The sequence below is a fragment of the Glycine soja genome, chromosome 2, assembly GCF_004193775.1.
Source record: "Glycine soja cultivar W05 chromosome 2, ASM419377v2, whole genome shotgun sequence".
NCBI classification, from domain to species: domain Eukaryota; kingdom Viridiplantae; phylum Streptophyta; class Magnoliopsida; order Fabales; family Fabaceae; genus Glycine; species Glycine soja.
This window is the reverse complement of record NC_041003.1, coordinates 19454068-19526156: the sequence shown is the minus strand read 5'-3', so window position 1 is coordinate 19526156 and position 72089 is coordinate 19454068. Positions and strand designations below refer to the sequence as shown.

General features: G+C 39.3%; 1 non-coding gene across 1 annotated transcript; it reads right to left on the bottom strand.

The window, feature by feature from the left end:
• Window positions 1-51263: 51263 nt before the first annotated feature.
• On the bottom strand, window positions 51264-51370 carry LOC114404668. Its single transcript, XR_003665102.1, has one exon. It is a non-coding gene; the product is annotated as a small nucleolar RNA R71 (small nucleolar RNA).
• Between the last annotated feature and the right edge of the window lie 20719 nt (window positions 51371-72089).

The following is a 72089-nucleotide window of genomic DNA, read 5'->3' as shown; positions in this document are numbered from 1 at the left end:
GATAAAGGGCGCATAATCTGTCTCTGCGTGTTTACCACCCAACTTGTTGTTCCTGAATGATAAAGGGCGCAAAATTCGTCTATGCGCGTTTATCCACTCAGCTTGCTGCTCTTGAATGATAAAGGGCGCAGAATCTGTCTCTGCGCGTTTATCACCCAACTTGTTGTTCCTGAATGATAAAGGGCGCAAAGTACGTCTATGCGCGTTTATCACCCAATTTGCGAAATCTGAATGGCAAAGGGCGCAGAATTCATCTATGCGCGTTTACCACCCAACTTGTTGTTCCTGAATGATAAAGGGTGCAAAATTCGTCTATGCGCGTTTATGCACTCAGCTTGCTGCTCTTGAATGATAAAGGGCGCAAAATCTGTCTCTACGCGTTTACCACCCAACTTGCGAAATCTGAATGGCAAAGGGCGCAAAATTCGTCTATGCGTGTTCACCACTCGACTCGCTGCTCCTGAATGATAAAGGGCGCAAAATTTGTCTCTGCACGTTTATCACTCATCAAGCATGCGGATAACCGCATGTCATCGGGCCCGTCACCTCTGGATGACCAAAGGCACAGAAGATGACGTTAGTCTCTGCGTGCTATCATGCTTTGAGTCTTATAGATAGCAAAAGTATTTTAAAAGTGCGAGACCAAATGGTTCCCACATGTCATCGGGCCCGCTGCCTCTGGATGACAAAAGGTCCAGAAGACGACGTTAGTCTCTGCGTGCTATCATGCTTTGAGTCTTACAGATAGCAAAAGTATTTTTAAAAGTGCGGGACCAAATGGTTCCCGCATGTCATCGGGCTCGCCACCTCTGGATGACAAAAGGCGCAGAAGACGACGTTAATCTCTGCGTGCTATCATGCTTTGAGTCTTATAGATAGCAAAAGGTTTATACGGATAACCGCTTGGGTATTTCTGGCTGTCACATGACTCCAAGGTCAGTATGATAGAGATTGTCTGCGTGGAAGATGACATAAATCTCCGCGTGTCAACGGTCTTGTTGGCCGCGATTGACAAAGGGTGCAGAAGACGACGTTAGTCTCTGTGTGCTATCATACTTTGAGTCTTAGAGATAGCAAAAGAAAGTTTAAACGGATAACCACTCGGGTATTTCCGCATGTCACGTGACTCTAAGGTCAGTATGATAGAAATTGTCTGCGCGGAAGATGACGTAAATCTCCGCGTGTCAACGGGCTTGTTGGTCGCGATTGACAAAGGGTGCAGAAGACAACATTAATCTCTGCGTGCTATCATGCTTTGAGTCTTAGAGATAGCAAAAGAAAGTTTAAACGGATAACCACTCGGGTATCTCTGCATGTCACGTGACTCCAAGGTCAGTATGACAAAAATTGTCTGCGCGGAAGATGACTTAAATCTCCGCGTGTCAATGGGCTTGTTGGCCTCGATTGACAAAGGGTGCAGAAGACGACGTTAGTCTCTGCGTGCTATCATGCTTTGAGGCTTAGAGATAGCAAAAGAAAGTTTAAATGGATAACCACTCGGGTATCTCCGCTTGTCACGTGACTCCAAGGTTAGTATGACAGAAATTGTGGGGCGGCCGACAAATGCGAGGCTCTTGCTCCTACGTATCCTCAATGAGGAACTCATACCTACGTAGTTCTGGATAACTTGTGAGACTAAAAATAGTCTCGATGTTTTCTTCACTAAAATGCGAACATGCTTTAGTAAAGAGAGAAAACTTCCAACTAATCAGAGAAACATATGCTTTTCGGATGAAAAACAATGTGTCTACCGGGGAAGGGGAGTATGCTGATGAAATCTTCTCATAACCACAAATGAGATTTTGGATGTTAGCATTTCGTTTCTAAATGACCATTTAGAGGAAAAACACTGGGTCCAAACAAAATAGAAGAAAATCACTCAAAGTGTATCAATCTCATACGGGTAAGTGTTTCATCCTAATTCCGAACCATAGATATGTCATGACTTGATTTTGCAAATCATTTCCTATCAAATCAAAGATTACATGCGTGATCATGGATCAATAGGACTTTTCTTGGGAATGGGTTCTTTTGGTGGGAAATTTGGCTTTGAGTGTTTGGGCCTTTTCTCCCCTCTTTTTTTTTTTGTTTTTGTTTAGTGTGAGGCGAACAAGTCACCGACGCACAGGATTTTGGTTGGCAATAAAAGGGAGAGGACCACTTTAGGTCGTGGTTTCCTTTCTTTTTTTTGTTTATTTGGTGACAATTTTGTATTGTTTAGACATTGTCTGGTCCAAAGACCTTTCTGCATATTTCTTTTGTTTTTCTTCCGATCTTTGATCGAGAATTCTCTTTCTTTTTTGCTTTCCCCCATTTTCCTTGATTGAGAATTTTCCCTTTTTGCTTTCTTCTGATTCTTTTGATCGGGAATTTTCTCCTTTTCTCTTCTTTTCTTTTTCTTTTTTTGTTATCTTTTAAGGGCAAGGTTTATGGTGAGTTGGGACTTTGGCTCAAGGCTTGTAGAACGAATGGACATGATATATGTCAGGGTGTTGGTCTGGTTCAGGGATAAAAGGGAATGTCCCACATTATTTCCATGACACAAATGCAACAATGATGATTTGGAAATTTTATGCAAAACTAGTCATGCATGCACCTATGTGGACACTCAAGTGTCGAAAATTTTTTGGTCATGTGATGCTAGGGCTTATAATTCATTTTCTCTATTTTAGTCAACCCAGTGTTTCCGAAATATGTTCTTTTATCAATTTGTGCATTCATCTGAGTCCATTTTTGGGTGTTCAGGAAAATTTTCACAGCATTCACCCTTCAGGTGTATACACATTTTTTTTTCAAAAGTTGATTATGATCAGTGAATTTTTTTCTTCAAATAAAAGTTGGAAGTCATTTCTTTTCAAAAGCATGCTGTTTTTTAGCTAGACAACTTTTTATTCTTATTATTTTCTTTTTTCTTTTTTATCATATGTTTATTTCTTTTTCTCGTTTGTTTTTATTTTTTTCTTCTTTTCATGAGGTATTTTGCTACCTAAACATGTGTATATTTTTGTGAGGTATTTTGTGCTATATACATGCATATCCAATGTATCTTGCTACCTAAACATACATATATATGTTTTGTGAGATATTTTTGCTATATACGTGCACATCCAAGGTATCTTTCTACCTAAACATACATATATTTTGTGAAGTATTTTTTTGTTACATACAAGTATATCCAAGGTATCTTTCTACCTAAGCATACATATATATATATTGTGAAGTATTTTTTGTTACATACATGCATATCCAAGGTATCTTTCTACCTAAGCATACATATATATATTTTGTGAGGTATGACTACCTTCCGAGCTTGTGCTTGTTTTATTTAAATTCCCAGGACCCTGAGCAACTAGGTGTGTCCTACTATGACTTGAGAAACAAAGGTGATCAAATAACAAGCAGAGATTTAAAAGGTACTAGGTTGCCTCCTAGTAGCGCTTCTTTAACGTCTTGAGCTGGACGCATGATGACTTGTCAGTCACGGACCTAGTACTCTGCTTACCTTTGGCCTTGGACTTGGTCGCCTATTTGTCGTCCATGTGTCGTAGGCAATACTCTAACCTTTTTGTGGATGAGCTGAGGGGCTCTGGAGGTGGCGGTGGTGCATTTGTTGCCTGTTGCTGGCCATCCCCAGGCTGTTGTGGTGTCTCGCCCTCTGCCTGCTTGGGGGCGCAATTCTTCTTGATGAAAGCTAGGTTAGTAGGAGGCATGATGACCTTGCTGGGGGTGACGGGCACTCCGTAGAACTGACAGAGGCCCATAATCAGAGCTGGAAGCCCCAGGACCCTGTTGGACTTCTTTGGGTCCACAAGGTGTCCTGCGGGCGCGATCCCTGCAAACAATAGATGACATCAGAAATCAGTTTGAACCATATGCATAATTACCTATGTCGCGATGGCATGACCTTGTCGGGGAGTACGGACACCCTGTAGAAATGATAGAGGCCCGTAACCAGAGATGGAAACCCCAAGGCCCTGTTGGACTTCTCCGGGTCCACTGGGTGTCTTGTGGGCGCGATCCCTGCAAAGGGTAGATGGCATTAGAAATCAGTTGGAAATAGTGCATACCTACCTATGTCTGGACGGCACAGACCAACTGATACTTCTGCAGGGGTAGATCGGCATTATGGTCGATGGACGAAATGTTGCTAAGTAGCAACATCATCCATATTTGTGTAAGAGTGATCATGTTGGTGTGCATGATCCGCACTCATCTCTTTGCAGTGGCACGAGTGAAATCTTGCCCTGGTATGCATAGTAGCTATGTGATAGCCTCCCTCTCTAGTTGTATTCGCACAGTTGGCCCCCTCCAATATCAGGGGGTGGCCCAGGAATTGATAAAAGGAAACTACTGGCCCCTTAACGGGGAAAGCAAGTCTTGGTTAAGCATTTAAGGGTAGAGGACCTTAAATTCTCTTAAGGTGCAGATGTGGAGCCCTCTGAAAGCGAGGACGTGTAGCCCTCTAAAGGTGAGGACATGTAGTCCTCTGAAGATGAAGACACGTAGTCCTCTAAAGGTGAGGACATGTAGTCCTCTGAAGGCGAGGACGTGTAGTCCTCTAAAGGTGAGGGCATCTAGCTCTATGAAGGCGAAGGCGAGGACGTGTTGTCCTCTGAAGGCGAGGACGTGTAGTCCTCTGAAGGTGAGGACATGTAGTCCTCTGAAGGCGAGGACATGTAGTCCTCTAAAGGTGAGGGCGTGTAGTCTATCAAGATGAGGACGTGTAGTCCTCTAAAAGTGAGGGCGTGTAGCCCTATGTAGGTGAGGACGTGTAGTCCTCTGAAGGTGAGGACGTGTAGTCCTCTGAAGGTGAGGACGTGTAGTCCTCTAAAGGTGAGGGCGTGCAGCCCTCTGATGGCGAGGACGTGTAGTTCTCTAAAGGCGAGGACGTCTAGTCCTCTGATGGCGAGGACGTGTAATCCTCTGATGGCGAGGACATGTAGTCCTCTGAAGGCGAGGGAGTGTAGCCCTCTGAAGGTGAGGACGTGTAGTCCTCTAAAGGTGAGGACGTGTAGTCCTCTGAAGATGGGGACGTGCAGTCCTCTGAAGGCGAGGGAGTGCATCCCTCTGAAGATGAGGACGTGTAGTCCTCTAAAGGAGTGAAAGTGTAGTCCTCTGAAGGTGAGGACGTGTAGTCCTCTGGAGGTGAGGACATATAGTCCTCTGACGGCGAGGGTGTGTAGCCCTCTGAAGGTGAAGACGTGTAGTCCTCTTAAGGTGAGGATGTGTAGTCCTCTGACGGCGAGGGCGTGTAGCCCTCTGAAGGTGAGGATGTGTAGTCCTCTAAAGGTGAGGACATGTAGTCCTCTGAAGACGAGGACGTGCAGTCCTTTGAAGGTGAGGGAGTGCAGCCCTCTGAAGGTGAGGACGTATAGTCCTCTGAAGGCGAGGACGTGTAGTACTCTGACGGCGAGGGCGTGTAGCCCTCTGAAGTTGAGGATGTGTAGTCCTCTAATGGTGAGGACATGTAGTCCTCTGAAGATGAGGACATGCAGTCCTCTGAAGGTGAGGGAGTGTAGCCCTCCGAAGAAGATAGGTACTAGTACCCAAGGGTCCACCCTTATGAGAAATCAAGAGATCGACTCATCGAGAGGGACGGTCATCCCAAATTCACAAGATTGGACATTTAGATGTAGGAAATATATGTAGTTAACATGATTTTTAGGGATGCAGATGCATGCAACCTTTGTTGTGAAATTTGGTAAATGCGGACTTCATATGAAATAATGCAATGTAATGGAAAGTTGTACAATGTTCATGTCATTCTTTCCTTGTTTTGTGATTTTGATTTTGATTTAATTTTTTTTTTGGAAAACACAGATTGACTGTCCTTTTGAAAGAGGTGATAATTCATGCAACCTTATCCTATCTTTTGCAAATCTCTCCGGGAACTCCCTCCGAGTGTATGTTCTGTTTGATTTAGTCACTTGACCATTTTGGAGTGACGGCCATGGAGCCGTTTGACCTTTAATCAATCCATATAAATTCCAGGGTTTGTCCCTTTTTTTTTGTTTAAAAACATCGACGAGTGAGAACTTTTGATCTGCCCCTATGTTCACTTGAGTCTCATGCACGGTGCCCCTCATTGCCCCAGTGTAAGGCTTTGAGGTACCAATCGTTGTCTTTCATCATGACCTTGTAACAGGGAACCTATTGAGTGAGAACTTCTAATCTGCCCCTAGGTTTACTTGAGGTTCAGGCATGATGCCCCTCATTGCCCCAGTGTAGGGCTCTGAAGTATCCATTTTTGTTTTGTTTTCACAACCTTGTAGCAAGGAAGAATGAAAAAAGCGGTTGATTCTTTCAAAAGAATTTTCCAAGGACAAGAAATACTTGAAGGATTTTTTATTTTTTTATTTTTTTTATTTTTTTTATTTTATTTTTTTTAATGATAAAATGAGGTCACATGAATGTCTATATTTTTACTTGAAAACACAGTCAATCAAATGCTTTTTTTTTCTTTTATTTGTTTTGAACTTTACTCGTTGTTTTACGACACCCCCACCAACGTGCAAGACGAGTAGTCTCTGATTGAGCGGTCTTGGAAGTCAACACTCAGGAGCGCAGGTCGCTTGAGCAAATAGACCAATGGCTTACACTCACATTCCGGTGGAAGTTGAATAAGCAAAGATGTGTTTGTGAGAGGATGAGAGAGACAAGGCTGTCCAATTCATCCATTTTAGCAGTGCAACTGTGGTTTACAATAATGGCATAAACTTGGAAATCCTGATGAGTCATTAGAGACACCTAACAACAACTTTCAAAATTTCCCCATGTGTGGTTTCGCTTGTCAATGTTAGGATTCACAAGCGATTCTCCTCAAATTTCAGTCAACCCACATCAATTAGACTTTGCACCTTGTGCTTCAGGGTCGTACAATGCTCAATGGAATGCCCCGAGGCTCCTCCATGACAAGCACACATTGCGTTCGAGTCGTATCCATTGCATTATCAAGTAGATATGGGAGCAAGTTAGCATATGACACCGGATTTTGGGGTGAATCCTACTGGCTTTTTGCTGCAAAATTCCTTTCTTGGTTGGTGTTTTGGTTTGTGCTAAAGGTGGTGTTTAGCATTGGTTGTGTGGTAGGTGGGTTTTGTTGTTGATTTAGGGATGGCCTTTGTGGATAAATGGGTGGTAGGTAAGGAGAAGGGTTGTTATTGGCTGAGTAATGATGGTATTGGATTTGGTGGGAAACTTGGCCATATAGGAATGGCAGTCACAACATGGGTTTCTCCCTCATCCTCACCCTCTTCATTTGCCCCAGTTTCCTCATTCATCAAAGCAGGATGATTAAATTTGCCTCTTTTCAGACCCACTTCGATCCTTTCGCTGGCGAAGACCAAATCTGTAAAACTTGAAGGTGTGTAACCCACCATTTTTCATAGTAGAACACCGGTAACGTGCCTACTATTATTGTGATAATCTCTTTCTCTATTATTGGGGGCGCTACTTGAGTTGCCAGATCCCTCCACCTTTGGGCATATTCCTTGAAGGATTCATGCTCTTTTATTTTTTTATATTTTTTTTGCACAGATTCCATAGTTGCATCCTATCCGAAGCCATATCAAAATTGTACTGATACTGCTTAATGAAGGCAACCATTAGGTCCCTCCAAGAATGGACTTGGGAAGGTTCCAAGTTAGCGTACCTGGTAACAGCTACCCCAGTAAGACTTTCTTGGAAGAAATGTATTAGTAGTTCCTCATCTTTTGCGTATGCCCTCATCTTCCGACAATACATCTTTAGATGGTTCTTGGGGCAAGTAGTCCCCTTGTACTCGTCAAAGTCAGGCACCTTGAACTTGGGAATGACCATGTTTGGGTATTAGGAACAACTCTTCTAGGTTAGCAAAGGCATAATCTTCACCTCCTTCAATGGCCCTGAGCCTTTCCTTGAGATGATCCACCTTTCCCATTTCCGCCATAGCATGAGGGTTTTTAATCGCTGTGGAATGCAAGGGGTGTGGTTGTGGGTGATACTAAGGGCCCTCCAAAGTGTTTTGCAAGGGTATATCACCAACTGCTTGCCCTTCAATGGCATATCCGAGGCAAGGCTTGGAGTTGGCTGGATTGTGGTGGGGCATTTCATGTGTCTCCTCCACGGTTTGAGAGACATGTGCATGATTAGTTTGGGTTTGTCGGCTCTCAACGAGTATGGGAGTGGAGTTATTGACATTCTCATTGGGAGTGTACGCCACATTGGGTGGTGTATAGTTGGGAGGCAAGCCATATGGCGGGAAGGCGTGCTCATTTTGAATTTGCACATCATGGGGTCGTCCGTACTTCCCAAATCTTTGTCCACCATATCTGAGGTAGGATGATTCATGAGATCAGATGGGGGCATCGGGTTCACCTTAGCAACAGCCCTAGTAGCGGCAACTGGAACCGCATTGGCTTCCATTATTTTCTTCATGCTCATCATGGACCGGACAATATCTGAACAATACAGAATTGTCACCAAATGAACAAAAAAGAAGGAAAGGAAACCACGACCTAAAATGGTCTTCTCCCTTTGATTACCAACCAAAATCCCGTGCGCTAGCGACTTTTTTTTCGCCCCGCACTAAACAAAAAAAAACAGAAAAAGAAAAAAGCCAGAAAAATCAAAAGCCAAAAACACACAAAAGCCGAAAAAAAAAAAACCCATCAAGAGAACCCATTCCCAAGGGAAGTCCTATTTGATCCATGATCACGCATGTAATTTTTGATTTGATAGGAAATAATTTGCAAAGTCAAGTCATGACATACCTATGGTTCGGAATTAGGATGAAACACTTACCTGTGCGAGATTGATACACTTTGAGTGGATTTCTTCTATTTTTGTCAAACCCAGTGTTTCCTCTAAATGGTCATTTAGAAACGAAATGCTAACATCCAAAATCTCATTTATGGTTATGGGAGATTTCATCGGCAGACTCTCCTTCCCCGGTAGACGCATTGTTTGTCACTCAAAAAAGCATATGCTGCTCTAAACAGTTGGAATATTTGTCTCTTTGCTAAAGCATGTTTGCATTTTAGTGGAGAAAACACCGAGGCTTTTTCAAGTCTCACAAGTTATCCAGAACTACGTAGGTCTGAGTTCCTCATTGGAGGATACGTAGGAGCAAGAGCCTCGCTTTTGTCGACCATACCGCCTTTTGTTGCCATGACTCAAGAGCTGGTAGCCCACGGAGACACCTTACGGTTATCCGCACCTCGTCATTCAGTGACCCCAAGTGTGATTGATGAGCAGAGACCAATATGGTCATCTGTGCCCTTTCCGGAGATGTCAGCATTTTCCGATGGAGACTTTTCAAGTCTCACAAGTTATCAAGAACTACGTAGGTCTGAATTCCTCATTGGAGGATACGTAGGAGCAAGAGCCTTGCTTTTGTCGGCCGCCCCATAATCTTTGTCATACTGACCCTGAGGTCATGTGACATGCACCCTTGTATCATCCAGAGGCGGCGGGCCCGATGATACGCGGAGATACCTTACGGTTATCCGCACCCTTTTGTCATCCAGAGGCGGCGGGCCCGATGACAAGCAGAGACCAAGTTTGGTCATTCTGCACCCTTGTATCATCCAGAGGCGGCGGGCCCGATGATACGCGGAGATACCTTACGGTTATCCACACCCTTTTGTCATCCAGAGGCGGCGGGCCCGATGACAAGCAAAGACCAAGTTTGGTCATTCTGCACCCTTGTATCATCCAGAGGCGGCGGGCCCGATGATACGCGGAGATACCTTACGGTTATCCGCACCCTTTTATCATCCAGAGGCGGCGGGCCTGATGACAAGCAGAGACCAAGTTTGGTCATTCTGCACCCTTGTATCATCCAGAGGCGGCGGGCCCGATGATACGCGGAGATACCTTACGGTTATCCGCACCCTTTTATCATCCAGAGGCGGCGGGCCCGATGACAAGAAGAGACCAAGTTTGGTCATTCTGCACCCTTGTGTCATCCAGAGGCGGCGGGCCCGATGATACGCGGAGATACCTTACGGTTATCCGCACCCTTTTGTCATCCAGAGGCGGCAGGCCCGATGACAAGCAGAGACCAAGTTTGGTCATTCTGCACCCTTGTATCATCCAGAGGCGGCGGGCCCGATGATACGCGGAGATACCTTACGGTTATCCGCACCCTTTTGTCATCCAGAGGCGGCGGGCCCGATGACAAGCAGAGACCAAGTTTGGTCATTCTGCACCCTTGTATCATCCAGAGGCGGCGGGCCCGATGATACGCGGAGATACCTTACGGTTATCCGCACCCTTTTGTCATCTAGAGGCGGCGGGCCCGATGACAAGCAGAGACCAAGTTTGGTCATTCTGCACCCTTGTATCATCCAGAGGCGGCGGGCCCGATGATACGCGGAAATACCCGAGTGGTTATCCGTATAAACATTCTTTTGCTATCTGTAAGACAGAACGCTTGATAGCATGCAGAGGCTGACACAGTCTTGTGCACCTTTTGTTCCTCCGGGAACAACAAGTCATTTACATGCGGAAATTTCATGGTCACCCGCGACTCTCGTCAACCGAGAGGAGCGAAATTAGTGTCATACACTGATTTTCGTCCGGGGACCTTTGCTTGATGACATGCGACCATTCTTTGGTCCTTGTGAGGTGCTCTGCATCCATCATTAGGCAATTTGTGAAATTCTGGGAACAACAAGTCATTTGCATGTGGGGATTTTATGGTCCTTGTGAGGTGGTTGGCATCCATCATTAGGCAATTTGTGCATTTCCAGGACATGCCGAAAAACCAAAAAAATATTGATGCACAATCCGTAAGTTTCCGTGACACACCGGAAATCAAATGGAAGCATCGTTGCATAATTAAGTGAGGTTCCGTAACATTCCGTAAGTCAAAAGGGGGATGATTATGTAATCCGCAAGGTTCCGTAACATTACGGAAAGAAAACAAGTATCGTTACGAAATTCGTAAGTTTCCGTAACTTTACGAAAAAAGAATCACCAAAAAACAGCAGAGGGGGGTGTATTTAGTAAAAATGGGGGTGCAAATAGCACCCAGGCCCACTTGGGCCCTCCAGAATATTCCTCCAGAAGGCTGTTGCTTCTGGAGGAAGCAACCTGGCTCGCCTGGGCGAGCTGGGCAGCAACCACCTCCCCTATTTTGCTATAAATAGGGGAGGAAGTGAAGAAGAAAAGGGTTCAGCCCCTTTGGCACTTCTCTCTCTTTCGAATTTGCTTGGAAAAATCGTTTCCGTGAAGAAAATCTAAGCCGAGGCGCTTCCGAAACGTTTCCGTAACGTTTTCCGTGAAGAAATTCGCAAAGGTTTCAACCGTTCTTCGACGTTCTTCATTCGTTCTTCATCGTTCTTCGATCTTCAACGGGTAAGTACCTCAAACCAAGCTTTTCGATTCATTCTATGTACCCGTAGTGGTCCACATTGTGTTTCGTGCATTTTTATTCTCGTTTTGTTTACTTTTTATACCCCCTGTTGACGTGCTTAAGCCATTTTACTTAAGTCATTTCTCGCTTAACTTAAAAATAAAATAAATTTCCACCGAACGTTTGAATTGTATTATCCATTAACTTCGGTTAAAATAAATTCTGACCGTTCGGTCGTGCCGTAACCACGTTGGAAATCAAAAAGAGGTAAAAAAATAATATAATAATCAAAAAGACATCTTTTAGTAAAATAAAGCGGAAAATCAATCGGACGTTTTCTCTTTGGGATTTCTCATTCTTAATCGAATTGATTAATAACTAAAGTGAAACTAAAGGCTAAAATCAATTCGCCTAGTCAAGTTCGTCCATAAAAATAGGCTTTTGAAGTTTGTCATTTCATTTTCTCACTAAGTAAAATGGATCATTTTTAAGGTCCAACGCCTTAAAATGATCACCTCTTAAAGTAAAAAAGAATCACTTGATAAAAAAGAACTACGTAGGTCTGATTTCCTCATCGCAATTGAGGAATACGTAGGAGCAAAGGGAAACACCCTTGTCGACCACAAAAAAGAAAAAAATATAAAAAGGGTATAAAGGATATAAGAACATAAAAGGGAACATAAAAATCAAAGTCATGTTTGCACATTCGATTAAAGGCTGCCGTCCCTTGGGACGGGCGTGTGGGGTGCTAATACCTTCCCCGTGCGTAAATACAACTCCCGAACCTTTCACTAAAAAGTTCATAGATCGCGTCTTTTCCGGTTTTTCCGACGTTTTCCTCAAATAAACGTTGGTGGCGACTCCGCGCGTATTCCTTTCGTGGAACACGCATCCCGCGAGTCACGCGTCGCCCTCCCGTCGAAGGGTAGGTTGCGACAGAACCTCAAAGAGAACTGTGCTTGATCCTCAAGAGAAAACAACGTTGCGGACTTAGCCTTCCATTAATCAAATAGAGAATGAAATTTTATTGATAAAACTAAAAGTCTAAACTGGAATTGTAAAAAACAAAAATAAAAGAGAAAGAGAAGAGAGACTAAAACTAAAAATGAAAAATAGAAGAGAGAGAGCAGAGAGAGAGCTAAAATAGAACCTTGGTGTTGTTATATAGTTTTTCAGCCCCAAAGCTTACAAATCTGTTTTAAATCCAAGTCCATAAGTAAAATGAAATCAAATCTAGATAAGATAAGATAAGATAAGATCTAGATGAAATAATATCTAGATGAGATCAAATCTAAATAATATCTAGATAAGATAAGATAAGATCTAATTTTGTAGAATAAATTAGTCTGCCCTCTTCAAGTCCAAGCCCAATTCTAGATTCAAGCCCAATGCTTCATTAATTCCTGAAATTAGATTAAAAACATCAAATTAGCTAAATGGGCCCAAATAATAAAACTGCCTCATAAATTTGACAAATAAGACTAATTAGTATTTAAAATGGTGCAAAAAGGGTTAAGAAATAGGAGAAAACAATGGCACATCAAAGAGTGTAAAAACAAGAGAAAAGAGTAAAGAAACAACTTCAGATGAGGGAAAGGAAGTGTCATACCCTTTTATCTTCCTAGGAGACTTCATTGTAATGGATATCTGTGAAGATAATGACATTCCCTTAATCTTGGGAAGGCCATTTATGTTAACTGCAAGCTGCGTAGTTGACATGGGAAGAAAGAAACTGGAAATGGGCTTTGAAGATCAGAGGATCGATTTTGATTTATTTGTAGAAGACAAGCCTGTGCCAGATCAAAATGTTTGCTAGCAGGTAAGGGAGGTTGAGCAGGAGGTCCTAAAGGTGAGGGCCAAATTTGATATCACCCATTGAGGTATATGTGTCAAGCTAATGACGTTAAAAGAGCACTTCCTGGGAGGCAACCTAGTTCTGATTTCTTTCATTTTGTTTTTCATGCATTGCATAAGTTGGAATTTGCTTTATGATCATTGAAAAAGGGGTATATTAGTTTATACTAAGTTATTGATATTGGGGTTTGATCTAAATGTTTTGAGAAAGTGGACTAAAAATAACTTACAAACATTTTCTTGAAAATAGTCTACTCGCTAAGTGCATATCACGCACTGAGCGCATGTCCTCCATGCGCTAAGCGCTCAAACCCCTGCATCTTCAGCTGATTGGGCTCGCTAAGCTGGCCATGGGTGAGCTTAGCCCAATTCAATTTGATCGCTTATCGCATGGGTGGGCTAAGCGAGAGTACACTTGCGGTCAAATTACTGGTTTAATTGAGCTAAGCACGACCCATTCGTGCTAAGCCCAATTCCATGCGGCCTGAATAGCGCTAAGCTAGCAACCACTCACTAAGTGCATGCCCCCTCTGTATGCAGGATGCAGTATATTTGCTAAGCCGACCTTGAGCCCGGCTTAGCTAGAGTTGCAGGATTCCTTATCTACACAACTCGCTTAGCGCGTTTCTTTGCCCTAAGCACAGTTAAAAAAAACTGTTTGAATTTGACATTGGGCCCAGCATGTCTGATGCAATCCTACCCCGCAAGGGCATTGGATAGAAGACTCCAAGTAGATTGGCCCAGAGATCCAAGGGAAGGCCCTAGGGTTCTCATGAGCCTTTAGGTAGATTTCGAGCCCATGGGCTAAGTATGAGCCCACTTGTATTTTGGCCTTGTAAATATTAGAATAGGTTTTTCCTTCGATTGGGCCTTGTATTTTGGCCATTCTAGTAGTAAAGGGTTTTAGCCTTGTATTTCGAGGCATTTTGAGTAGTCTTTGTGGTAAGGACTTTTTTTATTTTCATGTGTTTTTGGAATGGGGGTGAGCTTAGCTATAATAGGAGGTGTGTAGCTAAGCTCTAGCTTCTCATCTCAAGGAAGTGAGCTTAGCTATTAGAGAGGTGTGTGTAGCTAAGCTCTAGCATCTTTAGGAATCTTCTCAAGGAAGCTTCTCAAGGAGGTGAGCCTAGTTATTAGAGGGGTGTGTGTAGCTAAGCTCTAGCTTCTCAAGGAAGTTTCCTCAAAGAAGCTTCTCAAGGAAGTTTTCTCAAGAAAGCTTCTCAAGGAAGCTACCCAGTCTATAAATTGAAGCATATGTACACTTGTTGTAACCTTGATGAATGAGAGTCTCGTGAGACACAACTCAAAGTTCAACTTCTCTTCCTCTTTTACTCTTTCAATTTCGTGCTCCCCGCTCTCTCTCTTTCTTTTCCTCCATTAAAGCATCTTCTTCAAGCTTCTTATCCAAGGCACATTCTTGGTGGTGAAGCTCCTTTTTCCAAGGCTTATTCCCTAGTGGCTGGCGCCTAGTCTCACCTCTTCTCCTTTATCTTCTACTGTGTCTCCATGGTGGAAAATCACCATCGAAGGACCTCATTGAAGCTCAAAGATCCAGCCTCCATAGAAGCTCCACAAGCAAGCTTCCATCAGGTTGGGTCCACTCTTTTTTGTAAATATTAGAATAGGTTTTTCCTTCTTTTGGGCCTTGTATTTTGGCCATTCTTGTAGTATAGGGTTTTAGCCTTGTATTTTTCAAGGCATTTTGAGTAGTCTTTGTAGTAGGGACTTTTTTTGTTTTTACATGTATTTTTGGAATGGGGGTGAGCTTAGCTATTATAGGGGGTGTGTAGCTAAGCTCTAGCTTCTTATCTTAAGGAGGTGAGCTTAGCTATTAGAGAAGTGTGTGTAGCTAAGCTCTAGCTTCTTTAGGAATCTTCTCAAGGAAGCTTCTCAAGGAGGTGAGCTTAGTTATTAGAGGGGTGTGTGTAGCTAAGCTCTATCTTCTCAAGGAAGTTTTCTCAAAGAAGCTTCTCAAGGAAGTTTTCTCAAGAAAGCTTCTCAAGGAAGCTACCTAGTCTATAAATAGAAGCATGTGTAACACTTGTTGTAACTTTGATGAATGAGAGTCTTGTGAGATAAACTTCGAAGTTCAACTTCTTTTCCTCTTTTCTTCCTTTAATTTTGTGCTCCCCCCTCCCTCTCCTTCTCTCTCTCTTTCTTTTCCTCCATTGAAGCACCCTCTCCAAGCTTCTTATCCAAGGCACTCTCTTGGTGGCGAAGCTCCTTCTTCCATGACTTATTCCCTAGTGCATGGTGCCTCCTCTCACCTCTTCTCCTTTGTCTTCCACTGCATCTCCATGCTGGAAAATCACCATTGAAGGACCTCATTGATGCTCAAAGATCCAACCTCCATAGAAGCTCCACAAGAAAGCTTCCTAGGAGTCAAACTTGCCAAAATAAACACTTAAAGAGGTGTGAAAGATAAGGTAAAAACTAATTGGTAAAAGGTAAACTATCTAGGCGGTTTGACAATGGAAGGTAAAGGAAATAAGCTATGAAACTAAGCAAGAAATTTAAACTAGGTGAATCCTAAGAGTGTTCCGATGACCACATTTAAGGTTTCCTACAAAACACTCACTATCCTAAGGAAAAATTTTCTAAAATTATTACACACAAATGGAAGTAGGGTGACCTATTGAAGGCTCCCAACTTACTTCCCACGAAAGGCCTTCTTGTTACAAAATTTGAAAGCAATGAAGGTAAGTAAATTGTCAATTACAAAATTACAAAAAGGTCCTCAATTTTGGTGGTTGTTCTCTCTTTGGTGATTCACTCAGTTTGGAGTGCTTCTTAGTCCAATAGCTCTTAAGGTGGTTGGCCCCTTGCTTCTTGACTCAAATTCTTCAAACGATGGCACCAATCCTCCTTTCCAATTCCCTATATGGAAACTCACAAACAAGGAAATAAAGAGACAAGCAATAACCAAAGACAAAAAAGAAATTAAATGAAAGCTAAACCAATGGAGTTTTAACAAGACAATTTTTCAAGGATTATTCAACAATTAAAGTAATGAAAAGGACATAGAAGCAAGCTAGGACTCAAAGTGAAACTTAGAATAGCTCTAGAGTAGAGTAAAAAAACTAAAAAAAAAGACTCAACAAACCTCTAGCTTTGGCACTTGTTTTCACACTAATTTTCAATTGAAATTTCAGAACTAAGATTGGTATAAAATAGGCACCAATTATAGAATAAATTTTGAGCCAAAACAACAAGCACACTTCCCTTTCACTTTTTTTCCTGGATACTAACTTTTTTGCCAAATTGTGTGATTTTTCGTATTTTTTCATTTTATCCAAATCACTTGGTTATTTTTTTATAACTTTTTTTCCAGATTTTTAGAAAATTCAGTAAAAATTTCAGCTCAAAATTCGCAATGAACGATTCTCAGTAATTTTTACAAGTTCTTATGTCCAAGCTGCCAACACCAGCGATTTCAGACTTCAAATTTGTTATGCATGGTATATTGATTGGTTTGGGCTTACTTTCAACCTTCCTATGTATGTTGAACTCACTAGGCTTGTATACCACAGTTTTAGGAGTTCAATATTCACTGAGGATCAAAATTTCAGCCAGCAATTCATTCACCAAAACTCAAATTCACAATAGACACAATCATAAGGAAACCTAAAGTTCAAGAAAAGGTTCACAATCAAAGACTCTCTAAGAATTTTGCATGAACATGTTAAGGACTAATTAAAATGAAAGATTTGAATCAAATCAAATAATAGGCTAAAAGAATTTCATACAGTCATGAACAAATGAGTTACACAAACAAACAAGAAAAATAAAATTCAACACAACATAAGAAATCTTATGTGACAAGTTTCATGACTAGACATGACTTCTATGACAAAACTACAATAGGTGAACAAGTCACTCTAGATATTTTTGAGCTTTTCTTCTACATTAACATTTTGGTAAGAATTTTATAGTTTAGGTTTCAGCCACAAAAGTAGCAAGACAAAACTCAAAGGAACCTAAACTCAACACAATTCATGGTTCAAGAACAAGAACAAGAAATTTGAACTATAGAAAATGAAATCTAGCTTCTATAGCAAGTTTAATAGGTGGAAACTCTAAACAATCATGTTAAAAACATTTAGCACAAGACATGTGAGGAGATACATGGAGAAAAATGAAGAAGCAACAATGGAATAGAAGGTAAAGCAAAAACATTTATGGAGGTTTAAGGAGCACCTACTTGAAGCTCTTGTGCTTTGATTACCACTTGATGGAAGCTTGCTTGTGGAGCTTCTATGGAGGCTGGATCTTTGAACTTCAAAGGAGAAGAGGAGAGGGGAGGCACCATTCACAAGGGAATCAGCCATGGAAGATGGAGCTTCACCACCAAGAATGTGCCTTGGATAAGAAGCTTGAAGACGATGCTTTAATGGAGGAAAAGAAAGAGAGAGGGGGGAGCATGAAATTGAAGGAGTAAAAGAGGAAGAGAAGTTGAACTTTGAGTTGTGTCTCACAAGACTCTCATTCATCAAAGTTAACAAAAGTGTTACACATGCTTCTATTTATAGACTAGGTAGCTTCCTTTAGAAGCTTTCTTGAGAAAACTTCCTTGAGAAGCTTCTTTGAGGAAACTTCCTTGAGAAGCTAGAGCTTAGCTACACACACCCCTCTAATAACTAAGCTCTCCTCTTTTAGAATCTTTCTAGTGAAGATTCCAAAAGAAGCTAGAGCGTAGCTACACACACCTCTCTAATAGTTAAGCTCACATCCTTGAGATGAGAAGCTAGAGCTTAGCTACGCACCCCCTATAATAGCTAAGCCAACCCCCATTCCATAAATACATGAAAAACAAAAAAAAGTCCCTACTACAAAGACCATTCAAAATGCCCTGAAATACAAGGTTAAAACCCTATACTACTAGAATGGCCAAAATACAAGGCCCAAAAGAAGGAAAAACATATTCTAATATTTACAAAAAAGAGTGGACCCAACCTGATTGAACCTTGCTTGTGGAGCTTCTATGGAGGCTGGATCTTTGAGCTTCAATGAGGTCCTTCAATGGTGATTTGCCACCATGGTGATGCAGCGGAAGATAAAGGAGAAGATGTGAGACTAGGTGCCAACCAGTAGGGAATAAGCCTTGGAAGAAGGAGCTTTACCACCAAGAATGTGCCTTGGATAAGAAGCTTGAAGAGAATGCTTTAATTGAGGAAAAGAAAGAGAGAGGGGGGAGCATGAAATTGAAGGAGTAAAAGAGGAAGAGAAGTTGAACTTTGAGTTGTGTCTCACAAGACTCTCATTCATCAAAGTTAACAAAAGTGTTACACATGCTTCTATTTATAGACTAGGTAGCTTCCTTTAGAAGCTTTCTTGATAAAACTTCCTTGAGAAGCTTCTTTGAGGAAACTTCCTTGAGAAGCTAGAGCTTAGCTACACACACCCCTCTAATAACTAAGCTCACCTCCTTGAGAAGCTTCCTTGAGAAGATTCCTAAAGAAGCTAGAGCTTAGCTACACACACCTCTTTAATCGCTAAGCTCACCTCCCTGAGATGAGAAGCTAGAGCTAAGCTACACAGCCCCTATAATAGCTAAGCTCACCCCCATTCCAAAAATACATGAAAATAGAAAAAAATTCCCTACTACAAAGACTACTCAAAATGCCTTGAAATACAAGGCTAAAACCCTATACTACTAGAATGGCCAAAATACAAGGCCCAAAAGAAGCAAAAACATATTCTAGTATTTATAAAATAGAGTGGACCCAACCTGATGGAAGCTTGCTTGTGGGGCTTCTATGGAGGCTGGATCTTTGAGCTTCAATGAGGTCCTTCAATGGTGATTTTTCACCATGGAGATGCAGCGGAAGATAAAGGAGAAGAGGTGAGACTAGGCGCCAACCACTAAGGAATAAGCCTTGGAAGAAGGAGCTTCACCACCAAGAATGTGCCTTGGATAAGAAGCTTGAAGAAGATGCTTTAATCGAGGAAAATAAAGAGAGAGAGGGGGGAGCATGAAATTGAAGGAGTAAAAGAGGAAGAGAAGTTGAACTTTGAGTTGTGTCTCACAAGACTCTCATTTATCAAAGTTACAATAAGTGTTACACATGCTTCTATTTATAGACCAGGTAGCTTCCTTGAGAAGCTTTCTTGAGAAAACTTCCTTGAGAAGCTTCTTTGAGGAAATTTCCTTGAGAAGCTAGAGCTTAGCTACACACACCCCTCTCATAACTAAGCTCACCTCCTTGAGAAGCTTCCTTGAGAATATTCCTAAAGAAGCTAGAGCTTAGCTACACACACCTCTCTAATAGCTAAGCTCACTTCCTTGAGATGAGAAGCTAGAGCTTAGCTACACACCCCCAATAATAGCTAAGCTCACCCCCATTCCAAAAATACATGAAAATAAAACAAAGTCCCTACTACAAAGACTACTCAAAATGCCTCGAAATACAAGGCTAAAACCCTATACTACTAGAATGGCCAAAACATATGGCCCAAACGAAGGAAAAACCTATTCTAATATTTACAATGATAAGCGCGCTCATACTTCGCCCATGGGCTCGAAATCTACCCTAAGGTTCATGAGAACCCTTGGTCCTTCCCTTGGATCTCTGGCCCAATCTACTTGGAGTCTTCTATCCAAAACCTTGCGGGGTTGGATGGCATCACAACCTTGGCCCATGGGCTCAAAAAAATCTACCTGTAGATTCATGAGAACCTTAGGGCCTTCTTTTGTAGCTCCATCCCAATCCTCTTGGAGTCTTCTATCCAATACCCTTGGGGGTAGGATTGCATCATCCCCTCCTCTTTGGAAAGGTTCTTTATACTCTAGGCTCTTTACCTCGACACCTGTAAAAAAAGTAAAAACATATGTATTAGTGGTGTTCGATATGTTAGAGTAGGGTAAGGTCTAAAAGCCCTTTTCATGGACATCTTCCCATGAGGGAACATGGTTCCTTACCAACTCAATGAGTGGTGCTACAAGTATAGAAAAATATGGGACAAACCTTTTGTAAAAGTTTGTTAAGTCATGGCAAGCCCCAGATTTCCCTTTTACTTGGTGGAGTGGGCCAATCAGGAATGACCTTTATTCTCTTAGGGTCCATGGAAACCCCTTGATCACTATTTAAAAAATTAAGGTAATTAATGCAATAAAATGTACCTTTTTCTGTATTTTCATGTTGATTATTCCTACAAAAAAAATGACAAACCTAAGGTGTCCCATATGAGCACCTAGGTTTGTATCAAAACCAAAAATAAGAACAAAACTACCTAATGAGGGATGTACATGAATCATGAAGTTGTTGGATGCATGAGTGATTTTACAAAAGAGGGTTGCTACACTCAACACATTCATCATAACACTTATTTTAGGGATTTGGTGCCTATTAATACCTATTTTGGGCACCAACAAAGCACAAGGATTTAATCTCTTACGAACTAAACCCTCATCCAATAACTCCTTTACTCGAGGAATAACCTCAAGCCTAAGAGGTGTGGCAATGCAAACAAGTGTCTTTTTACAAAGGAGAAGATGTGGAGGTTGTCTAAGAGGGGAAGCATTTTTAATATTTGTCTTTATTTCAAAATGACTTTCCTTATTAGCTAACCTCTTGGAGGAGACACTTACCTCCTGACACTCCTCCTTAACCATTAAAGGTTGTCCTTCTCCTTGGGGGTAGATTCCTTCACTATATTATTCCCCTTTTGCTTCTTCACTTTCACTAGAGGAAGGCAAAGTAGTAGCCTCATCTTGGCTACTATAAATGTCTTGGCCCCTCATAATCATGGTTTTCTTGGAAGGGCATTGAGAAGTAATGTGTCCTCTTCCAAGACATTTAAATCACTTTATGGAGCTAGTCTTCTCTTGCATACTAGCCTTAAGGGGTTGCTTTTCTATTGTCTTTCCCTTATCATCTTTGGGCTTAGAAGGTGTCACCCCTAAGATGCCTTGCCCTTGGTCTTTCTTTGGATAAGAGTGAGAGCCATTAGATTTTGAAGTAGACTTCCTTTTAAGTTGTTGCTCTACTCTTATTTCCCAATCTAGGTTAGCCTCTACATTGTCCTTCCCAAGGAAGTATGAGAGGTTAATGTTAGCCTCTTGAGGCTTTCTTTCCTTTTCTCTCCTATGGGAGTGAGGTCTAAGATGTGCCCTATGCCTTCCTTTATAATAGTCACGAAGTTCTTCACTTAGGCTCTTGCAACAGTTATGACTACTATAGGAGGCATGTTTTTCTTTTCTTAACTCTTTTAGTATTTTCCTTCTTTCTTCTTCCCTTACTTTCTCTTTTTCATCTTGACTTATTTCTTCCACTCTTTTTTTCCTTTTTCTTTTCTCTCTTGTTTTTCTTTCCACAACTTAAGGGATCTCAACTCATCTAATATCTTATACAAGGGGTCCTTAGGAGTAGAACCCTCACCATTAATACTAGATGAAGAATGAAGACTCATGTTGGTTTCTAAGTTGTGGTTCTTTCTTGTTGGGGGTTTGAAAACAAAAGGTAAAAGAAACTACGGGTGAAACTAGCCAAAATAAACACGAAAAGAGAGATGAAAGATAAGGTAAAAACTACTTGGTAAAAGGCAAGCTATCTAGGCAGTTTGACAATTGAAGGTAAAGGAAATAAGCTATGAAAGTAAGCAAGAAATGTAAACTAGGCGAATCCTAAGAGTGTTTGGATGACCACATTTAAGGTTCCCAATAAAACACTCACTATCCTAAGGGGAAAATTGCCTAAAATTATTACACACAAATGGAAGTAGGGTGACCTATTGGAGGCTCCCAACTTACTTCCAATGAAAAGCCTTTTTGTTACAAAATTTGAAAGCAATGAAAGTAAGTAAATTGTCAATTACAAAATTACAGAAAGGTCCTCAATTTTGGTGGTTGTTCTCTCTTCAGTGATTCACTCAATTTGGAGGGCTTCTTAGTCCAATAGCTCTTAATGTGGTTGGCCCCTTGCTTCTTGACTCAAATTCTTAAAGGGATGGCACCAATCCTTCTTTCCAATTCCCTATATGGCAACTCACAAACAAGGAAACAAAGAGACAAGCAATAACCAAAGACAAAAAAATGAAATGAAAGCTAAACCAATGGAGTTTTAACAAGACAATTTTTCAAGGATTATTCAACAATTAAAGCAATGAAAAGGATATAGAAGAAAGCTAGGACTTATGTAATAGTTTCATGACTAGACATGACTTCTATGACAAAACTACAATAGGTGAACAAGTCACTCTAGATTTTTTAGGTTTTCTTCTACTTTAATGTTTTTGTAAGAATTTTATGCTTTAGGTTTCAGCTACAAAAAATAACAAGACAAAACTCAAAGGAACCTAAACTCCACACAATTTATGGTTCAAGAACAAGAACAAGAAATTTTAACCATAGAAAATCAAATCTAGCCTCTATAGCAAGATTAATCGGTGGAAATTCTAAAGAATCATGTTAACAACATTTAGCACAAGACATGTGAGGAGATACATGGAGAAAAATGAAGAAACAACAATGGAAGAGAAGGTAAAGCAAAAAAATTAATGGAGGTTTAAGGAGCACCTACTTGAAGCTCTTGTGCTCTGATTACCACTTAATGGAAGCTTTCTTGCGGAGCTTTTATGGAGGCTGGATCTTTGAGCTTCAATGAGGTCTTTCAATGGTGATTTTCCACCATGGAGATGCAGTGGAAGACAAAGGAGAAGAGGTGAGAGGAGGCGCCATCCACTAGGGAATAAGCCATGGAAGAAGGAGCTTCGCCTCCAAGAAAGTTCCTTGGATAAGAAGCTTGGAGAGGGAGCTTCAATGAAGGAAAATAAAGAGAGAGAGAAGGAGATAGGGGGGAGCACGAATTTGAAGGAAGAAAAGAGGAAGAGAAGTTGAACTTTGAAGATTGTCTCACAAGACTCTCATTCATCAAAGTTACAACAAGTGTTACACATGCTTCTATTTATAGACTAAGTAGCTTCCTTGGGAAGCTTTCTTGAGAATATTCCTAAAGAAGCTAGAGCTTAGCTACACACACCTTTCTAATAGCTAAGCTCACCTCCTCGAGATGAGAAGCTAGAGCTTAGCTACACACCCCCTATAATAGCTAAGCTCACCCCCATTCCAATAATACATGAAAAAAAGTCCGTACTACAAAGACTACTCAAAATGCCCTGAAATACAAGGCTAAAACCCTATACTACTAGAATGACCAAAATACAAGGCCCAAAAGAAGGAAAAACCTATTCCAATATTTGCAAAGAAGAGTGGACCCAGCCTTGGCCCATGGGCTCAAAATAATCTACCCTTAGGTTCATGAGAACCCTAGGGCCTTCTTTAGCAGCTCTAGCCCAATCCTCTTGGAGTCTTCTATCCAATACCCTTGGGGGGTAGGATTGCATCAGTTCCCAACTTCATTTATGCTTCTTCTCTTGTTAATACCTTAGGATAGAAGACATTAGGTTAGCAATTTAATTTTTAGGGGTAGATTGTAAGTAGAATAAACAAAAGATAGGATTTTGTTAGGAGTTATGAGTGGTAGATAATTTCGATTATGTTGCATGTCTGATAGGGGCCTATTAGAGGCCTAAAAGAGGAAGTTGAAAGACTTCTTCATCTGTATTTTTTCTGGAAATGCGATGAACTCGCTAAGCGCGTATGATGCAGTAAGCGAGTTCATCAATTAAGCCTTGAATATATGCATTTCTAGACAAACTCAGTTAGCCAGCATGCTTGTGCTAAGCGAGTTCATCCATGTTGTTGAATGTTCATCTTCTTCATGAACATCACGGCTATGCGGCATCTGTGTGCGCTAAGCCCCTAAACACATCATTAACGACAAACCTGTGGCTAAGCGAGTGCTGTCTTGCTAAGCCCAAGTACCTTAGACTAATTTTTTTGTTGACTGCCTCGCGCTAAGCCCAACTTGTTTGAGCTAAGTGCTATTCATTGCGGCAGTGATTGGGCTAAGCGAGTCTCATCGCTAAGCCCACATAACTTAGTAAAATTTTTGAAGTGTTGCTCACGCTAAGCGCTGCCTCCGTGGGCTAAGCGCTATTCATTGCAGCATGTATAAGGCTAAGCTAGCACTGCTCGCTAAGCCATTGTTTGAAATAAAAGTGCTCTAGGCTAAGCGAGTGCCTATCTCGCTAAGCCAATTATGCAGAGAAATTTTTTCTGTCGTAACTGGCTAAGCGCACCCTTGTTGCACTAAGCCAGTGTGTTGTTTTTCCTAAGGCGCGCTAAGCGAGCTGCATCTCGCTAAGCGCACGTTGCCAATTTCAGTTTTTATTTTCTGTTTCAATTTTGATAACTTCTGGTCTAATAAACTGATGGGTTCTTTTTTTTGTAGATAGCATCCAAGAAGAGAAAGAGCACTGCTTCTAGACCTACAACTCAGTATGATACAAGGCGATTCCAATCTTTGGAAGCTTGGAATAGATACACGAACAACATTCTCGGTCGGAATATCCTTCCGGAGAGAAATGTTAAGATTTATCATACTGAGTTCGATGAGTTCAAAGTGGAGTTGGAGAGGCGTAATCTACACAAATGCCTCACCAAACTCCAAGATGGAAGCATAGACGTGGCTGTGGTTAAGGAATTCTATGCTAATTTATACAGCCCAGAGGTCCAAGCTTCAAAGCAAGCCAGAGTAAGAGGACACCTGATCAATATAGATGTAGACAGCCTGAATGAGTTTCTTCAGACTCCAGTGGTATTAGAGGAGGGGAAATCTTTACCCACCTACTCTAGATGTTGTAGGTTGAGGTCTAATCCTCAGGAGATTGAAGTCAGGCTCTATATTCCCCGCAAGGGGTTTGTTCTGAATGTTGAGGGCCAACCATGGAAACTCCTTAGAAAGGATATGACTACACTGGCCCAGACATGGAGTGTCTTCTCTTACTCCAACTTAGCTCCCACATCCTACACCTCAGATTTGAACATGGATAGAGCCAGGTTGGTTTATGGCTTGGTAACCCACATGGATATGAACATCGGCGCCCTGATCTTAGGTCAAATCTCTTCTATTGCTCAGAGTAACTCCTCTAAGCTCGGATTTTCAGCCTTGATCACTACCTTCTGCAGAGGTAGAGGAGTTACCTCTGACAGTCTGACTTATGAGAGCTTGAGCCCAGCCATTAACTTTGCCTACATTAAGAAAAACTGTTGGAATGTGGATGATCTGACAATTAACTTCAGAGGGGTAAGGAAGGCAAGGGCTCGACCAGCTAGTGTTCCTTCTTCTTCTACTCCACCTGCTTCTTCCACTTTTGCTACTCCTACACCAGCTCCTTCAGGCCCATCTGCCCAGGACTCTCAGCGCTTTAAGTCCATGCTTCAGAGTCTTTGTCAGGGATAAGTATTATTAATGCAGAGCCTGTAGGGTGTGGCTCCACTAGGAACCATCTTGACAGTTGAGCAGTTCATGGAGAAGGTAGCCTGGCCAGGAACTCAACCTTCTCTTGTGAGGGAAGGTGGAGGTCCCAGTGCTCAGGTACCACAACAGGTAGATCATGCATCTTTAGAGGCCACAATCCCTGAGCCATTTGTTTTTAAGGAAGGAGGGACACAGGTAAGGCAGGAGGCTGCTACTCTAGAGAGGTCACCACAGATTTCACTAGATCCACCCTTGCCAGTGTGGATTAATCTTCTCCTCAGCAGCTAGCAGACCCTCCTACACCAGTGCATGAGATGCCAGCAGACCCTTCTACTCCATTATTGGAGATTCTAGAGGACCTTTCCACACTAGTCTTGGGACTGACTACCACTCCTCCAGCCACTCCTATGCTACATTTTATAGATGAGGAGGGCACTCAGGATCAGGATACCCAGCAGGATGACCAGTCATAGGAGTTTTAAATTCCTGTTCTTGTTTTTTTTATAAATATTATAATTATTATACTTATGTCTTTAGTACAATTTTTGTTGTGATATTGGTTTACTTTTGATTGTGGACAGTAGTATGCATATCTTGAAGCATACTGAACAATTTGACTTAATTATCTGAGTATACAGTGCAAACATAATTATTTTTTTGTGAAATTGGTGTTGTGAATTGATTGCATGAATGAGTGAAGCATGTGTTGAAATCATGAGTTTTAAATGAGCATGTATGTAGATGAGAAAGAACAAGAAAGTAGGATCACAACTAGAAATGTTAGTAAGTGGACAGATTGATTGAGAAAGAAAAGCTTGAACCATAACCCGGTGAGTGTGACCTTAATTGTTGAGAGAACGACTAGCATAGAGAAATGATTTTTGTATCAATCTCTGAATTTTAGAATGAAATGCATAAATGTGGATATGATGAAGGTCATTATTGTTTTGAAAGCCACTTGACTGAAAAACTTACCTGTTTATCGATGATGATATCATTTGCACCCATCTATGAACTGAATTGTAATTGTCAAATTGAACCTTAAGCTTTGGAATTGTCATCTCCATATACCTTGCTTAGGTTTTAGGAGAGCACATTGGTTTAAGACAATTTTGCCCCAAAATTGGGGGAGTTTGTTTGATGGATAATTTAAAAGGTAAGAAACAACAGCACAGACAGCAAATTAATAAAATGTTTCATGTGTTCAAAAAAAAAAGGAGAGAAGTTCAAATAAAGTGTGTGTGCTGTTAGAAAAAAGTCAAGTGAAAGACTAGTGAGTAAGCTAAGTGGATGGAAAAGACAAATTGGGTAAGTCTAGGATTTGTGCTCTCTTAGAATTCAAGCTTTTGCATCCTAGAAAAACCAATATTTTTTTTTGTAGACAAGCCTCACTACAAGCTAATAAAAGTCCTTCTGATTCAATTTGTGCATTTCTAACTTTATGGCATGAGATGAAGTACAAAGATTGGACCTCTTGTTAGTTTTTATTGCTAAATAGCTTAAACACGTGTGCGTGAGTGATACAGTGGCCGTGAGAATTTGGTTAAGTGTCTTTCCATGAAATTTGTCTCCTGCCTAGCTTCATTCAGTTGTGTTGCTGACTAACATGTTCTTTTCTCTGAAAAATTGCATGTCTTGTGAAAAGCAATTTATAAAAGCATTTTTGTTTCATTTGTTATCATGTAATTAAAATTTTGTGAATCACACACCTTTATACACAATCACTACATGTTTTGTCACTTGAGGACCAGTAAGCTGTTCTATATTTGCTTGAGGTAGCTTCATTTAGTTGTGTTGCTGACTAACATGTTCTTTTCTCTGAAAAACTGCATGTCTTGTGAAAAGCAATTGATAAAAGCATTTTTGTTTCATTTGTTATCATGTAATTAAATTTTTTTGAATCACACACCTTTATACATAATCACTGCATGTTTTGGCACTTGAGGACCAGTGAGTTGTTCTATATTTGCTTGAGGACAAGCAAAACTGTAAATTTGGGGGAGTTTTTTAGTTGGTCAATACGACTAACTTTTGTGTAAGAAACTGTTATAAATTGTATATGAATCCTCCCATTTATAGTTGTTTTTGGTAGTAGTGTAATTACTTTTTGTTAATTTAAGTAATAGGTACTCAGTATCCCAATTTTGTGTATTAAATGATCATTCCTTTTCAATTTCAGGCAAAATAGGCAAGATTGGTGAAGTGCAAAATTTATGAACTCGCTGAGCCATGCCGCGCACTGGGCGAATCATCCGCTAAGCGCACTATCCTCCGGCTAAGCACACAGAAGAATCTGGAAGAAGGATGAGCTGTACAGAGGCGTTGAGCGAGTGTGAACTCGCTAAACGCACTGCCTTTAACCCTTAGGCTAAGTGAGAAGACTAACGCTAAGCCAAAAGTTACTTACGCACGCTAAGCGAGCTCATCTTCCGCTAAGCGTGCGCCCACCGGCAGGATTACCTATTTAAAGTTGAAAACTCGATTTTGGAAGGGTTGTTGAGTTTTTTGAGAGTTTTTGGCTGTGGAGAGACTGAGAGAGAGCTGAGCTTGACGAGGAAGCCATCTTGCGGAGCTTTGGATGAGATTTTGAGAGATTGTGAGGTTTCTAGAGATGGAGGAGACATCCCCACTACGTTTATTTCTTCTATCTTTCATCTTCTCTTCTCATTGTTGTAAAGGAAGCTTCCCCGCTATGGAGAGCTAAATCCTCAGTTGGTTCTTCCTATGGGGTACTTGATGTAAATACTTTCATATCTATCTAATGATGTTTTATGTGTTCACTATGCTATCAGTACTTAATTCTAGTGTGTCTTTGCCTTGATCACGCAACTGCATGCTTAGTTAGGGCCACTCAACATTGGCAAATGGTTTGATCCTTAGAACTTGATAGGACAGGGCTAGCTTATTGTATTTTCACAAGATATCGGGGTATGGTAACCTAGTTTTTGTTATGTTATGTATTAATGTGGTTCTGCTTAAGTTTAGTCCAACAAGAGACATCTGAGGATGACGCTTTATTAGGATTAGACTAAACATGCATGTGGTTCTGCTTAAGTTTAGTCCATACAAGGAACCGTTGATGGCTCAACAACCTTATATATCAGTGAGTCAGTAGAACAACTTTGCTCACATTATGGTATTGGGGCCTACCTAGAAGCAGAGTGACACCAACGTTATTGTTGGATTTCCCTTGCGGTTACTTTTTGTTCCACTTTTCCTTCGTACAAATATATTCAAGGGAAATCCGGTTTGCCGGAAAGCGCACCAGATTGTCAAGTATTTAAAAATTAAAACAAAAGAATCTGAGTATTGAACTTAGGGAAACTAGTCTAAGACCAGGTTAAATTCAGAAATAAGGCATTGTTGAAAGAAACATTGATAATTGATGGTTTAAAACAAAATTAAACTAGGTCTAGGATAAAAACAGTAAAAATGCAAGTAAATAAAATTGACAACAATAGGTAGAAGTGTTGGGTCTTTCTAACAGACCAGCTGATGCATATAAGGATGTTTCTCAAATCAATTATGCTTTTGTGTTCTATGCTGTAGCCTAAATTACTAAACCACGATCCCTAGTTGGACTGAATCAATCCAAGCTTCGTCCTCAAATCCCTCTTGTTGGACTAGGCCCAATTTAGATAGCCCTCCTAGGTTTAGACTAACTTAAACTATGCTTCATCCTTAGATCCCTCTTATTGGACTAGACTTAGCTTAAATAGCTTACGAAAGCTTAGCCTAATTTATCCTAAGCTTTGTCCTCAGATCCCTCTTGTTGGACTAGACTTAGACCAAACAACATTATTGTAACAGGATACTTAAAATCAAAACTTAATCCGCAGATCCCTCTTGTAAGACTAAGTTTGAATTTTGCTTCATTCATGTTCTAAGACAACAATACATTTCGCAATGTTAAAATCACGTAACTAGGCATACAAATGGTTGATCAGACCAAGAGCATACAAAATTTAAGCACTGAAGAGGCATTGAACACAAGAAACAAAATCAATTAGATATGAAAATAATTACATCAGTTGTTCATTAGAAATCTCCAACAAGGGTGTTTACCCAACCATTACAGATGAAACCCTAACAATAGTAAGCTTACAAAACCTAGGTATCTCTGCAAAAGCTGCTCCTTTTGCCGCCTCCAGGGCTCTTTTCCCAAAATAGGCACTGTGGTATGCTGTGAAATTCTGTGCCCTGGGTCCTTGTCAAAGTTCTTCCTGTTGTACCCTAATTCTGCATAGGACAGACTTTAAATACGCTCTGAATTCGCGACGTTGTGCTTAGCGCCACCCTCGCGCTTAGTGTGAGTAAGTTGATTTGAGCTTAGCGCCAGTCGTGCGCTGAGCCTAGTTGAAGACAACTGCTGCGCTTAGCGCGCGGCCTTGATATTGATGCCCTGCCAGATTCTTCTGTCGCGTTAAGTGCACTAAAGCTGTGCTTAGCGGTGGATGTGCGCTTAGCCCACTTATGAGCTAAGCTCAACTGTCACTTGTAGCACTTCATGACTTAGCCTCATTTTCACCTGAAATTGCACATATTTCATCATTAAATCCAATGGACATATTCTAGAGACAACTTTAACCATAAAACAAGATTTATTTACAAAAATCACTACAAAATAACCATAAATTGGGGAACTATACAAGTTTTGGAAAATGTTTTCTATACAAATGCTAGTCGTTTAAGACGACTAACAAACTCCCCCAAATTTACAACTTTGCTTGTCCAAGCAAAGAAAGAACAGTTCACTTATCCTGAAGTGACAAGCTACAGTGATCACTAAAAAATGGTGTTTGCTTCACAGAAAAATTCAACCATATGAACTGAATATCATGGACTGCTTCAATGAATTATTTTTCACAAACATGCAGCTTTTCAATGATAGAATCATGCACTTTAAAGTCATAACTGAAATAAGCTAGTAAGGATGGCAGAAATCAAGGAAGGATCATCAACCAAACCTTATTGTCATTGTTTCACTCAAGCTCAAGTCTTTAGGCTCATTCCATCATAAACAACTAACACAAGTCCCAACCTTTGCATTTCATCTCATGTCATATAGCAACGAACACACAAAATTGAATCCAAAGGACTTTCTAGGCTTGTAATGGGGTTAGGCTTCCAACAAATCATGGTTTTTCTAGGATTCAAAAGCTTAGATTCTAGGAGAGCATTCATCCATAGATAAACCTTCACTTTTTCATTCATTCACATCCCATACTTACCTTTTAGTTAGAGACTCAGCTAAATTTCATTATTTTGCAACAGACGCACTTATTAATTTCATTTGTACTTATAGTTTTTTTTAACACAATATATACAAAGATATTATGTGTATGTATAGAAATAGTGTGTGTATGCTATTTACTTTGACCATTTCCATTCTTACCTAGTGCCTCCCCCAAATTTGGAACAAATTTACCTTGATAATTACTCCCCCAAATTTGGGACAAATTTTCTTTGAACTGTGCTTCCTGTGGATGATGCTCTCCTACAACCTAAGTCAAGGTAGCAGGAGATAACACTGTATAGGCTCAAGGTTCAATCAATCAGTAATTCATTCAGCTCAAAGTGGGTGCAAGGGATAATTCATTCAAGCACATGATCAGCTTTTTGGCTAAGTGGCTATCACAATCAAACATGGCCTTCATCATCCTCAATTTCATGCATTCAGTCCATACTTCAGAGATTCATGCAAAAATCAGTACTAAATGATAGTCGTTTCTCTCAAAATTTAAGGATCACACTCTCACCGGGATACGGTTAATGTATTCCTTCACAATCAATTTGACAAACTGAATAACATTTTCAGTCATACTTCTAATCACATGCTCATTCTTTTCTAATGGCTACAAGCTTGATCAAAACAATTCTCTTACCATTCCAATCCATTCAAATCATACAATTGCTCATTCAAATCATTCTCAAACACTCATTTCATACAAAGCAATCCACTGCATATCATTTTCAATCAATTCACTGTTCAAACACGCTTTTGGTACAAGCAAACAAGTCAAAGTGCTAAAATTTAAAATAACTGAAACATAAAAACTGAAATTAAAATAACTGAACATAAATCATAAAATAACTGAAAATAAACTAAAATGTTCAACATGCACAAATTTAAATGTCCTGCTCATCATGTGGCTGATCTTCATTAAGATCCAGTGCTGGAGCTGTTGATGAATCCTAGATAGGCTGCTCTGGCTCCGTCACTGGTGTAGATGGCTGGGTCTCCTCAAGAGCAGGTGCAGAGGATGGCTCAGGTATTTGATCTGTGGAGGTACCCTCCTCTTGAGCCATGTGTGCATCTGCGTCAAAATAAAAGTGCTCAGGAGGGGTGAGCTCATCCTCCCCCTCTGTTGCTGCTGCTGGCTCCTCAGAAGTAGGCTCCTAGGCTGCGGAGGCCCCACCCCCTCCAGAAGGAGGAGGATGGGCTCCTGGCTAGGCCACCTGTGCATCAAACTCCTCCATGCTCATGATGGATGGCAAGCCCAAGCCCTGAAGGCTCTGCATGATAATGGACTACCCCCTGTGGATGCTCTGGAGCATGGAGTGCAACATCTATGGTGTAAAAATAAAATCTGATAGTCCTGCAGAGAAAGGAGCTGGAAAAATAGATGTGGATGCAGGTGGGACAGATATAATAGGTGCTGGAGCTGAGGAAGGGGGAACCTCAGAAGATGAGGGAGCCTCAGACCTCTTCCCTTTGGCCTTGCGCTACCCTCTGAAAGTAACTGAGAGGTCATCTAGGTTCCAGTAGTTTTTCTTCGCATAAGCCACATTAATAGATGGACCGAGGCTCTCCAATGTCAAAGAATCAGAAATGACTCCCCTGGCTTTGCAAAGAGCAGTGATTAAGGCTAGAAACACAAACCTAAAAGAGTCATGCTGGGCAATCATAGAAATTTGAGCTGAAATAATATAGCCCAGTTTCATATCCATCTTCTGAATGATTCCAAAAATCAACCTGGCCCTATCTAATGTGATATTAGAGGTGTGAGAGGTAGGGACCAGGTTAGAGAGAGAAAGAATGCTCCTTGTCTGAGCAAGTGTAGTTAGATTCTTCCGTAAGATCTTTAGAGGCAGTCCATCAGCATTTAACTCGAATCCCCTTCCAGGGATGCATAATTGAGCTGCCAATTCCTGCGGTTCTGGCTTCGAGCGATAGAACCTGGAGTATACTGGAAAGTTCTCCCCCTCCTCAAGTATCATTGGGGTCTTCAGGAATGAGTTCAAGGTGTCTGCATCAAATTTCACCAAACGACCTCTCACCTTCACCTATTTAGATGGTTTATCCTCAGGGCCATAGAGGTTTGCATAAAACTCCTTTACAATGGCCACATCAATACTACCCTCCACAAGGTTTTTCAACTCCTTGTGCCAGTTTCTACCCTCGAGTTCTTCAGTATATTCATCAAACTCAGTGTGATGAAGAATAACATTCCTTTCTGGTAAAAGCTTTCTAGGTACCACAACGTTAGTGTATCTCTCCCAAGCCTATTGGGATGTGAATTTGGATCTATAAAATCTGGCTTAGGTAGGTGTAGAGGGTGCTTTCCTCTCCTTAGATGCCATATGCAAAATATAAGACAAACACAAGAGATTAGTACAGGTTATTTTCACAAAAATAGAAAAATAAAACTGAAATTTTGATTGGGGGCTTAGCGCAGCATGCAGAGCTTAACACACCTTATGAAATTTTACTCAAGTGCTAAGCGCAGCAAGCTGGCGCTTAGCTTGAAGACACAAAAAACATTTTTTCTGCAGAATAGGCTTAGCGCACAACTGAGCTTAGCCTAAGTCTACAATTTTCAAAACCGCAAAGGATTGGAGCTTAGCGCAGCATGCTGGCGCTTAGCTCAGCCTCAATAGAAAGACACTCAGGCTTAGCGCATAGGGCATGCTTAGCCTGACTACAATAACTTAAAAAATAGTCAGGGAGTTGAGCTTAGCGTAGCAAGGCGCTTAGCTCAACACACCACAACAGCTTAGCACACAGACGCGCTTAGCCTTATTACAAAGGAAAACTTATAGAAGCAAAGTGGCGCTTAGCCGTATAGGTCTGGCATAGCGCTGAACAAAAATTTTCAAAACCCTAAATGTCAGAACACTGGTCCCACTTAGTGCACAGATACGCTTAGCGGGCTTATCACTTAAGTTCATCAGCAGGGATGAACGCGCTTAGAGTGACATGGTCTGCTTAGCGCATTCATTTGGAAATCCAAAGTTTTGACAGCTGCGATGAACAGGCTAAGCGCACAGGCGCGCTTAGCGCTTTCATCGCGATTTCCATATAGAACTTCAAGGGTCTTCTTCCCTTTTCAGCCACATTTCCCCTAATGGGCTTCTAGGTTACCAAAAATCCTACATTGACTAACCCTAAAACTAATAACCTTAGCCTAACAGCAACTAACTAAATAAAACAAGAAGTCATCTATCCAAAGGTTTGAAGAATTAAAAGTAAAAATAGAAATGTGCTAACTTACTTGGATTGTTCTTGAAATGAAGCAAAGATGATGCAGGGAAGTAGTACACACATAGCAGAGAGTAAAAGAATTTTCTCAAAGATGAGAGGGTGCAGAGGTTTGGGTGCAAAGGTAGCAACCCAAGTGCCTCTGCCTTTTATTTTTAAAAACTGAAATTTTTATGGTGCGCTTAGCACACAGTTGCGCTTAGCGTGCCAATGTGACATTTGAGTTTAAAACACTAGCGCTTAGCCTAGCCTCGCGCTAAGCCCAACTTAAAGTTGTAAGGTCTAGTGAGCATTTAGGGCTTAGCACAGCAAGCTGCGCTTAGCGCTTTCTGCAACACAAATTTTTTTCAACATGTGCTTAGCCTAAGATGTGAGGCTTAGCGTAACATCAAGCTTCAACTTACAGAGAGTAGTTTAGGCTTAGTGCGACAGGCACGCTTAGCTCACTTCCAAGAGTTCAAAAACCGTAAGGGATTGGCACTTAGTGCCTCCTGGCCAGCTAAGCCCAGCTTAAAACCTCAAGTTACAGAATGGGTCTGAGGCTTAGTGTTGGATAGCGTGCTTAGCGCTGCTACAATGAAATGTTTACAGAGAAGAAGTGGCGCTTCGCGCATCATCCACGCTAAGCCCACAAGTTAAAGTTCAATTACCACAAAGATGTGGGGCTTAGCGTAGTGATGTGCGCTTAGCTGAACTATCCAGCCAACCAATCAGGGTTCTGCGCGCTTAGCGTGAGCAAGCTCGGCTTAGCACGTGAAGACTGAGCGCTTAGCGCAAGGTCTACGCTTAGCAGATAGACAATTTCAAAAAAATAAATATTTCTAAGTATTTTTTTGTCTATCTATTCACACAAGCTCACAACCCTTACTAAACAAGCTGAAATTAATCACAATCATAAGCAAGATATCCTAATTAAATGCAAGAGGTAAAAATGAAAATAGAAAAGGGAAAGAAAAGTTGGGTTGCCTCCCAGTAAGTGCTCTTTAAACGTTGTTAGCTTGACACATCATCCTATTATCCAGGATCCAAGAGAGTTCCTACTTCAAGGACCTTCTTCTCAGGTCTCTTTTCCTCCATCACATGCACTTTCAGATAGACATTTTGGCAAGGTGGATCTTTGTCCTCATGGAACAAATCAAAGCCGATCATCTGGTCTTTTATGCCCATTTGCAGTATCTTCTTTCCCATGTCCACCATGCAGCTTGCAGTAGACATGAATGGGCGGCAAAGAATGAGAGGAATGTCAACATCCTCTTCTATATCTATGACAATAAAATCAGCTGGGAATATCGGGTGTTTAACCTTCACCAAAACATCTTCAATGACTCCATATGGCCTTGTAATAGAGTGGTCAGCTAACTGGAGAGTCGTGCGTGTAGGCATTATCTCTATCTCTCCAAGTTGCCGGCACATGGAAAGAGGCATTAAATTGATACTAGCTCCCAAGTCTATGAGAGCTTTGCCTATAGCAACCTCACCAATAGAACACAGTATCATGACAACTCCAGGGTCTTTGTGCTTAGGTGGAAGAATGCGTTGAATCACAACACTACAGTTACCTTCCACAACAATTCTGTCACTATGGATGTACCGACTCTTCTTTGTTAGCATATCCTTCAAAAATTTGGCATAAAGGGGCATTTGCTGAAGTGCTTCTCCAAATGGCAAAGTAATTTTCAGTTTCTTGAAGATATCAAGAAATTGGCCAAATGTCACTCTTTATCTTTCGTGGAGGGTACCAATGGATAAGGTACCTCCTTGCATTCAATATGAGTAGCCTCTTTCTTCTTTTCTGAGTTAGCCTCACTCTTGCCCTTCTTCTTTTCAATCTCAACAACCTTCTCTTTTTGTTTTTCATTTTTCAATTTTTTTACTTTTTCTTCGTTTTCTTTTGTTTCTTCTTCTTTTTCTTCCTTCTTTATTCTCTCTTGATAGTCTTTTATTGATATCTCTCCTTTTTCATCACCTTCTGCTTCCTCAACAATTTCTTCAAGTTCAATTAAATCATCAACCGGTTCTAACGCCAGTTCATCAACCAGTTGTTGTTTATGTTCCTCTATCTTCTTCTCAGATTTTCTTTCATCCACATGGTTTGCCATTCTGCTCCTTGTCATGACAGCTTTACATTCTTCCTTTAGATTTTTCTTAGTGTTAGCACTAAAGCTACTTGATGGCCTATCCACCAACTATTTTGTGAGTTGTCCCACTTGGACCTCCAGATTCTTTATGGCAGACTTTGTGCTCTTCTGGTTAGACATAGAAACCTGCACAAATTGAGCTAGAGTCTCTTCCAGCTTCGTGGTGCGATCATAGAGACTAGGCCCTTGTGGTTGCAGCCGTATGGATGATCCCCCCTAGTCTCTATTGAATTGATTTCCAGGATGGTTCCTCCATTGTCCTTGATGTTGGTTGTATTGATGTCCATGTTGGAATCCGGGAAATCCACCTGCATTAAAATTGTTTCTAGGCTGGTTCCCCATATAATTGACTTCATGTGTGACTTGTTCTTCATTAGGGATACAACATCCAGATTCATGAGCTCCACCACAAATTGTACATCCTACAACCTGCAAAATAGAAGAATGTGAAGTTTGCACAGAATAAATTTGAGTTGGCAGCTTACTTAGTGTTTCAGTCAATGCCTCCAGTTGCTTAGATAGAAACTTGTTCTGTGCCAACAATGCATCTTTTGAGATTACCTCCAAAAAGCTCTTTTTAGTAGGAGTGTGGGCTTTATCTCTCAGAATAGCAATGTCACTTTTCAATGAGATCCATGACTTCTTTAGAGGTCTTCAACTTGATTTTCCCCCTACAAAGGCGTCCAACAACTGCTTGGATTGTGGTCTTAACCCATCTATAAAAATGTTAAGCTTGATCGGTTCTGAGAATCCTTTCTCAATAATCCACAGAATCTTTCTAAGGCCTCACTCAGAGATTCATCTGGAAATTGGTGAAAAGAAGAGATGGCAGCTTTGCGTTCCGCAGTCTTAGACTTAGGAAAATATTTCTTTAGAAATTTCTCCACAACTTCATCCCATGTCGTAAGACTGTTGCCTTTGAATGAAGGAAGCCACCTCTTAGCTTCTCCAAATAATGAGAATGAAAACAAGCTCAATCGGATTGCATCTTCAGGCACACCAGCTAGCCTAATAGTATTGCATATTTCAATGTAAGTGGCTAGGTGTGCATATGGATCTTCATTTTGTAAACCATGAAACAGATTATTCCGAATTTTAGCTGAATCAATGATGGTGGATATGTAATGGTTTGTGCTTGAACTTCTAGTTGAGCAATGCTGGTGAAAAATTGTGGCACATTAGAACTTGAATAATCCTCCAAGGTTACTCTTCTTAGCTCTTCAGCCATGATTGTATCTTCAACAGGTTCTATATGAGAATGCCCTGCAATAGGAAAACTAGAAGATGCCTTGGAAGATCGAGGTTCTTCTTCTGGAATTGCTGTTGCTTCTACATCCTGAAAAAAATTTCTGATTCTCTCTGAATTACGCTTTCTACAAGTGGCGTTAATCTCCAAATCAATGGGAATCAAATCACCTGCAGTAGATCTTTTTTGCATACAAGAAAACAGAACAACAATTATCCTGTTCAAAAGAACAATGAATGTACGATAACTAAAATATGTACAAAAAGAATCAATGATTTAAAGAGAAAAATATAAAGCAATGCCCTAAAACTGAACTAAACTCTTCTTAAATCTAGTTTCCCCGACAACGGCGCCATAAATACTTTGTTGGATTTCCCCTGTGGTTACTTTTTGTTTGATCAAGTGGCCTCGAAATAATTAAGAAGGGGGTTGAATTAATTATTAATGTGTCTTTAATGTTACTAGATTCAACTAGGCTTTTACTACTAAGTTAAGAAAGTAAAGAACAGAAACAGAAACTTAACCAAAAGTAAAAGCGGCAATTAAAAGTACACAACAGAAATTAAAGAGTGTAGGGAAGAAGAAGACAAACACAAGATTTATACTGGTTCGGAAACAACCTGTGCCTACATCCAGTCCCCAAGCAACCAACGGTTCTTGAGATATCTTTCAACCTTGTAAAATCCTTTACAAGTCAAAGATCCACAAGGGATGTACCCTCCCTTGTTCTCTATGAAAAACCAAGTGGATGTACCCTCCACTTGAACTGATCCACAAGAGATGTACCCTCTCTTGTTCTCAGTATAACAACCCAAGTAGATGTACCCTCTACTTGTGCCACAAAGGATGTACCCTCCAATGTGTTAAGACAAAGGATTCTTAGGCGATTAGTCCTTTGAATCTTTGTAAGGGGAAACAAAAGATATCTCAGACGGTTAGTCCTTTGAAATATTTTGTTTAAGGGGAAGGGAAGAATCAAAAGAATTCTCAGGCGATTAGTCCTTTGAATTCTCTTGGAAAGAGAGAAGGGAGACACAAAAGAATTCAGGCGGTTAGTCCTTCTATTCTCTTGGCAAAGGGAGAAGTGAAGAAAAGATAGCACACTTTTGTTTTCTGCAGAATTTTCACTTGCAGAAAAACAAGGTTTGGAAAAACAAAAATTAGAAAGCTTTTTGGCAATGGAAGAACAAGAAGAGAGATGAATAGAAAGGAATTCTTAGAAGTTCTAAAAAATTGTTAAAGAGTTGTAAAAGTTCTTTTGAATGCAAGTCAAGGTCTTACTTTTATAGACTCTTCATGTCTGGTCAAGAAAACCATTGGAAGAGTTATAACCTTGAGAAAATCATGTCAAGAGTTACAACTTCTAACCTTTTATTCAAACGTTATCACTGGTAATTGATTACACAATGCATTTTATGAAAAGTTGTGACTCTTCACAATTGGATTTGATTTCCAACGTTCAGATACACTGGTAATCGATTCCCAATATAGTGTAATCGATTACACCATTTGAAAAATATTTTGGAACTTTGCAAATCAGTTAAAAGCATTTTGAAATCAAATTTGGTCACTAGTAATCGATTACATAAAACTAGTAACCGATTACCAGAGAGTAAATACTCTGGTAACTTAGAAAATTTTGAGAACACTATTTTGTAAAACAAAATTGTGCTATGTTTGGATTTTTGAAAAATACTTCCCTTGTGAAGTCTTGACTGTTGCTTCTTGATTTCTTCTCTTGAATCTTGAAATCAACTTCTCTTGAATCTTGAATCTTGAGTCTTGAATCTTGATCTTGATTGTTCTTGAATCTTGAATCTTGAAACTTAATTGTTCTTGAATCTTGATTCTTTGAGACTTGGTTCTTGAAGCCTGGTTCTGCCGAACATGCTTAACTCTTGATTCTTTAGCATCATCAAAATAATCTTGGAAGTCATTGCTTCCATACTTTTTGTTCCACTTTTCCTTCGTACAAATATATTCAAGGGAAATCCGGTTTGCCGGAAAGCGCACCAGATCGTCAAGCATTTAAAATTAAAACGGATGAGTCTCAGTATCAAACTCAGGGAAACTAGTCTAAGACCGGGTTAAATTCAGAAATAAGGAATTGTTGAAAGCAAAATTGATAATTGATGGTTTAAAATAGAATTAAACTAGGTCTAGGATAAAAATAGTAAAAATGCAAGTAAGTAAAATTGACAGCAGTAGGTAGAAGTGTTAGGTCTTTCTAACAGACCAGCTGATGCACATGAGGATGTTTCTCTAATCAATCATGCTTTTGTGTTCTATGTTGTAGCCTAAATTACTAAACCTCGATCCCTAGTTGGACTGAATCAATCCAAGTTTCATCCTTAGATCCCTCTTGTCATACTAGGCTCAATTTAGACAGCCCTCCTAGGTTTAGACTAACTTAAACTAAGCTTCATCCTCAGATCCCTCTTGTTGGACTAGACTTAGCTTAAATAGCTTACGAAAGTTTAGCCTAATTTAGCCTAAGCTTTTTCCTCAGATCCCTTATGTTGGACTAGACTTAGAATAAATAGCATTATTTTAACAACATACTTAAAATCAAAACTTAATCTGCAGATCCCTCTTGTAAGACCTAAGTTTCAATTATGCTTCATTCAAGTTCTAAGGCAACAATACATTTCCCAATGTTAAAGTCACCTAATTAGGCACACAAATGGTTGATCAGACCAAGAGCATACAAAATTTAAGCACTGAAGAAGCATTGAACACAAGAAACAAAATCAATTAGATATGAAAATAATTACATCAGCTGTTCATTTGAAATCCCCAACAAGGGTGTTTAGCCAGCCATTACAGACAAAACCCTAACATTAGTAAGCTTACAAAACCTAGGTATCTCTGCAAAAGCTGCTCCTCCTGCCGCCTCCATGGCTCTTTTCCTGAAATAGGCACTGTGGTATGCTGTGGAATTCTGTGCCCTGGGTCCTTGTCAAAGTTCTTCCTGTTGTACCCTAATTCTACACAAGACATGCTTTAAATAGACTTTGAATTCACGATGTTGCACTTAGCGCGAGTAAGTAGATTTGAGCTGAATGTCAGTCGTGCGCTGAGCCTGGCTGAAGACAACTGTTGCGCTTAGCACACTGATCTCGTGCATAGCGCATGGCCTTGATATTGATGCCCTGCCAAATTCTTCTGTCGCGCTAAGCGCGCTGAAGTTGCACTTAGCGGTGGATGCACTGAAGTTGCGCTTAGTGGTGGATGCACTGAAGCTGCGCTTAGCGGTGGATGCGCGCTTAGCCCACTGATGAGCTAAGCTCAACTGTCACTTTTAGCACTTTATGACTTAGCCTCATTTTCACCTGAAATTGCACAAATTTCATTATTAAATCCAATGGACATATTCTAGAGACAACTTTAACCATAAAACAAGATTTATTTACAAAAATCACTACAAAATAACCATAAATTGGGGAACTATACAAGTTTTGAAAAATGTTTTCTATACAAAAGTTAGTCGTATAAGATGACTAACAGCTATACTAGTGCTTATAAATAGAGGGCATTCCTCTACTAAAGAAACACACAACAACAAATTGGTGTCTCCTTCTAAAACTAGTAGTAGTACTATTCTTCCATTTCATTTCATTCCATATATCATCAATCATAATGGGTGTTTTCACATTTGAGGATAAAACCACCTCTCATGTGGCTCTTGCTATCCTTCACAAAGCCCATTTTGAGTACTGGTTGTTGTGCACAAAATTAAGGGAGTCACTTTGAGTGTAGAATTAGAAATTACATATCTAGTTGGTTAAGCAACCTTTTAAGATGATCAATCTATAACTCTTATGTTATCATGTGCTATATTATCTATGCAATATGACATGGGTGAAAATAACTAAATAAGAGAGATCATGGATGATGTGAAGAAAGAAAATGAGATGTTAAAAGTATAAAAGAAAGAGCCTGTGTAACAATCAAAATTCATCTATTTTCCAACCAATGTTTTCAAACATAGACATAACCAATTACGCTTTTATATTTTTCAAGTGTACACTATACTAGACATAGCTCACTATAAACTAAGTTTCTCCCGGTGCCAAGAAGAAAGTGTTTCAAGCTATTCAATAATAAACCACGAGATTTTGATGCAATCCTCCATCAAATTTAATTGAATTGGAAGAAGCCCAATCTAATTAAATTTCGGACTAGCCTAAAGGGGAGGTGAGCATTTGCTTGCTACACCCCATTGTCACATCATATAGTCACACTTTGTGCATGTCCTTCACGCTTTACATGCCTCCATAGCTGAAATTCCCTAATCCTAATTAATGAAATTTTGGCTCCAAATTTGGCTCCACAAATTCAAATTCAAATTCAAGTGAAACTTGAATAGAAATTCAAATTTCCCTCCAATTTTGTGTGACACTTAGGCTATAAATAGAGGCCTTGTGTGTGCAGTTTGCAACTTTGATCATTTGAGAAATTAGACATCAAAGTTCAGACCTCATTCTCCCTCTTCTATCTCTCAAAATTTCATTCCCTTCTCAACCTCTCCCTCCACTCATCTTCTCCTACCTTCAAGCTCTTATCCATGGCTTCCTATGGTGGTGAAGTTGTTCTTGACTCATCTTCTCCTTGAAGTGGCATCTCCAATCACCTTTCCTCTTTCTCCATTCCACTGCTATTGATTTTCAAGAAGCAAAGGAATTCATTGATGAAGAAGATCCAAGGCCTACAAGCTCTACATGAAGCTACATTAGAGTTGTATTGAGATCATTACCTTAGGAAGCCCTTTAATTTATAATAAAACAAATAAAGAACATCCTTCAACTATCGTAGTTGTTCGTAAAAATAGCACACGAGTCCATTTAGATCCACAATTATTGGGCAACGACTAGTTTTTTTAGCTAAGTATATGCTCATGGAAATAATAACATGTATGAAACCCAGCTAAAGGAAATGTTTAAACGTCTCCTAATATCAATAGAAAGTAGTCGATAATTATAAATAAGCAGATTACACACTCAGCTCCTAAATCACATCCACCATGGTTGGTCTTTGGTCTGGAAGCTCACGAGTACACTGTATTGCAAGCTTTGAAAGTGTTTTTTCCACCATAGGACTCAACTGTTGTTTGTATTGAACTGCCTATTGTCATCTTGCCAGATAGAACATGAAGAATGATTACTCCAAATGTGTATATGTCACGTTTCTCAGTAAAGCATCTTGTGGTGATGTATTCAGGAGCTAAGTATCCCATGGCAACACTAACTTTTAGAGCTAAGAAAACAACTTCATCTGCAAGAAGCTTAGGTATTCTAGCATCTATGATCAATAGGTTAAACTATGCTCTAGGAGAACATTTTCCACTGAAATATTCTGGTGGACTATTGTAGGTTTACTTTCTTATTTGATATGAAGATATCCAATGCCTGGTCATAAATGAATAACAAATACCAAACAAAAAAAAGAAGCAGATATTATCTACAATTATAAATATTTTTGTGTGTTTAATAGTAACATTGAGGTTAAAACCTATAACTTCATGCATACTATCAAAACCCCTCAACACTAGGCCGGCCTTGCAATTATAAGTATTCAGTGCAGCATGTCATTCAGTTTTCCTAAACTTATGATTTATTAGACAGTCTCAATTGTTTGAATAATTATATTGTAATTATTAGTCTCCTCCAACGAATGTCCTTGCTACAAAATGATTATTGCTACAAAAATAGAACTACTTTTTAAATTCTATACTTATTGATTAGTTCTCTCCTTTGCCTATTGGAAATGCTAAGGTTTTGAAGATTTGGGAGAAAAAAAGATGGGAACTCTAATAGTACATTTCATTTGAAGCACTGTCAGTAGACAAACTGTTCTTTTTGCATCTTTTTCCCAAAACAGAGCAACATATCATTAAATTATATGCCAGTGATGAATTTGCAAACATCAAACCATGTTTGCCTAAAACACTAGTGTGGACTGATTGAATAACTATAGAGCCTATTACTTTAAGGTATAACTAAATGCAACAACACTTTATATTGACTTCTTAACTTCTTTTGAAGTAACTATAAAGCCTCCTTGTTCCACTTGTCATGATTGAAGCAAAGGGAATATTAACTAAATTCATGCCTTTGATAAGGGTACTCATTATTTGTTTTCTCTTTTGAGGTCAGCAATGAGCCACACACATCTCAATTCTTTATCTAGAAAATTGTAATGTTAGATTGTTGGTATTACTTATGTGTTTTCACAAAGCTGTTATATATACAAACTATTTTTAATTATTTATCGGTGTGTGTTTAATTAGTATAGCATATTGCATTGAGATTCATGGCCTTATGTCATATATTCATTCACAAAGTTTTTATATATACACACTATTTATAATATAAATGCATTTACCATTAACAATTTGGACGCTATGCTTTTCATCCTTCTAGTAGGAGAAAAGATAGAAGAATTATTATTTGTTGTTGCCTCTTCACGTAATCATGTGTCATCTTAAATTTTAGGTATGGATATATATCACATTATTTTTAAGCCCTTAGACCAAGGGTGAAGACTAAATTGGCTTCTTCAAATTGTTTCACTGATGTTATTTTACTTTTTCCGATTTTAAATTTTTGCTCAAGGAAACCTTTGTTGTGAGCCTATTGAGGAAGCAATGACTAGTGTTAACTCTTTAAGGTTGGTCCCTGTGAATTTTTCCTTAGAGTCTGATGTAATGCTTTCGAGAAATGCCAAAGGCACTTATCCTAAATTTTTGTCTGTATTCTTGGTTGGACCTCGATGTGTGTTATAGGCATCAAAAAGTGAATCAGTTTACTAATAGGAATGATAGAACAATCATTGCAATTTAAAATATTTGATACGAATAGTGACTAAATTAATGTAAATTTTTAGGATGGACCACTTTATGAACAAATAGTTAGACTTATTTATTAGTTCCATGTTGACTTTAAAATGTTGTATTTATGGAAAAAAAAACAACTTATGCATTATGCTTAATCCCTCAGTAAAGCGATTTTAAGATTAAAAATGTTGATCAGTTACTACCAACACCGAGCTCATAACCCTTAGATTTAAAAAGTCAAGTCGTAAAATCCCTTTGGTAATGTTCATAAGATCATTTGAGAACTACAACACAAAAGCTAAGATTTATAAACCCCACACTAGAATCCCATAGTTCCCATGTGGCACTCAAGTCCTATACCTTGCTATTGGATCTTAACACTCAATAATCAAAACACATTCACCGTGACAAATCTTTCTTGAATGTTGACCAAAAATAATGCTGACACTTTTATGCTTGTTACAAGTTTGAAATTAATTGATAAAGTTGTGTATAGTATGATTATTTTAATGTATTTGTTTGTTATATTAATGATTGTTGTTTTATATACAACTTATGTTCATTATTAGTGAACCTTAGTTTCCCGTTTGAGATTTGTCATACCCTAATTTCGTCCGGGGACAATTGTTTGTCAACATGCGGACTTTCGCCGATCAAGTTGAGCTGCTTAACATCAATCGCTGTGCAATCCATATGGGCAATTTTTGTAAGCATGGGGATCTTTTCCAGTCGAGTTGAGCTGCTTAATAGCAATCGTGGCACAATTCATAGGGTTTCGCAATGTTTCAGAAGGAAATGGGCAAGAAACTCAAGATAGGGGCAAAATGGTCCATTTTTTAACATTCCTCAGCCCCTGGACCAACCTGGGCCCATTAGATGACTTAGGGGAGAAGCAACCAACTCGCCTGGGCGAGCTGAGCTTGCTTGGGCGAGTTGGGCGGCAAGCTCCTCCCCCTATTTTGCTATAAATAGGCGTGGGAGGCTGAAGGGAAGGGGTTCAACACCCTTAGCAAGCATATTTCGCTTAAAATTAGTGAAAAGGAGAATGAAGAAGAAAATCAAGGCCGAAGTGCTTCCGTAACACTTCCGTAATGTTTCCATGATCAATTCCGTGAACGTTCTTCGCTGTTCTTCATTCGTTATTCATCCGGTTAGTGCTTGCTTTTAAGGATTTGAATTTGATTTATGGACCCTTAGGGGTCCCCTTTATTGTTTGTGCATCTTCATCTCCATCTTCGATCATCGTTGATCTTTTTCTTTGTTTAAAGCGAGTTTTGATTGATTGTTCATACCATAATCTTGTTTAATCACCATTAAAATAAATTCAACAGATCGTTTGTGTTGTAATCTCACTTAATTATTGTTTAAATGAATTTCAACTAATCGTTTGTGTTGTGATCTCACTTAACCGCTGTTTAAATAAGTTTCGACCGATCGTTTGTGTTGTAAACTCTTTTCATCAATGTAAAATAAGTTTTGACCGATCATTAACGCCGCAAGTTATCTTAAAAAAAGAATTGAAGATTAATGAGTCAAAACCAAATAAAACCAACTCATAAACTTCTTCATTTCATAAAAAAAATCGAGAGATCGTTCAAAGGTCCAATTCCTTAACGTTTATATCCTTTCAAAATCAAGAGATCATTCAAAGGTCCAACGCCTTAACGTTTCTCTCCTTTCAAAATCAAGAGGTCGTTCAAAGGTCCAATGACTTAACAATTCTCTCTTTTCAAAAATCAAAAGATCATTTCAAGGTCCAACGCCTTAAACGAATTTTGTTTGCAACTAAAATCAATCTTTCAAAAAAATAAAAATGATTTAACCAATGTTCAGTTCTTAAAGAACTACGTAGGTATGATCTCCTCATCACAATTGAGGAATATGTAGGAAGGAGGGAAACACCCTTGTCAACCCCAAAAAAGAAAAAAACATAAAAGGAATAAAAGTAAAAAAACATAAAAATGGAAAAAGATAACATAAAAAGGGAAAATACATAGTTTTGAAGTCATAACTTCATACTCAATTAGAGGCTACCGTCCCTTGTGACGGGCACGTGGGGTGCTAATACCTTCCACGTGCATAAAAAACTCCTAAACCCTCATTTTCAAAATACACAGACCTTCAACCTTTTCCATTTTGGTTTTTCTGACGTTTTCCTTGAATAAACATTGATGGCGACTCCACACGTTTTCCTTCAATGGAAGATGCACCCATTTGGCCCATCCGAGAGGCCATTTCGCGCCCCCATTGAAGGGCAGGTTGTGATAGTTGGCGACTCCACTGGGGATTGTTAGAGAGTTAGGCCATTCAGTTAGTGTGCAATGTTTTTATCATGACTTCCCCTTTATTTATGTTCTATTTCCCTCTTATCATTTGTTTGTCCATATTTGCACATAAACTTTGCTATGTTGTCGTGTTCGGTGTATGTTTATCTATCGATTACATTCATAGTTAGAAATATTTTTTCTACACACGCATAACACCTACACATCGCACACGCATTGAGATATTAGGCCCTATACCCGGGTCTATGTGAGCCATAAGGAGTGAAGGTCAATATGTGGTCATGCTGGGTCTCTGACTCACTTGATGACAGTGAAGCCTCATCTAGTGTTTTCCTTTTTTAGTGATGCATTGTCGCTGATAGTCCCTATCGCCATAATGTATTACCTAAGAGGATGATATCTCTAGAAGCCAGTAAAGTTACATGAAATCACCCTTTGGAGTTTTCACTAGAAGGGGACTTTTGGATCTTTTCCATTAGATTCCTCAATTAGGGGGCACATAGCAAACTTACTCTGGCATATCCCTTGATTGCATCGTGCATCTCTTCATGGCATCGCAATGGACATATCATGCCTGCATTTTTCGTTTATCATATTCATGCATTGCATTTGCATAAATCACTGCATTACCACACATTTGCATTTAGCATGCTCTTTTGTTCCGATAACTGCATACATTCTATTTTCATCGTTTGCATGTCATGTTCACTCATGCATGACCCTTGCATTTTCCTCTACAAAAAAGGATGGCGGCGGGGGGGGGGGGGGGGGGGGGGGAACAAAACAAAAAAAATAGCAAAAACAAAAGAAGAACAAAAAGAAAGGCACAATGATGAATGAAAGTTTACGCCACATTCTTAGTTACATGTGTTGGGTACCATGATGATGGCTATAAACCAACCATGTTGGGATTATACACCCATCTCTCTTAATAAAAAGAGAGAAGAAAAAAATGATTGAAAATCATGTGAGCATGGTACCTAATGCATGGTTAAATAGGAAAATGGTGGTTCTTAGGGCATCTCATGTCAATCTCATAAGTGCATTTGCCATGCATAGCATAAATATGCCCGAGTCTTTCATCTCTATGAGATGTGGTTAAAGTATTGGCGATCAAAATTGCTATTCCTTGGACTATGGGGTTGAACCAAGCACATGTTTTTTAAGGAAAGGTTCATCAAGTCAAGGTCAAGTGTGGAAGTAACCAGCTTGTGAAAGTTGGGGCAAAAGATGGATCGAGTTACACCGTTTCTTTGTCTACTACCAACACATAATTGTGCCAATTTAAAAACATTAAGGATTGTTGACGTCCGTGTGTTCTTTCCAGTTTCACTTTGACAAGATGTGATGGAACATGTTGTTTTAATGAAAATCTAAAATGATTCAACCCTATGTCCTGCATAAAATTTGCAATACTTCGACGATGCATCAGTCACATACATTCATGCTTTTCATTGTTTGCATTGCTCATTGCATTCTTTCCTTGAAATCAGAATTGTAATCATTGTTATCAAAAGGAAAGAATGCGTTTTATGGCACCCATACCAAATGCATGCTAGAGCTAGAGTAATGGGTGAAATAGACGAGGTGCAAGAACAGATGAAGGTCGACATGGAGGCCTTGAAAGAGAAAATGGCCACAATGATGGAGGCCATGATGAGCATGAAGAAGATATTGGAGGCCAATGCGGCTGTAGCTGCCGCTACTAGCACCGTTGCTGAGGTGTACCCGACCCCTCCATCTAGCCCCAAGCAAATAAATCATCCTACCTCAGATATGATAGGTCAGGGAGGTAAAGAATTGGGAAGTACGGGCGGCCCCCATTTTGTGCAAGTTCAAAACAAGCATGCCTTCCCGCCATATGGCTTGCCTCCCAACTATACACCACCCAATGTGGCGCACACTTCCGATAAGAATGTCGATAACTCCACTCCCATACTCATTGAGAGCCAACAACCTCAATTTGATCATGCACATGTCTTTCAACCCATGGGGGAAACACATGAAATACCCACCACAACATAGCCGACTTTGAGCCTTGCCTCAGATACACCACTAAGGGGAAAGCAGTTGATGGTGTACCCCTGCCAAATATTTTGGAGGGCCCTCAATTTCGCCCGCAACCACAACCCTTGCATTTCGCGGCGGGGAGAGTCCCTCCTGCTATGGTAGAAAGAGGGATATTTAATCATATAGAGGAAAGGTTTAGGGCTATTGAAAGAGGCAAAGATCATGCTTTTGCTGACATGGCAGAGTTGTACAAATGTGCCATTATTTTCTCCTATTTCTTAACCCTTTTTGTACCATTTTAATTACTGATTAGTCTTAATTGTCAAATTAATTAGGCAGTTTTATTATTTGGGCCCATTCAGCTAATTTGATGTTTTTAATCTAATTTCAGGAATTAATGAAGCATTGGGCTTGAATCCAGAATTGGGATTGGAATTGAAGAGGGTAGACTATTTTATTCTACAAAATTTTATCTTATCTAGATATTATTTAGATTTGATCTCATCTAGATATTATTTCATCTAGATCTTATCTTATCTTATCTAGATTTGATTTTATTTTATTTATGGGCTTGGATTTAAAACAGATTTGTAAGCTTTGGGGCTGGAAAACTATATAACAACACCAAGGTTCTGGTTTAGCCCCTCTCTTCTCTTCTCTCTCTCCTATTTTCGTTTTTAGTTTTAGGTTTTTCTTCTTTTAGACACTTTTCTTCGTTTTGCAATTCTAGTTTTGACTTTTCATTTTAGCAATAAAATTTTGTTCTTCAATCTATAATTTCGTTCTCTATTGATTAATGGAAGGCTACGTCTCCAGCGTTGTTTTCTCTTGAGGATCAAGCACAGTTCTCTTTGAGATTTTATTATTAGTGTTAAATTTTGTTCAGTTTTTCCTCTTCACTAATTACTCAGAATTTGTTGCTATTAATTCATGCATGCTTAGTGCTTGATTAATTGTCTCTGCGCTTAATTTACGTTCATGCTTAATGATCTTTTATGATTAATTGGTGTATGTGTTGCTTAATCACATAATGGATGCCTTATGTTAAATTTCGCTTAGTAATTTAATTTAGGGTTGGATTAAGTGGTTCAACTTAAAGGATAAACTCTTGTAACCTAGGATAAGAAACTTTCTTGTGAATCAAGGGGAAGCAACGTGTTTTAATTCTGATATTTTCTAATTCACATCTATTCGTTGTTTAATTTACAAAAGCAAACAACCCCCCCCCCATTCGTTACTATTTTCCTACTATCTGTTATGAACATTTGGTGTATCATTACTCATTGGGAAACGACCTAGGATCACTTCCCAGTTATTACATTTTAATGTTTATTTGATTTGGGTACAACCTCGATCAAATTTGGTGCCATTGCTGGGGAGCAGTGTCCAAAGGTTCATAATAGCTAGTGATTCGTGTTTTATGTTTAGTTGTTTTATGCTTTCGTGTGCTGTGTTAGTGTTGTGTTCGTGTTGCGTTAAGTGTTGTTTAGTGTCTTGTAATTTTTTTTAGTGTGGTGTTTTGTTTTACTTTTTCTATTCAGCGCTTCCCCTATTTCAGTTTTTGTGTTTTGCTGTGAAAAGTGCTTTGCGACGGATTTAGTGACCACTTTTGTTGAACTGGAAAACAGGGTAGTAGTGGAAATCCCTTAGCGATGGATTTTAGAGACCACACTTGCTAATTAATTGGGATTTTTTGTTTTGGTAGCTATAGTTGTTATTTTTGGCTGAACTTTTTTGTACTCACTTCTTTTGATCCATATTTTTTGGGAAAAATAGCTGGAGCCCTTAGTTTGGTCAGATTTGAAAGTTCGAAAAAATTGGAAAATTTGAGTTTTGTCAAAACTTCAAACGGTCATAACTTTTGCTCCGGTTATCAGAATCGCTATTATTATATATGTATTTGGGGTAGAAAAATATTTCCCATGCCGTGGCAGCCCTCCATAGGTTGGCTGAGGTCTCCTTCTTCCAAAAATTGCGATTCTATCAAAAGTTTTTTATTTTCCAAGTATTATTCTCTTATTTTTCTTAACTTATCATTTTTAGCTTCTATAGTTAGACTTTGAATTTTCGTTTGAAATTTTTTGTGCTATCTTCTCATCATTTTATAAGGTTGCTCACAAAATTTCAAGTCATTTAGATATCATTTGAGGGTAGCTGGAGTTCAAACCTACACTGTTACTTGCATAAGAAGGCAACTAGTTGTGCATGCTGCGTATAGTGTATGACTAGAGGCAATCCATCTGACTTACAACCCTTTGATCCTGAGATAGATAGGACATTTCATAGATTAGTTAGACATCATTTAGTACCTTTTGAGCATCCTGAGCATTCTGTTATTGGTGATTTTGAGCATTATAGTTTTGAACATTCTGAGAACATGACACAGCCTCCACCCCGTGAGAGGACTCTAAGGGAAATGGCTGCACCTGATTTCACCTACGAAAGCTTGTGCATCCAATACCCTGATGAGGATGTCCCATATGTTCTTAAAACTGGACTGATCCATTTGCTTCCAAAGTTTCATGGCCTTGCAAGTGAAGACCCGCACAAACATCTGAAAGAATTCCATATTGTTTGCTCTACCATGAAACCCCCAGATGTCAAGGAGGATCACATATTTCTGAAGGCCTTTCCTCATTCTTTAGAGGGAGTGGCATAGGACTGGCTATATTACCTTGCTCCAAGGTCCATCACGAGCTGGGATGACCTCAAGAGAGTATTCTTAGAAAAAATTTTCTCTGCTTCCAGGACCACGACCATCAGAAAGGATATTTCAGGCATTAGAAAACTCAGTGGAGAGAGCTTATATGAATACTGGGAGAGATTTAAGAAACTATGTGCCAGTTGCCCTCACCACCAGATTTTTGAGCAGCTTCTCCTCCAATAATTTTATCATATGTCTGAATTTGATGCTGAGAGTGAATCTAAAATTGATATTAATTACATGTCTGGTGATGTTTTACCTCTTGAGATTGATTTTATAGAGTCAGATATAACTAACCATGTTTCAGGAAGTACACATACCTCTGACTTTCTTTTTGAGGTACAGGCTGAGAAACCATCTCTTTCTACCACTATCCAGCCACCCACACCAGAATTGAAGCCTCTGCCATCAAATTTAAAATATGCTTACTTGGATGATAGCAAAACTTTTCCAGTAATTATATCTACGTCCCTTGTTGACGAGCAAGAGGAGAAGCTGTTATCAATTCTCAAGAAGCATAAGAAGGCTATAGGCTGGACCCTGGCAGATATTCCCGGTATTAGTCCATCCACATGTATGCATCGAATAAATTTAGAGGATGGGGCTAAACCAGTAAGACAACCATACAGAAGACTCAACCCGGTGATTCTTGATGTAGTGAAGAAGGAGGTAACCAAGCTTTTGCAAGCTGGAATCATTTATCCTATCTCCCACAGCCAATGGGTGAGTCCTGTTCAGGTAGTCCCGAAGAAAACCGGCCTCACCGTGATAAAAAAATGAGAAGGAGGAGCTGATTCCTACTTGGGTGCAGAACAGTTGGAGAGTCTGCATTGACTATAGGAGGCTGAACCAGGTTACCAAAAAGGACCATTTTCCACTGCCATTCATTGACCAGATGCTTGAACGCCTGGCAGGTAAATCTCACTACTGTTTCCTTGATGGTTTTCTGGTTATATGCAAATCACTATTGCTCCTGAGGATCAGGAAAAGACCACATTCACCTGCCCCTTTGGCACTTTTGCCTATAGGAGGATGCCTTTCGGCCTGTGCAATGCCCCTGGTACCTTCCAGCGGTGCATGATCAGTATTTTCAGTGTTTTTTTAGAAAATTGCATAGAGGTGTTTATGGATGATTTCACTGTATATGGATACTCTTTTGATGTTTGTTTGGATAGTCTGGAAAAGGTTTTGAATAGACGCATTGAAACTAACCTTGTTCTAAATTTTGAAAAATGTCATTTTATGGTTGAGCAAGGTATAGTTTTAGGCCACATTATTTCCAATAAGGGCATTGAAGTAGATCCTGCAAAAATTTCTGTTATTTCACAATTGCCTTACCCCTCTTGCGTGTGTGAGGTGCGATCTTTTCTTGGTCATGTAGGATTCTACAGGCGCTTTATAAGAGATTTTAGCATGGTGGCCCTTCCACTATCCAATCTGCTGCAAAAGGAGGTGGAGTTTAATTTTGATGACCAGTGCAAAGAGGCTTTTCATTGCCTTAAAAGAGAACTGACTACCACCCCTATCATTCAGGCACCTGATTGGACAGTCCCATTTGAGCTAATGTGCGATGCATCCAATTACACATTGGGGGTTGTCCTTGCTCAAAAGATCTCCTTACTTCAGCTACTCTTCCTCACCCATGACTTAGGGAGTTTTTCTTTCCCTACCTCCTTCTTTACTTTTATTACATTTGTCTGATTCTATTTGATGGTTTAATTGCTTTTAATTGCGCTACATTGAGGACAATGTGTTGTTTAAGTATGTGGGGGGAGTGTTCTTTGGTTTTGGTTTTGCTAGTTTTGTTAATTTTCTTAGTTTTGTTGGGTTTCTAGTTTAATATTTTAGGTCAATTTTGTTTGCATGTACAACTTTGCATATTTTTCTTTGAATTATAGGATATGTTCAAGAAATGGGTAATTGTTTTGAAAATAAAAGTCTCTTGACATTTTGTGATTTGAAATCCTTGTTTTTCCTCTACATGTCATGATAGTTTTGAAAGCTCAATTTGAAAGTGATAAGTTTACCTTTGTGTGAATTTGAGCCATCCATCATCATAATCTTTTGGTGTGTTTTGCCCCATTGATTGCTTGCACAATAGCCTTGGCTTGATTCTTGTTGATGCTTCCTAATTCACATGCATATTTGGAAATGATTTAGGCAATTTTGTTCTTATAAGCCTCTAGCCAAATGGACCTACCTTGAATTGATTCCTTTGATAGCCCTTTTGAGCCTTGTTTCCCTTTCCTTGTTTTGAAGCTCACTACAAGCCTTAAATGAAAAACCATGATATCACCTTACCCTTAAGGAATTTTAGAGCTTTAGAATTGTTTTGGGAATAAGTGTGGGGGGGGGGGGGGGGGTTGTTGGATAACATGTTTTGTTGGCTATGCTTCATGATGTATTTTTGGGCCATACTGATGTACATTGTATATGGGTTAAATGTTGGACATGCTGCTGAATGATATGCTAGTTCTCAAATGCTAATGTTAAAAAAAATAAATAAATAAAAAATGATGAAAAAAAATTGCAAAAAAAAAAAATTCAAGTTGAATCAATTCGAAAAAAAAAAAGAAAAAGAAAAGCAATAAAGTTGAGTGAATAAGATCTTAAATGGAAAAAAAAATGATGAGACTCTTGGTTCTACTCTTTATGTTTAAATTTTATCTTTAGGTCTTCTTATTTTTTCTTAATATGCACTCACTCCCCATTGCTCCTCTATTCCTTTGGGATTTAGCTACTTATTCCATATTTTTCCCTACCTTGTCCTTGGCCCCATTACAACCTCAAATGACCTTTTGATCCTCATGTGCTTGTGTTTATAGGTTGATTGTCAACTTTAGAATCTTGCCAAGTTTATGTGGTGTTGGTTTTCATGGGTGCTTTGAGGGTAAATAGTAGCCTAGACACTTGAGAGATAAAGTGTATATCTTGTGAGGCTTTATCACTTTTCATTCTTGAGCTGATTAACTATTTTTCCATGATTGGGTTGCTTGGATGATTTTCACGAATGTCTAGACTCTTTGGATCTCTTCATGTTAGATGTTACCCATTCCTTTCATTCCTTGATGTTCATTGATAAATATGTAAATGATTTTTTTTTTTGTCTCTCTTTGATATCCTTGGATTTTGTTCTTTGTTTTATTTTGCCCAGGAGTGCAAAAGGCTAAGTATGGGGGGTTTTTATGTGGCATTATTTTCTCCTATTTCTTAACCCTTTTTGCACCATTTTAATTACTGATTAGTCTTAATTGTCAAATTAATTAGGCAGTTTTATTATTTGGGCGCATTCAGCTAATTTGATGTTTTTAATCTAATTTCAGGAATTAATGAAGCATTGGGCTTGAATCCAGATTTGGCCATGACTTGAAGAGGGCAGACTATTTTATTCTACAAAATTTTATCTTATCTAGACTTTATCTTATCTATATATTATTTAGATTTGATCTCATCTAGATATTATTTCATCTAGATCTTATCTTATCTTATCTTATCTAGTTTTGATTCTATTTTATTTATGGGCTTGGATTTAAAACAGATTTGTAAGCTTTGGGGCTGGAAAACTATATAACAGCACCAAGGTTCTACTTTAGCCCCTCTCTTCTCTTCTCTCTCTCCTGTTTTCGCTTTTAGTTTTAGGCTTTTCTTCTTTTAGACACTTTTTTTCGTTTTGCTATTCCAGTTTTGACTTTATGTTTTAGCAATGAAATTTTGTTCTTCAATCTATAATTTCGTTCTCTATTGATTAATGGAAGGCTAAGTGTCCAGTGTTGTTTTTTCTTGAGGATCAAGCACAGTCTCTTTGAGGTTCTATTATTACTGTTAAATTCTGTTCAGTTTTTCCTCTTCACTAATTACTCTGAATTTGTTGCTATTAATTCATGCATGCTTAGTGCTTGATTAATTGTCTTTGCGCTTAATTTACGTTCATGCTTAATGATCGTTTATGATTAATTGGTGTATGTGTTGCTTAATCACATAATGAATGCCTTATGTTAAATTTCGCTTAGTAATTTAATTTAGGGTTGGATTAAGTGGCTGAACTGATAAAGGATAAACTCTTGTAACCTAGGACAAGAGACTTGCTTGTGAATCAAGGGGAAGCATCATGTTTTTATTCTGATATTTTCTAATTCACATCTATTCGCTGTTTAATTTACAAAAGCAAACAACCCCCCCCCCCATTCGTTACTATTTTCCTACTATCTGTCATGAACATTTGGTGTATCATTGCTGGTTGGGAAACGACCTAGGATCAGTTCCTAGTTACTACATTTTAATGTTTATTTGATTTGGGTACGACCTCGATCATGTACCTAGTGTCGGACGTGGTCAACCCTCTGAAGTTCAAGGTGCCCGACATTGGTAAATACAAGGGAACAACTTGCCCCAAGAATCACCTAAAGGTGTACTACAGGAAAATGGGAGCATATTCGAAAGATGAAAAACTGTTGATTCATTTCTTCCAAGAAAGTCTTACTGGGGCAGCCGTCACCTGGTACACTAATCTAGAACCTTCCCGAGTCCATTCTTGGAAGGACCTAATGGTTGCCTTCATTTGGCAGTATCACTACAATTCTGATATGGTTCCAAATAGAATGCAGCTACAAAACATGTGGAAAAAGGAGCATGAATCTTTCAAAGAATATACCCAAAGGTGGAGGGATCTGGCAGCTCAAGTGGCATCCCCAATGAAGAAAAGGGAGATGATAACAATGATAGTAGACACATTACCAGTGTTCTACTATGAAAAGATGGTGGGTAACACACCTTCAAGCTTTGCTGATTTAGTTTTCGCCGGCGAAAGGATCGAAGTGGGTCTAAAAAGAGGGAAATTTGATCATCCTTCTTTGTGGATGAGAAAAATGGGGCAAATGGAGAGAATGAGAAAGAGGAGGGAACCCATGCTCGTGCTGCCATTCCTACATGGCCAAATTTTCCACCAACTCAACAGTACCAATACTCAGCCAATATCAGCCCTTCTCATTACCCGTCGCCCTATTAGCCAGGAACCCTAAATCAGCCACAAAGGCCACCCCTAAATCATCCAAAGCCAAAATCCACTCTTAACATAAACCAAGACACCGACAAGGGAGGGGATATTCCAGCGAAGAAGCTTGTAGAATTCACCCCAATTCCAGTGTCCTATGCTAACTTGCTCCCATATCTACTCGATAATTCAATGGTAGCCATAACCCCAACCAAGGTTCCTCAACCTCCATTTTTACGAGGATACGACTCGAATGCAACATGTGCTTACCATGGAGGAGCTTCGGGGCATTCCATTGAGCATTGTAGGACCCTGAAACATAAGGTGCAAGGTCTAATTGATGTTGGCTGGCTGAAATTTGAGGAGAATCGCTCGTGAATTCTGACATTGGCAAGCAACACTATGCATGGGCAATTTGAAGGTTGTTGTTAGATGTCTCTAATAACTCGTTAGGATTTTCAAGTTTATACCATTATTGTAAACCACAATTACAATGCTAATAATATGGATAAGTTTGACATCCTTGTCTCTCATCCTCTCACAATTACATCTTTGCTTATTTGACTTCCATTGGAATGTGAGTGTAAGTCATTGGGTTTGTTTTCTCAAGCGACTTGCACTCCTGAGTTTTGACTTCTAAGACTATTCAATCAGAAATTACTCATTCTACACGTTTGGTGAGGGTGCCATAAAATGACGAGTAAAAAAATTAAAAATAAAATGTTTGATTGACTGTATTTCAAAATTAAGAAGTACAAACATTCATGTTACCTCATTTTATCATTCCTAAAAGTTGTCTTTTTGGGAGAAAAGTGAGTTATCAAGAACAGGATTCATTTTACTTAATCTATTAATTGAAAATCCTACGAATGTTTCTCGTTCTTGAAAAATTCATTTTCAAGAATTTTCACAATTCCTTTCTTTTTTCCTTACTATAAGGTCACAACTAAAGACAACGATAGACACCTCAGAGCCCTACACTGGGGCAATGAGAGGCACCATGCATGAGCCGCAAGCGAACTTAGGGGCAGATCAAAATTTCTCACCCGGTAGGTTGAAAACCCGAAAAGGTGGCCTAAGCAAAAATTAGGGTTGAAAAAAATAATAAAAAAATAATAATAACAATTGGGGGCGTGTTATTAAGGTTTTGTCCCAAAATCCAAACTACAAAAAGGATCTAGTCAAGATTTGAAATGACACTTGGCCATGTTTCAATATCCCAAACACTAGTCTACCCTTTGCTAAATAGAAACCCTGAGTGGGAACCACCCCTAAACCAGCGAGAAGTGCAATGCAAAACAACACATGTATGAGGTTGGGCAACAATGAAAAAAATAAAAAATAAAAAATCTGCCAAAGGCGAGCAAAAAAGAGAGACAAAAGATCTCCAAATTCTACAAGAAAGGCACAAAAGTGCAATGTAAGATTAATGTACAAGACAAAAGGAGTAGAGCCCAACCCAAGAGTTGAAAGGAACAAAAAGTACGAGCAACGCTCTCAAGGTTCTTACTCAATATAACCCTTAAACACTCTTTGAGCCTCTAATCCTTTCTTTCCTAACCCTCTCACCCCTGACCACGTTACAAGCCCAAAAAAACCCATGTGGATCAAGAAATGACTAATTTTCTTTTAAGTTGGGATTCTGGAATGAAACCCGTGCACGCTTATGATTGTTTATATATATATATATATATATATATATATATATATATATATATATATATATATATATATATATATATATATATACCTAAAACAAACAAAAAAAGAGAATCCTCTGAGGTTCACACTTGCACATTTGAGAAGAGAACTCATTCAACCAAAAAAGCTCATGGGAAAAACCCAAAGACAGTTATGATAATAGGGTGTATCTGATGTTAGTCTCTCATGCAAACTCCTTTGGGATTTCGTTCGAATCCAAGGGTAGCCTTCACTAGATAAACTCTTTCAAGATCAACCCATGTCATCAAGTTTCTGTGGGGTCAATAGACCCTTGGCATCACTCTATGGCCTTAAACCAAAAAAAGTTTCACTTGGTCACATACCAAAGTGTGATGGTCCATTACCATCCTTCAACGGTGCGTGCAATCAGACCCAAAGCCATATATTTTCTTGCTGTGCAAAATAATCAAAGTTTTCAAAAAGAAAGGGGAAAACCCTAGGATCAATATTTCAATTGATGATTAAATGTCAAATGGCTCCATTGCCGTCACTCCAAATTTGTTAAGTGGCTGAATCAAATAGAACATATGCTCTAAGGGAATCCCCAAAGATATTTGCAAAAAGGGATAGGATGAGGTTGTATGAGTTATCACAACTTTAAAAAAAGGAACAATCAATCTGTGTTTTCCAGAAAAAGGAAAAAATCAAACCAAATCAAAATCACAAAAATAGGAAAGAATGACATGAACATTGTACAATTTTCCATTGCATTGTTGCATACAGAGCCTGCATTTACTGCATTTCAAGATAAAGGTTGCATGCATCTGCATCCCAAAAATCATGTTCATGTTAAGTGCATAGATGGGAGGCCCTCTCAAAGAGTCAACATCTTTCTTTCTCATAAGGTTAAAGCCATTTGGTACTTGTACCTATTGGTTCGTTTCATAAGACTCAAAGTCCTCACCTTAGAGGACTAAAAGTCCTTTCCTTTATAGGACTCAAATTCCTTTCCTTAGAGGACTCAAAGTCCTCTCCTTTATTGGACTCAAGGTCCTCGCCTTCAAAGGACTCAAAGTCCTCGCCTTAAAGGACTCAAGGTCGTTGCCTTCATAAGACTCAAAGTCCTCGCCTTCATAGGACTCAAAGTCCTCGCCTTAGAGGACTCAAAGTCCTCACCTTCATAGGACTCAAAGTCCTCGCTTTCCTTAGACTCAAAGTCCTCGCCTTTAGAGGACTCAAAGTCCTCACCTTCATAGGACTCAAAGTCCCCTGTCATTTATGCTTAAACGAGACTAGTTTAGTCTCCCTTCGCTATCCAGAGACAATCAAGTCCGATGGCACGCAGAGGCAAATATGGTCAGCTGCTCTTATTTCAATCGACCGAGACTACTTTAGTCTCCCTTTGCTATTCAGAGACAATCAAGTTCAAAGGCACGCAGAGACAAATATGGTCATTTGCTCTTTTTTCTATTGACCGATACTACTTTAGTCTCTCTTTCGTCTACCAGAGGAGGGCAAGCCTGTTGACACGCAGAGACAAATATGGTCATCTGCTCCTTTGGTCAAAGACTCATTTTCTATCGACCGAGACTACTTTAGTCTCCCATTCGTCATCCAGAGACAAGCAAGTTCAATGGCATGCGAAGACCGTCATGGTCACTCGCTTTCGTTGTTCCGAGACTATCAAAGTTCCCTTTGCTATCCAAAGACAATTGAGTCTGATGGTGTCGCAACCTGCCCTTCGGCAGGGGCGTGCGAAAAGGCCTCTTGAATGGGCCTAAGGAGCGTCTTCCATTGAAGGAAAAAGAGTGGAGTCGCCACCAACGTTTATTCGAGGAAAACGTTGTTTTTATCTTTTTTGAAAGATTAATTTAAATTGCGAACAAAATTCATTTTAAGGCACTGGACCTTGAAACGATCTTTCAATTTTTGAAAAGAGGAGAAAGAGTCATTAAGGCTCTGGACCTTGAGACGATCTTCTCGAGTTTGAAAGGAAGAGAATCATTAAGGTGTTGGACCTTGAAACGACCTCTTGATTTTTGAAAGGGCAGAATCGTTTAAGGCGTTGGACCTTGAAACGACCTCTTGATTTTTTTGAAAGGGGAGAATCATGTAAGCCGTTGGACCTTGAAAATATCTCTTGACTTTTTGATGAAATGAAGAAGTTTATGAGTTGGTTTTATTTGGTTTTGGCTCATTAATCTTCAATCCCTTTTTATGATAACTTGCGGCTTTAATGACCGATTAAAACTTATTTTGCGTTGATGAAAAGAGTTTACAACACAAACGATCGGTCAAAACTTGTTTAAACAGTGGTTAAGTGAGATTACAACACAAAGGATCAATTGAAATACATTTAAACGATGATTAAGTGAGATTACAACACAAACAATCGGTTGAATTTTATTTTATGGTGATTAAACGAGATTACTACATGAACGATCGGTTGAAATTCTCTTTATGCAAAGAAAAAAATCACTAATGATCGAAGAAGGAGATGGAGATGCATAAACAATAAAGGGGACCACTAAGGGTCCATAAATCAAATTCAAATCCTTAAATGACCGAAGAACGATGAACGACCAAAGAACAAACGATGAACAGTGTAGGAATCGATCATAGATGCGATTCGGAAGTGTTTTGGCCTTGTTTTCTCTTCTTTCTTCTTCCTCTCACTAATTTTAAGTGAAATATGTTTGCCAAGGGAGCTGAACCCTTTCTCCTCAGCCTCCCATGCCTATTTATAGCAAAATAGGGGCAGGAGCTTGCCGCCCAACTAGCCTAGGCAAGCTGGTAGCTTACTCTAGAAGAAACTTGCTCACTCCGACGAGCTGGTTGCTTCTCCCCTATGTCAACTAGTGGGCCCAGGGGCTGAGGAATGTCCAAAAATGGACCATTTTGCCCCTATCTTGAGTTTCTTGCTCATTTCCTTTTGAAACGTCGTGAAACCCTACGGATTGCGCAGAGATTGCTGTTGAGCAGCTCAACTCGGCTGGAAAAAATCCCCATGTTGACAAAATTTCCCTCATTTTTATTATCTTGCTCATTCCTTTCCGTAACGTCGCAAAACCCTACGGATTGCACAACAATTGATGTTAAGCAGCTCAACTTGATCGATAAAAATCCACATGTGGACAAATAGTTGTCCCCAGACGAAATTAGGCTATGATAGATGGCATGCAAAGACAAAATATAGTCATCTGCCCCTTTTGTCGAAGACTTTCATGTCTTTCGACGGAGATTATTTCAGTCTCCCTTTGTCATCTAGAGACAATCGAGTCCGATTAGAGGCTGCCGTCCCTGGTGACAGGCGCGTGGGGTGCTAATAACTTCCCCGTGCGTAAACAACTCCCGAACCCTCATTTTCAAAATACACAGACCTTCGACCTTTTCCACTTTGGTTTTTCCGATGTTTTCCTTGAATAATCATTGGTAGCGACTCCACACGTTTTCCTTCAATGGAAGACGCACCCATTTGGCCCATCCAAGAGGCCTTTTCGTGCCCTCGCCGGAGGGCAGGTTGCGACAAGATTCAATACAATGATTAATATAGATTGTTTTGATTAATTGTTGTAGTGAATCTTGAATTGTCTATTTGGACAGTTTGGGAAGACTCATTTTTTTATAAGATTCACACATATAACTTAACTCTATTTTCTTAAATTTGATGAATCGTTGTAGTGCATTTTGTTTTGTTCTCTGGGTGCATACTTGATTATGGTGGAGTTCATACCACCACTTTCATGTCATGTGCTTGGAGATCAATGTGAAGTGCTGCCGAAATTTAGTCAAATCTAAGTAAAGAGACTTAACCTATACGTATGAATCTACCATAAAAAAATTTCTTCCTTGATGGGATAGAGCCACACCTTTAATGAAAAAATAGAGGTTTTCATGCATGAAATAATTTTGTGAGTATCAGAGAGTTATTAAATGGATCGAAGTTGGATGAATGCAAGTTGCATGAGCCCTGCATATGACAAATGGAATAGTTCTCGGAATTTTCCTTGAAAAGAACTTGACCAGATGAGGATGACAAATATTTTTGTCCTTGTATTAATAGTTTGAATGGAAGACGGCAAGTAGTAGACAACATATGGGAACATCTTCTCTATGATGGGATTAAGAAGAATCATACAACATGGATATTGTCATACCCTAATTTCATCCAGGGACAATTTTTTTATCAACATGCGGATTTTCGCCGATCAAGTTGAGCTGCTTAACATCAATTGTTGCACAATCCGTAGGGTTTCGTGACGTTACGGAAAGAAATGAGCAAGATACTCATAATGGGGGCAATTTTTTTGTCAACATGGGGATTTTTTCTAGCCGATTTGAGCTGCTTAACAGCGATCACTACGCAATCCGTAGGGTTTCACGACGTTTCGGAAGGAAATGGGCAAGAAACTCAAGATAGGGGAAAATGGTCCATTCTGGAACATTCCTCAGCCCCTAGGCCCACCTGGGCTTAATAGATGACTTAGGAGGGAAACAACCAGCTCGTCTGGGCAAGCAACTTGCTTCTGGAGTAAGCCACCAGCTTGCCTGGGCGAGTTGGGCAGCAAGCTCCTCCCCCTATTTTGCTATAAATAGGCGTGGGAGGCTGAAAGGAAGAGATTCAACACCCTTAGTGAGCATATTTCACTGAAATTGGTGAGAAGAAGGAGAAAAAAGAAGAAAAGTCAAGGCCGAGGCGCTTCCGTGAAACCCTGAGTGGGAACCACTGCTAAACCAGCAGGAAGAGCAATGCAAACTACACATGCATGAAGTTGGGCAACAAAGAAAAAGAAAATAAATCCGCCAAAGGCGAGTGAAAAAAAAAGAGAGACAAAAGATCCCCAAATTCTGCAAGAAAGGCGCAAAAGTGCAATGAAAGATTAATGTACAAGACAAAAGGAGTAAAGCCCAACTCAAAAGTTGAAGTGAACAAAAGGTACAAGCAAGACGCTCTTGAGGTTCTTACTCAATATAACCCTCAAACACTCTTTGAGCCCGTCTAATCCTTTCTTTCATAAGCCCTCTTACCCCTGACCACATTACAAGCCCAATAAAGCCCATGTGGATCAAGGAATGACTAATTTGCATTTAAGTTAGGATTCTAGAATGGAATCGGCACACACTTGTGATTGTTAAAAAAATATAAATAAATAAAGAAAAACCCCTGAGGTTCGGACTAGCACATTTGATAAGAAAACTCATTTGACCAAGAGCTCGTGGAAAATGCTCGAAACCAATTTTGATAGTAGGGTACATTTGATGTTAGTCTCTCATGCAAACTCTTTGGGATTTCTTTCGAACTCAAGGGTAACTTTGTTAAATAAATTATTTCATGGTTAGCCCATGTCATCAAGTTTCAATGGGATCAACAGACCCATGGCATCATTGTATGGCCTTAAATCAAGAAAGTTTCACTTGGTCATATACCAAAGTCTAACAATCCATTGCCATCCTTCAGTGGTGCATGCGATTGGTCCCAAAGCCTTTTCTTGCTGTGCAGAATGATCGAAGTTTTTAAAAAGAAAGGGTTGGATCAACATTTCAATTGATTGATTAAATTTCAAAAGGCTCTATTTCAATTGATTGATTAAATCAAACAAAACATACACTTTGAGGAAGTCCCCAAAGAGATCTGCAAAAAGATAGGGTGAGGTTGCATGAGTTATGACATCTTTCAAAAGAAAAAGGGGGATAGTTAATCCGTGTTTTCCACAAAAAAGGAAGCGAAAAAAAAAGAATCAAAATCACAAAAATAGGAAAGAATGTCATGAACATTGTACAAATTTCCATTGCATTGCATTATTGCATACAAAACCTACATTTACTGCATTTCAAGACAAAGGTTGCATGCATTTGCATCCCAAAACTCATGTTCATATTAAATGCATAGATTTCTCCTTAAAGATGAGAAGCCCTCTCAAAGAGTCAATCTCTTGCTTTCTCATAAGGTTGAGCCCTTTGGTACTAGTACCCATTGGCTTGTTTCGTAGGACTCAACGTCCTTTGCTTTATGCTTTCATAGGGCTCAAAGTCCTCTATCTTTGCTTTCGTACGACACAAATTCCTCACTTGATCTTTTGTAGGACTCAAATACCTCGCTTGATCTTTCATAGGGCTCAAAGTCCTCGCCATGAGAGGACTCAAAGTTCTTGCCTTTAGAGGGCTCAAAGTCCTTACCATCAAAGGACTCAAAGTTATTGCCTTCAGAGGATGCAAAGTTCTCGCCTTTAGAGAATTCAAAGTTCTCGCCTTCAGAGGACTCAAAGTCCTCACCTTTACAGGGCTCAAAGTCCTCATCTTAGAGGACTCAAAGTCCTCGCCTTCAGAGGACTCAAAGACCTCGCCTTTAGAGGGCTCAAAGTCCTCGCCTTTAGAGAACTCAAAGTCCTCGCCATTATAGGACTCAAAGTCCTCACTTTATCTTTTATAGGACTCAAAGTCCTCACTTTATCTTTTATAGGACTCAAAGTCCTCACTTTATCTTTCATAGGACTCAACTTGTCTTTATCTTTCACAGGACTCAAAGTCCTCGCTTTTGTCCTTTATAGGACTCAAAGTCTTCTTTCTTTATGCTTTCATAGGACTCAAAGTCCTCTGTCATTTACTTTTCCGAGACTACTTTAGTCTCCCCTTCGTCAACCAGAGGCAAGCAAGCCCGTTGACACGCAGAGACAAATAAGGTCATCTGCTCTCTTTTGTCAAAGACTCAATGTCTATCGACCGAGACTACTTTAGTCTCCATTTGCTATCCAGAGACAATCAAGTCCAATGGCATGCAGAGGCTGAATAAAGTCATTTGCTCCTTTTCAAAGACCTCAGTGTCTTTCGAATGACACTATTGTCGTCTCCATTTCATCATCCAGAGACAATCAAGTCTGATGGCACGCAGAGACAAATCATGGTCATCCGCACACCTTTGCTATCTAGAGACAAGCAAGTCCAATGGCACTCGAAGACAAATTATGGTCATCCGCACCCTTTTCGCCATCCAGAGACAATCAAGTCTGATGGCACGCAGAGACAAATTATGGTCATCTACACTCTTTTTGCCATCCAGAGACAATCAAGTCCGATGGCACACGGAGACAAATTATGGTCATCTGCACCCTTTTCGCTATCCATAGACAAGCAAGTCTGATGGCATGCGGAGACCATCATGGTCATTCTCTCTTGTTGTTTTCAAGACTATTTTAGTCTCCTTTGCCATCCAGAGACGATCAAGTCCGATGTTGTTGATGGAAGCTTGCTGGAGAAGCTTTTATGGAGGCTGGATCTTTGAGCCTTACTAAGGTCCTTCAATGGTGATTTTCAACCATGGAGTTGCAGCGGAAGATAAAGGAGAAGAGGTGAGAGGAGGTGTCATTCACTAGGAAATATGCCATGGAAGAAGGAGCTTCAGCACCAAGAGAGTATCTTGGATAAGAAGCTTAGAAAAGAAGCTTCAATGGAGGAAGAGAATGAGAGAGAGAGGGGGGCACGAAATTGAAGGAGAAAAAGAGGGAGAGAAGTTAAACTTTGAAGCTTCCTTGAGAAGCTTCCTTGAGAAGTTACACATGTTTCTATTTATAGCCTAGGTCACTAACTAAATGAAAGCTTCCTTGAGAAGCTTCCTTGAGAAACTTCCTTGAGAAGCTTTCTGGAGAAGCTTCCATGAGAAGCAATAGCTTAACTACACACACCCCTCTAATAGCTAAGCTCACCTCCTTGAAAAGCTTCCTTGAGAAACTTCCTTGACAGGGTTCCTTGAGAAGCTAAAGCTTAGCTACATACACCCCTCTAATAGCGAAGCTTACCCCCATGCCAAATTACATGAAAACACAAAAAAGTCCCTACTACAAAGACTACTCAAAATGCCCTGAAATACAAGGCTAAAACCCTATACTACTAGGATGGCCAAAATACAAGGCCTCAAAGAAGGAAAACATATTCTAATATTTACAAAGACAAGTGGACCCAACCTTGGGCCATGGGCTTAGAACTCTACCTTAGGGTTCATGAGAACCCTAGGGCCTTCTTCAGCAGCTCTGGCCCAATCTTCATGGAATCTTCTATCCAATGCCCTTGGGAGGTAGGATTGCATCATCCCCTCCCCCTTGAAAAGGATTTGACCTCAAATTAAGATGTTCTTGAAACTCTAGGCTTATTTCCTCAACACCTATAAAAAGAATAAAAATATATATATTCATGGTGTTAGGTATGTTAGAGTAGGATAAGGTCTAAAATTCCCTTTCCTAGGCATCTTCCCATGAAAGATCGTGGTTCCTCACCAACTCAATGAGTGGTGCTACAAGTATAGAAAAATATGGGACAAACCTTTTGTAAAAGTTTGTTAAGTCATGGAAGCCTCAAATTTCCCTTAAACTTGGTGGAGAGGGCCACTCAAGAATGACCTTTATTCTCTTAGGGTCCGTGAGAACCCCTTAATCACTATTTAAAAATTAAGGAAAGTAATGCAATAAAACATACCTTTTTTGGATTTTCATGTTGATTATTCCTACAAAAAAGTACCACAAACCTAAGGTGTCCCATATGAGCACCTAGGTTTGTATTGAAACCAAAAATAAGAACAAACCTACCTAAAGAGTCCCTATGTACACGAATCATGAAGATGTTAGGTGCATGAGTATTTTACAAAAGAGGGTTGCACCACTCAACACAATCATCATACCACCTATTTTAGGGATTTGGTGCCTAATAATACCTATTTTAGGCACCAACAAAGTATAAGGATTTAAGCTCTTGCGGACCAAACCCTCATCCAACAACTCCTTTACTTGAGGAATAACCTCAAGCCCAAGAGGTGTAACAGTGCTAACAAGTGTCTTTTTACAAAGGAGAAGATGTGGAGGTTGTCTAAGAGGGAAAGTTTCTTCAATGTCTGTCTTTATTGCAAAATGACTTTCCTTCTTAGCTAACCTCTTGGAGGAGACATTAAAGGTTGTCTTGCTTCTTGGGGATAGATTTCTTCTCTTTCATTGGAGGAAGGTGAAGTAGTAGCCTCATCTTGGCTACTATAAATGTTTTGGCCCCTCACGATCATGGTTTTCTTGGTGGGGCATTGAGAAGTAATGTGTCCTCTTCCAAGACATTTAAAGCACTTTATTGAGTTAGTCTTCTCTTGCATACTAGCCTTAAGGGGTTGCTTTTCTATTGTCTCACCCTTATCATCATTGGGCATAGATGGTGCTGCCCCTAAGATGCCTTGACCTTGGTCTTTCTTTGGATAAGAGTGAGAGCCATAATATTTTGAACTAGACTTCCTTTTAAGTTGTTGCTCTACCCTTATTTCCCAATCTAAGTAAGCCTCTACATTGTCCTTCCCATGGAAGTATGGGAGGTTAATGTTAGCCTCTTGAGGCTTTCGCTCCTTTTCTCTCCTATGGGAGTGAGGTCTAAGATGTGACCTATGCCTTCCTTCATAATAGTCACAAAGTTCTTCACTTAGGCTCTTCCAATAGTCATGACTACTATAGGAGGCATGTTTTTCTTTTCTTAACTCTTTTAGTATTTTCCTTCTTTCTTCTTCCCTTATTTGTTCCCTATCATCTTTATACCTCTCATTTCCTTCCTCTTTTCTTTCTAGTTTTTCTTTCCATAACTTGAAGGAACTCAACTTATCAAATATTCTAGACAGAGGGTCCTTGTGGCTAGTACCCTCACCATTAACACTAGATGAATGATGACTTATGTTGGTTCCTAAGTTGTGGTTCTTTCTTGTTGGGGTTTTGCAAAAGGTAAAAGCTAGGGTTCAAAAGAACTCAAGATAAGCGTGATAAGCAAGAAGAAAGTATTATGCAATAACAAGATAAACTAGGTGGGACTTGTAAAGAAAATAAGCTATGAAGGTAAGCAAGAAAATAAAGTGCAAGAAATGTAAATTAGGTAGATCCTAAGAGTGTTCGGATGACCTCATTTAAGGTTCCCAACAAAACACTCACTATCCTAAGGGAAAATTGCTTAAAATTATTACACACAAATGGAAATAGGGTGACCTATTGGAGGCTCCCAACTTACTCCCAATGAAAGGCCTTTTTGTTACAAAATTTGAAAGCAAAGCAAATTGCCAATTACAAAATTACAAAAAAAAAATCCTCAATTTTGGTGGCTATTCTCTCTTTGGTGTTTTAGTCAATTTGGAGTGTTGCTTAGTCCAATAGCTCTTAAGGTGGTTGGCCCCTTGCTTCTTGACTCAAATTCTCCAATTGATGACACCAATCCTCTTTTCCAATTCCCTATGTGGGAACTCACAAACAAGGAAACAAAGAGACAAGCAATAACCAAAGACCAAAAATGAAATGAAAGCTAAACCGATATAGTTTTAACAAGACAAATTTTCAATGATTATTCCACAATTAAAGTAATGAAAAGCACATGAAAGCAAGTATTGTTGGATCAAGTGGCCTTAGAATAATTAAGAAGGGGGGTTGAATTAATTATCACTAGACCTTTACTAATTAAAAAATTGCCCTTCTTAGGCTTTTACTATGTTGTTAAGAAAATAAAGAATAGAAAAGAAACTTAACCAAAAGTAAAAGCAAGAATTAAAGTGCACAATGGAAATTAAAAGAGTAGGGAAGAAGGAGACAAACACACAAGAGTTTTATATTGGTTCGGCAACAACTCGTGCCTACATCCAGTCCCCAAGTGACCTGCGGTCCTTGAGATTTCTTTTCAACCTTGTAAAAATCCTTTTACAAGCAAATATCCACAAGGGATGTACCCTCCCTTGTTCTCTTTGAACAACCCAGTGGATGTACCCCCCACTAGAACTGATCCACAATAGATGCACCCTCTCTTGTTCTCAGTCAACAACCCAAGTACCCTCTACTTGTACCACAAAGGATGTACCTTCCAATGTGTTAAGACAAAGTTCTCAGGCAGTTAGTCCTTTGAAACTTTGTGAATGGGGAAACAAAAGAATTCTCAGGTGGTTAGTCCTTTGAAATCTTTTGATTATGGGAAAGGGAAGAATCAAAAGAATTCTCAGACTGTGTCGTTTCGAATTCTTTGACATGGGAGAAGGGAGACACAAAAGAATTCAGGAGGTTAGTCCTTGGTTCTTTTAGAAAAGGGAGAAGAGAGACACAAAAAGAATTCAGGCGATTAGTCCTTGGCAAATTCTTTTTGGCAAAGGGAGAAGGGAATGAAAAAGATGAATAGCACAAGTTTTGTTTTCAAGGTTTGGAAAACCTGAAAACTTAAGAAAGCTTTTGCAAAGGAAGAGGAAGAAGAAATTCAAGAGGATGTTCAAAGAGATTCAAAGTATATAAAAGATTGTAATCAATTGTCTTGAAAATGCAAGTTAAGGACTTGCTTTTATAGACTCTTCATGTCTGGTCAAGAAAACCATTAAAAGAGTTATAACCTTTAGAAAAACTTAAAAACCATTTGGAAAAGTTACAACTTTTAGAAAAACTTGAAAACTATTGGAAGAGTTACATCTTTTGATTTTGTTCAGAAACTATCACTGGTAATCGATTACCAAATCAGTGTAATCAATTACACAAAGCTTTTTTGTGAAAGGATGTGACTCTTCACATTTGAATTTGAATTTCAACGTTCAAACACACTGGTAATCGATTACCAAATCCTTGTAATCGATTACAACATTTTGAAATCAATTGGAACGTTGTAAATTCAGTTGAAAACTTTTTGAAAACCATTTTGCTACTAGTAATCGATTACAATAATCTGGTAATCGATTATCAGAGAGTAAAAACTCTTTGGCAAAAGGTTTTAGGAAAAATTCATGTGCTACTCATTTTTGGAAAAAAAACTTTTTAATACTTATCTTGATTGAGTCTTCTCTTGATTCTTGAATCTTGATCTTGATTCTTGGAACTTGAATCTTGAAACTTGATTCTTGATTCTTGAAATCAAATTTCCTTTTGAACCTTGAAGTGTTCTTGATTCAATCTTGAACTCATTCTTTGATTCTTGAAGTCATCATCTTTGTTAACATGAAGTGTTCTTGACTTTTAAGCTTTTTGTAATCATCTTTGTTATCATCAAAACTCCTTGAATCAATCTTGATTCATCATGAAGCTTGCTTCTACAAGTATGACTCAAAGAGAAACCTGGAATGGCTCTATAGTAGAGTAAAAAAGACTGAAAAAAAGACTCAAGAAACCTCTAGTTTTGGCACTTGCTTTCACACTACTTTTCAATTGAAATTTCAGAACTATGATTGGTCTAAAATAGGCACTTATTATAGAAAACATTTTGAGCCAAAATAACAACCACAGTTCCCTTTCACTTTTTTTCGCTGGACACTGATTTTCCTGCAAAGTTATATGATTTTTCTTATTTTTTTCATTTTATCCAAATCACTTGGTTCTTTTTTTCTAAATTTTTTCCATATTTCTAGAAAATTTGGTAAAAATTTGAGCTCAAAATTCGCAATGACCAATTCGCAGTAAGGTTTACAAGTTCCTATGTTCAAGCTGCCAGCACCAGCAATTTCAGACTTCGGATTTTTTAAGTATGGTATATTGATTGCCTTAGGCTTACTTTCAACCTTCCTATGTATGTTGAACTCACTAGGCTTGTTTACCACAGTTTTAGGAGTTCAATATTCACTTAGGATCAAAATTTCAGCCAGCAATTCAATAACCAAAGCTCAAATTCACAATAGACACAATCATAAGGAAACCTAAAAGTTCAAGAAAAGGTTCACAATCAAAGACTCTCTAAGAATTTAGCATGAACATGTTAAGGACTAATCAACATGCAAGATTTGACTCAAATCAACTAATAAGCTAAAAGAATTTCTTACACTCATGAACAAATGAGTTAGACAAAGAAACAAGAAAAATAAAATTCAGCACAACATAAGGAATCTTATGTGACAAGTTTCATGACTAGACATGACTTCTATGACAAAACTACAATAGGTGAACAAGTCACTCTATATTTTTGAGGTTTTCTTCTACTTTAATGTTTTTGTAAGATTTTATGGTTTAGGTTTCAGCCACAAAAAATACCAAAACAAAAATCTAAGGAACCTAAATTCAACACAATTCATGGTTCAAGAACAAGAACAAGAAATTTGAACCATAGAAAATCAAATCTAGCTTCTATAGCAAGTTTAATCGGTGGAAATTCTAAAGAATCATGTTAACGACATTTAGCACAAGACATGTGAAGAGATACATGGAAAAAAATGAAGAAACAACAATGGAGGAGAAAGTAAAGTTGAAAAGTAATGGAGGTTTAAGGAGCACCTACTTAAAGCTATTGTGCTCTAATACCACTTGATGAAAGCTTGTTTTAGAAGCTTCTATGGAGGCTGGATCTTTGAACTTCACTAAGGTACTTCAATGGTGATTTTCAACCATGGAGTTGCAGCGGAAGATAAAGGAGAAGAGGTGAGAGGAGGCACCATCCACTAGGGAATAAGCCATGGAAGGAGGAGCTTCACCACCAAGAGAGTGCCTCGGATAAGAAGCTTAGAGAGGAAGCTTCAACGGAGGAAGAGAATGAAAGAGAGAGAAGGGCGCATGAAATTGAAGGAGAAAAAGAGGGAGAGAAGTTTGACACTCATCAAAGTTATGACAAGTGTTACACATGTTTCTATTTACAGCCTAGATCACTAACTAAATGAAAGCTTCCTTGAGAAGTTTTCTAGAGAAGCTTCCTTGAGAAGCTAGAGGTTAGCTACACACACCCCTCTAATAGTTATGCTCACCTCCTTGAGAAGTTTCCTTGAGAAACTTCGTTGAGAAGCTTTCTTGAGAAGCTAGAGCTCACCTTCTTGAGATGAGAAGCTAGAGCTTAGCTACACATACCCCTCTAATATCTAAGCTCACCCCCATGCCAAAATACATGAAATTACAAAAAAAAGTCTCTACTACAAAGACTACTCAAAATGCCCTGAAATACTAGGCTAAAACCCTATACTACTAGAATAGCCAAAATACAAGGCCCCAAAGAAGGAAAACATATTCTAGTATTTACAAAGACAAGTGGACCCAACCTTGGCCCATGGGCTCAGAAATCTACCCTGAGGTTCGTGAGAACCCTAGGGCCTTCTTTAGTAGCTTTGGCCCAATCTTCTTGGAATCTTCTATCCAATGCCCTTGGGGGATAGGATTGCATCATTTGTCGCCTGGTTTTGTTCCTTGCACAATAAGACTGACTACTACTTGAAAGGAATGGTTAACAGGTCAGTTCTAATTTGTAACACACTTACTTTATTGTTTACGCCCCTAGGAATAATACTTGTT